At 36.6% G+C, this 53,091-nt stretch overlaps 3 protein-coding genes and 1 long non-coding RNA gene across 5 annotated transcripts; 2 read left to right on the top strand and 2 right to left on the bottom strand.

The window, feature by feature from the left end:
* The first annotated feature begins 2,550 nt into the window (after positions 1–2,550).
* On the top strand, positions 2,551–14,734 carry nr1h5 (nuclear receptor subfamily 1, group H, member 5). Of its 2 annotated transcripts, XM_016290404.1 has the most exons (12): positions 2,551–2,618; positions 8,158–8,293; positions 9,845–10,198; positions 11,720–11,770; positions 12,111–12,200; positions 12,367–12,509; positions 12,616–12,708; positions 12,793–12,880; positions 12,958–13,074; positions 13,747–13,842; positions 13,997–14,110; positions 14,319–14,734. In XM_016290404.1, the coding sequence occupies exons 2-12, from the start codon at positions 8,200–8,202 to the stop codon at positions 14,528–14,530; spliced, it is 1,452 nt and encodes a 483-aa protein (XP_016145890.1). In that variant the 5' UTR covers positions 2,551–2,618; positions 8,158–8,199; the 3' UTR covers positions 14,531–14,734. The 2 variants fall into 2 exon arrangements, with proteins under 2 accessions (XP_016145890.1, XP_016145891.1); XM_016290405.1 differs by lacking the exon at positions 12,111–12,200 and having other exon boundaries at positions 11,720–11,860.
* A 4,869-nt stretch (positions 14,735–19,603) lies between these two features.
* Positions 19,604–33,342, bottom strand: brpf3b (bromodomain and PHD finger containing, 3b). The gene is made up of 13 exons (XM_016290403.1): positions 31,878–33,342; positions 28,474–30,011; positions 27,565–27,721; positions 27,323–27,454; positions 25,838–25,966; positions 24,969–25,281; positions 24,480–24,764; positions 22,465–23,040; positions 21,747–21,825; positions 21,567–21,661; positions 21,391–21,479; positions 20,368–20,522; positions 19,604–20,214 (listed from the first exon to the last, which is right to left on the bottom strand). The coding sequence occupies exons 2-13, from the start codon at positions 29,973–29,975 to the stop codon at positions 20,031–20,033; spliced, it is 3,696 nt and encodes a 1,231-aa protein (XP_016145889.1). The 5' UTR covers positions 29,976–30,011; positions 31,878–33,342; the 3' UTR covers positions 19,604–20,030.
* Positions 33,343–33,622: 280 nt separating this feature from the next.
* On the bottom strand, positions 33,623–46,925 carry mapk13 (mitogen-activated protein kinase 13). The gene is made up of 12 exons (XM_016290401.1): positions 46,569–46,925; positions 44,228–44,357; positions 43,773–43,831; positions 43,430–43,535; positions 42,438–42,467; positions 41,007–41,054; positions 40,804–40,918; positions 37,277–37,348; positions 36,918–36,997; positions 36,613–36,691; positions 34,296–34,469; positions 33,623–34,198 (listed from the first exon to the last, which is right to left on the bottom strand). Exons 1-12 carry the CDS (start codon positions 46,679–46,681, stop codon positions 34,116–34,118), a joined length of 1,089 nt encoding a protein of 362 aa, XP_016145887.1. The 5' UTR covers positions 46,682–46,925; the 3' UTR covers positions 33,623–34,115.
* LOC107598962 (uncharacterized) lies at positions 37,638–49,334 on the top strand. The gene is made up of 3 exons (XR_001610618.1): positions 37,638–38,593; positions 44,489–44,495; positions 49,325–49,334. It is a non-coding gene; the product is annotated as an uncharacterized lncRNA (long non-coding RNA).
* The last annotated feature ends 3,757 nt before the right edge of the window (positions 49,335–53,091 follow it).

The following is a 53,091-nucleotide window of genomic DNA, read 5'->3' as shown; positions in this document are numbered from 1 at the left end:
TAAAGCCTAGTAGCCGGGACGACTTCTTTATGTTTACAGACGTGACGTAATGACGCAGTTCCTGAGGCCAAACATGCTTGAACTGTTTCTTTTTTTTTGGTGTGGACAATCAATTTGTCTAAATCTCCTTCATATTTATTTTTCAAAACAAATCATCAACGTTAAATGGCTCTTGCCACTCATTTTGCTTCTGTAATGTCGTGAATGAAAAGAAAATTCATTATGAAACCGATTTATCTATCAGGAATTGATAGGATCTTGAAAAGCGGCCACTAAATAATGGAACCGCGAGAGGTGAATTTGAGTTTGCTTTGGATTGCCATATTGCCAGTATCCACATATGAGGAGGTTTTTCAACTTGGAGGCCGAAGGTCAAGTTTATCTGCTGGAGCATCTTCAGGCATCTCAATGGTAATGCTTATTTTCCAATCCTATTATTAGCTATTGTAGGGTAAATTCTGATTTTATGTTAATGCAACAATTTCCTTTCCAAAGGTTTAAAGACATTTTTACTTTTGTTCTCAGCACAGCTTTTAAAGGCGTTTGTTATAAAATTAGGTTCTGTTTTAGAACCTAATGGGTTGCCTTTGCTGCCTAAATGAAATGGATCTCCATCAGTAGTATTTATATACTGTTTTAGTATTTATTAATATATTGAATGCTCTTATTTTTAATTTTCACTTTTGGAAAAAAAAAAGTATTTTGGTAATTTTATATGCTTTTGTCATTTTCTTAACATTTCTATTTAGCTGTAATTTTATAGTAACTTTAGTACTTCGACTTATTTCAGTTAGTTGTCAGTTCATATTTTTAAGTTTAAACTTTCTAATAATTTATATTTTTTCCTTCAGTTAATAAAAATATTTTAATAGTTTTAGTTAAAGGGATAGTTCACCCAAGAATGAAAATTCTGTCATTAATTACTCACCCTCATGTCGTTCCAAACCTGTAAGACCTTCGTTCATGTTCGGAAGACAAGATATTTTTTATGAAATCCAAGAGTTTTCTGACCCTGAATAGACAGCAACACAACTGACACATTCAAGGCCCAGAAAGGTAGTAAGGACATCGTTAACATAGTTCATGTGACATCAGTGGTTCAAGCGTAATTTTCTGAAGCTATGAGAATACTTTTTGTGCGAAACCCCCCCACAAATAATGACTTTATTTAACAATTCTTCTCTTCATGTCAGTCTCTGCCATGCGTTCATAAGAGTATCGCAATACCGTTGCTGTCTATGGAGGGTCAGAAAGCTCTCGGATTTCATCAAAAATATCTTAATTTGTATTCTGAAGATTTTACAGTTTTGGAACGACTTGAGGGTGAGTAATTAATTACAGAATTTTCTTGAACTGTCCCTTTAACAATAAAAGAACATTGATCTCCATAGGGAGCAATTCTGTGTCATATCAATAGTGTTCCTTTATATAGAAATATACAGCGGCCAAATGTGCAAAATTTGTCTGCCAACTTAGATGTTTTTAAAAAAAAAAATTCAAAGAACTTGCAGTGCATTATTGAATTTCCTTTTTAAAGATATTTGCAATGCTGCCTTTGAATTTGGCCAAAATAAGCGTTTTCTTAGAAGGCTTTGTAATTGTCCTGCCTACCTTTCGGAATAACTTTTGCGTTGCTTTTGTGCTACTGTTACCTTATAATACTGCCTACTGTATGTATTCAGCTCAGTATAGGCTCCAAAACGGCACCTATTTGAATTTCTTGGAAACCTTTTTTGTTTCAGGAAGAACATTGTCTACCCCGTGGTTCATATCAGCAGCCCTGTTGTTCCTGGAAAAACAAATCTATGTTGTTTTTCCTCATTATAACAGTCGCTGTCAATAGCATCCTGTGAGTTAAGAGCATCAGGGCGGGATCTGCAACCCTCAGAATGTCCCCTCTGCCCCCAGCGAAGGACATGAGGGGCCCACCCATGAAGCAGAAGAAGGGCTGGGGTCTCTGTGTGTGTGTGTGCGTGAGGGAGAGAGAGAGACCGATAAGGGGGTCTTGAGTTGCATGCCTGCAGCTGAATTGTGTAGTGACACGTGGGAGTGTGTCGGAGTGGTTGTGAAACCCTGGCTGAGCAAGGATGTTCTCTGAGGAGCGGCAGGAAGAACGGAGAGATAGCGTGCGCTCATCCATCAGTTAGATGAACTAGGGCTGTTTATAAACACTGGGCTGCTGGGAATGTTCTAATGAACCCACTCATTCACATAGTGAACTTCCAGAAGTCAGTCATTATTTCACTTAAACAGCTCCTCATTCCCATCACGTCCCTCTCTGAATGTGTTTGGACCTGTTCAAGTCATGCAAACCATTAAATATCGGTTCTTAACTTTTTACGCCAGCTTTGAAGTTGATCTTAAAAGCTGGACAGGACAATGTTAAATTGTCCTTTTTGGTGCATTATCGACTTTCCGTGACCCCGTGTTTAAACACGCATGTACTGGTATGTGTTTGAATTAATGGTTTGTGTTGGCGGGAAGCGCTGTTTGTTTTGTGCATGTGTGTTCCAATGTGTGTTTGGCAAGTGTTGGATGTCAGGGGCTGAACTGCTGTCAACATCACAAATGCAAGAGGCACAGCAAGCTGAGATCCAGCACACGCAACATCAGCGCTGGTGAGTACACAAAATCGGTTTTCTCTAGAAACTCTCAGTGCTACCAGTAGAGCGTTTTGGTAAATTCTTTAAATATCAAATGACAATTCTTGAATCTCTTTACAAGAGTTTTTAAAATGATACAGTTTATAATGGATGGTTTGGAATGGATCATAAAGAAAAAGCAGCCAGTAAGTGTCCAGCATACATAAAGTCTGCTTTGTTTATAAAGCATCCCAGGATGCACCTCATGAAGTTGGTTACTTGGATAAAGCAATTTTCTATCTATCTATCTATCTATCTTGGGGTTGGTTAAAAATTGTAAAATGATTTTGAAAGTAGTTTCTTATGCTAACCAATGCTACATTTATTTGATCAAAAAAGTTATATTGTGAAATATTATTACATTATTAAAAATCACTGTTTTCTATTTTAATATATTACATAATGTAATTTATTCCTGTGATGCAAAGTAAAAATTTCAGCATCATTACTCCAGTCTTCAGTGTCACCTGATCCTTTAGAAATCATTCTAATATGCTGATTTGCAGCTCAAGAGACATTTATTATTTATTATCAATGTTGAAAACAGTTGTTTTGCTTAATATTTTTCAGGAAACATGCATTTTTAATGCATGTTTTCTCATTTTATCCCTAACCCTAATCTTTAATGAATAGAAATAAAAAATAGCATTTACCTGCTGTAACATTAATAAGTATCTTTATTGTCACCTTTGATCAATTTAATGCAAAAAAATCCTTGCTGAATAAAAGTATTAATTTCTTTTAGAAAAAATGTGTATTTAAATTTTTTAATTTAACTCTATAAGCAAGAAATAAATGTTGTTGAGTTGAACAAAGTTTCATGAATGTCATGACATTTTGCAAATCAGTTTATACCTTTCCAACTTCCTTTGCTAAGTGACCAAAGTCTCCTTCACACTCACTCAACAAACATCATCTTTAGTTCTTGGCTTTGGTGGGTCAGTGTGAACATGATAGTTCTGTTTCCCAATATTCCAAATCTAACAGACAACTTAAGAATGTTTGAAATGTTGCCGTTTGTCGAGCAGCCATTTAGACATTCTGTTGCATGTTTATTCTGTCTGGGAGCTGCTACAAGGAAGTCAACATGACAGACAGAAATCAATGATAAGTTGCCATTTAATCAATATGCACTTTGTTTTTTAATAGACTGGACTGCTTCAACTGCGTTATCTATGTGGATACCTCGCATGTTCATTATCACTGAGTTAACCAGCCTTACATCAGTCTCTCGCGATAAACCACTGTTGATAATCATCTACATTCAAAACATTACAAGCACCTCTGGACTTTAGTCCAACATCCCCCAAATGTCTGGAATCTTGTGTCCTGCTTAAAACTGTAAACACGGCCTGTCTATGAGCAGCTAGCTAATATCAAAAAAGATAATGCATGGGCAAATGTAAATCGCAGATACAGTGCTGTCTGGATGTTTCTAGATGTTTAACATGATGGTTCTTACAAAGCAAACTGTACTCCCTTAAAGGTGGGGTAAGCGATTTTTCAAAAACGCTTTAGAAAATTTTTTCGGGCCGACTAGCAAAACAAACTTGTAGCCAATCAGCAGTAAGGGGCGTGTCTACTCCTGATGTGGAGGAGAAGAGCGTTCAGTGCACAGCACAGGACGGACATTAGCCTAGCCGAGCGACAGAATGATAGAGATGGCGGATAAAAAAAACTAAAGAGGAAAACGTCTGCGGAAAAACAGAATGCTTAAGGCAAGAAGTAGGACCCGTGTAAATATCGGATCAGCTTTCCAGCGCTGGAGAGAACTCACACTGTGTATGCTTCAGTGTCTGCGCTCAGAAAACCGGACCGAATTGAGTTCTCTCTTGCGTCGTCAGATTTATCCATATGTCTGCTCTTCTCTTACTCCCACATATTGACATTTTTGAATGTTTTATGCGACATGCAGCAAGTGTATGTTAGCTTATGTCCTGCCGGTTCATATGTACGCATCTAACCTCCGAACCACGCAGCAGATTCGTTCTGAATGAATCTCTTCCCAAATCGTCCCTCCCTAACATTTTCATCTCGTTTTTATTCATTGACGAAAATGTCAATAGATTTACGTCATAGTTTTTGTCATTCAAAAAGAGTTTGTTCGTTATCGTCTCGTTGTCGTCTGTGAAAAAAATGTAGTTGACAAATTATTCATCAACAAAATTAGCACTGCCACTGTATATTTCTATGGTGTAGACAGCATCACTGATTACAATGAGTTCCATAGTATTTTGTCGTGCTGCGCCACTCCGGTCTCCGGTGTAGACACGGTGTAACATTGGCTTTGCTTTGTTTCACAGAACTAATCGTTGCCTGGGTTGCGTACGTATGTACGGGTCGGAGCTATCAAAATAGGGGCGAGACCCTTTTGGGGTAGGGGCATGTTTGTTTTGATGATTTCAAATGTCAACATTGGCTACCAGAAATTGCTTACCCCACCTCTCGCACGAAACTTTCATCCAACACTCTTAAAAATAAATGTTCATAATTGGCATCTATGGTTCAATGAAGAACCTTTGACATCCATGGAACCTTTATATTCCACAAGAGGGTCTTTAAAGTGGAAAAATGTTCTTCACACTAAGAAAAAAATGTTATTTTCGGAAATGTTCACTAAAAGGCTCTTTGGGGAACCAAAAATGGTTCTTCTGTGGCATTGGTGAGAACTACTTTTTGGAATCTTTATTTTTAAGAATGAACAACTGTTATGATATGCTGAAGGCATGCTTATTTATATAGTTGCTATTTATGTTCTTGTGAAAACTGTGTGAAAAATTAATGAGTGTTCAAACCCATTGGAGCTTTGCTCCCTTTAACCCCATCTGGAATGAACCATCCATGGAGTTCAAAGAAGGTCGTTTTGTTAATCGTGCAGATTTTTTTGAGGAAATAACCCACAGTCATTGTGATGGATGGCATGGGAGTGATAGCAAAAGTTTCCCTCCCTTGGGTCTCAGAGGCACTAATGATATCTGTATTTCGACACTGCGAACCTGAGGTCAGTCTCTTTGAGATGCTACCACAATAACGCCATCGAGGATGTTCTATGTCAGCAGTATACGAGAGGGTACGTGTGAGCGTCCGTGTTTTCAGGAAAGCCTGCCCCTTCATGGGGTCTAAAGTATATCGGGTGGGAAGGTTAGATTCTTGCAGTCTTCAATCTTTTCAATGTCAAAGATTAACTGCATGACAAACAGAGCCGTGGCAAACACAGCGTGTATAAACACTCCCTAAAGCTCCAGAGATGAGCTGGATGTCACTCTGTCATTCCTCTAGGGAAATAGAGAGTGACCCACATTGCCACTCAGAACACAAAGTTAAAGAAAATGAGAACAGGAGGAATTCTAGTTCAGAGGATCTAAGGTGTAGATTTGAAAGACATTGAATTGCCCCCCATCAATAATGTGTATTTTTTATTTATTTTGCATACATGCTATAAACTATAACTGTAATATTGAGCACTACAGGATTTCTGAGAACTCGCGAGTCATGCAAGTGATGTTGATCTTTGAATGATTGCTCAAAGCATTAATAGTGAAAAAGTGCTTCTGGAAAAAAATAAATATACTGTTCAAAGGTTTGGAGTCAGCATGATTTTTTTTAAATTTTTTTTAGAAAGTAACTACTTGACTTCTTATTCAGCAAGGGCACATTTCATTGATCAAAAGTGACAGCAAAGGCTTTAAAATTGTTACAAAATATTTATATGACAAATAAATGCTATCCTTTCTATTGAACGTTCTATTCATCAAAGAATCCTGAAAAAAATGTATTATGGTTACAACATTATTAATAATAATAATAAGAAGAAATGTTTCTTGAAGATCAAATCTATTTATATCATATATATATAATAATGATTTCTAAAAATTCAGCTTTGCCATCACAGGAAAAAAAATGAGCTTTTCCAATAGAAAATGATTATTTTAAATTGTAATCATATTTCAGAATATTAAAGTTTTCACTGTACTTTTGATCAAATAAATTCAGCCTTGGTGAGCATAACAGATTTTTCCAAAAACATTTTAAAATACCTTACTGACCCCAAACTTTTAAATGGTAGCCTATATACAAAATATAATATTTGCAGTTTATCACACCATGTAAATAAAACATGTGCTGAATATTACTATAGATACTCATTTTGCATGTGCTTAGAATTGTATCACAACATGCTCATGTTGCAAGCAAATATCAGCATAGTTGTGCTAATGAGTTATTGCATGCAAATTATTAAAGCAAAGCTTTCTCTTTCACTTCTCTCACATTCACGGAAATCCTCTGTCAATGAAACGGAAAATGTTTCGCTTTGATTTTGTTCAGCTAGTCAGTTCACACAGCAACCAGTATTGCATACCTCTTTTGAGCATGTCATTCTTGAATAATTCATTATATTCTGCGTGATTTTCCCAAGTAGGATGTGTTCCTGAATCAACATCCTTGATGTTTTATTGCTCCAGGACTAATTGGATTTTTAGGGGTTACACGTTAAGACAAGTCTCCCCCTAAAAATTTGATTAGTCCTGCAACAATATTCCAATCAAACACCCTAGTTGGCAAAGGGGGTATGCAATATAGCCTTCTGCATGCGTGAACTGAGTAGTTGAACAAAATCAACATATTTTCAGTTTAATTTATGTTAGAGGGCTTATTGTTTATACTCACATGGAACTGGGGAAGTGAAAGCGAAAGTTTTGTTTTACACCACTGCTGGAATATATCGGTGCTCTGGGATTTGTGTGCAATAACTCATTGTTCACAACAATGCTAACATTTGTTTGCAGCATGAGCATGTTCAGATACAATACACTGCATTGTGTAATTTAATAGAGTTAAAGAAAACAGGTAATGTCCTGACAGAAAACTAGTAGTATATATATATATAAAAAAAAAAATGTTGTTACAGTGTAGGGATCTTCTCTAAGTGATAGTAAATTGTAAGAGCTGGAGTTAGGAATAGGGCAATTTAAGTTTTTAATTAAGTTCTTCTCAATGTCAACTTGATGCTTTGCACTAGTTTCTGAGCCATAAAAAAATTGCTCCCTGTAGATGTCATTCAGTAAACAACCAAAATAGCCACTCGCTTTAAAGTGTATTGAAGGTCCTCTTTCCAGTGACTGGACAAGAGTGCAAGTTTAGGTACGTTCACACAGCTGCTGTTGAATGCTGGGAGTCAGCTACAGGCCAAACCTGTTGAAGGCGTTTGGGACAGACTGCTCTTTGTGAGGCCTTTTCTGTGAAACTCATGCCAGAGCAGCTGTTTGGACACACAGGCCTAATCTCTCGTCTAATTCTCACAGTCAATGCTCTTCAGATCCTCTCAGAACCCCAGAGGAGCACAGACGGAGATCTCCACAGCCTTTGCTGAGTCCTATCATAAACTTTTCGTGACAGTGATGCCTAAAATAACTAGTCTTTCTCTGGGGTTGGAGAGCTTGCTGAAGAAAGGTTTGAAGGCACTGGATTATGATCCTCAAACAGGGTGAATGAAAGCTTTTGTGCTCTTTTATAGATTCAGACATTCTCTGTGAAGAGCGAGAATCCAACTGATCAGATGAGAGAGGGGACAGATCCTGAGATGAGCATGTCAGTCAGTGGCTACCTCTCTGCATCAGACACGTATGACATCACAGAGCCACAGTACTATGGTAAGATTACGCTTTACTATATGTAAATCTGTTTATTATAGAATTACAATAGTGATAGTTCCCTCAAAATTCTGTCATCATTTACTCACGCTTATTTTGTTCAGACCCTGAAGAATTTTTTATTTTATATAATTTTTTCCAACATAAAAGGAGATATTTTGAAAAATGTGTGTTTTGGTCATACAATGGAAGTCAATGGCAACCAACGTAATTTTGGACCCCACTGAGTTTCATTGAATCAGTCTTGTTATTGTTAATAACTAAAACTATTAAAAGCAATTTTCACTTATTGATGTAATTACTAAATAATTGCTCAAACTTAAAACTAAATAAAAATTAAGAAAATAAAAACTAGTAAACAAAATTTCTAAAACATAAACTAAAACAAAAAACTGAAAATCTAAAAACAAAAGCTAATTAAAAATATTAAGAAATACGATAATAGTATATTATAATAATATTTAATATAGTATCATATTTTTTGTGGCACTATAATGGCAATAATAAAAAAAAAGAATAAACAAATAAATAAAAATACATGTAAAATATGCACTTCAATCTTACAAAGAAATCTGGACTCTGGATAATTGGAATAAAATTACATTTAACTGGATGTCATTACTGACGCCATGTTGAAATATGGTCATGTGACCGATTATGTATTATTTACTGTGGTTTGTCTACTGGTTTGTATACCCAAATTCATTACATGAACATCTGAATGTCCAAATATTATTTCCCAGATGTCGCCTCGAGAAACAGTTAATGTCCGAATAGTGCTTTGTCAAAGTCTCAGTTTTTCGTTTTGTCGTTTAACTCACTGTGGCGTCTGGAAGGACAGTCAATGATAGTATATTAGCAGCTTCTCGTCAACATGAATGTTTATGAAAAACTCCAGTGGTTTACAAACAGATACTAGCACCGGAAAGTTATGCTGTAGCTGTAACGGGACATAAAACATCTGTGAGAAAGACAGGATTGAAGGCCAGTAAAGAGACCACCACAATGCAGAAGGCTATTTGTGATGACATGGAAAAACAGAGATGGATTTGCTGGAATTGGTTGGATGAGAAGAGTTTTACTCAAATATAAGTTTTTCTCATGTGAAATATTACATTCATTTGCTCGTTGTCACTACTAGTTCTGAAGTGTCTGTCAAGACATGAAAAAAAAAACTTCTTGTGCAGATGTGCTTCAGAAATGCTGCCGGTTGTGACATATGCTCCCTCTATGGGGGAACTCAAATCTAAAATCCATCTTCACAACCTTCCCGCCGACAGAGAAAACATCAGGAAGGCTCCGTTCTGTACGGTTATAAAAACCCCATACGCTACAAAGCAAATAACAACCATAAACAAAACTGTAACCTCTTCAGCTGCATCCTGTTTCCAGAGACAGAAAAGATTCAAAAGGTCTTGCTCTGGGATTTTTTTTTATTTCGTCCCAAAGGCCTCATAAAAGTAGTTAGGTAATTTGAGAATCATGTGAAAAAGGAACATATTTCTTGTGAAGCGTTTCATTCATCAAGATGTTCTTCAATCCTTGCTGCAGATGTTCTTGTGGATCCACTGAGCTGCTCTTATCAGGAACCAGATCTACAAAGCCCTCTCTATGGCCAGCAGCCATTCAGCCACGTCAATGTGCAGTTTTCAATGTATGGAGCGCCAAACGTTCAAGCGTGCAACCCGCCGTACCCCTACAGCCATCAATGCTCTGAGTTCACCTGTGAGCCAGACATGGAGGTCCAAAGCCCAACAAGAGGTAGCATTGTCGGTCTTCCAGTGCTAAAAAGACCCAGGATGGGCTATGGAGCTCGGGTGAAGGGCCAGGATGAGCTGTGTGTGGTGTGTGGAGATAAAGCCTCGGGATATCACTACAATGCCCTCACCTGTGAGGGATGCAAAGGTTGGATGATCACAATAGCACTGAATTTTAAGGCAACAATAATCCATGATGCACTTCTTGAATTTACAGTGTTTACTAATGTCCAAAATCAGTACTTATAAGACTGCATGTAATAGCTTGACAAACAGTTTTCTTTCCTGTGTTAACATTTCCTTTGGAACCAGGAAGTGGGGTGGGACGTATCTGAGAGCTTGTCTCTTTTTTTAAATAGCCAATAGCAGTGAACTATGACTTGGTACTTGCTATTGCTAGTTGCTAGTTTTGGTCTGTTTCCCTCAATGAGAAAGACCGAATTTTAAGAATATACACCAATATTCAAAAGTTTGGGGGGGGATTATACTTTTATTCAGCAAGGATGCATTAAATTGATCAAAAATGTATACATTTATAATGTTACAAGAGACTTCTATTTCAAATAAATGCCATTTTTCAACTTTCTATTACTAAAAAAAATCTGTTTTTACACCATAACTATTTTTACCAGCACCAAATTGGCACCATATCAAGCATATTAGAATGATTTTTGAAACATCATGTGTCAAAGAAGACTGGATTAATGATGCTGAAAGTTCAGTTTTGCCATCAGGAATAAATTACATTTTAAAATATAACAATTATTTTAAATTGTATTATTTCACATTACTGATTTAACAGAATTGTTGATCAAATAAATGCAGCCTTGTTAAGGAGAAAAGATTATACTTTTATTCAGCAAGGATGCATTAAATTGATCAAAAATTTATACATTTATAATGTTACAAGAGACTTCTATTTCAAATAAATGCCATTTTTCAACTTTCTATTACTAAAAAAAAATCAGTTTTTACACCATAACTATTTTTACCAGCACCAAATTGGCACCATATCAAGCATATTAGAATGATTTTTGAAACATCATGTGTCAAAGAAGACTGGATTAATGATGCTGAAAGTTCAGTTTTGCCATCAGGAATAAATTACATTTTAAAATATAACAATTATTTTAAATTGTATTATTTCACATCATTACTGATTTAACAGAATTGTTGATCAAATAAATGCAGCCTTGTTAAGGAGAAAAGTTTTAAGAATATACACCAATATTCAAAAGTTTGGGGGGGGATTATACTTTTATTCAGCAAGGATGCATTAAATTGATCAAAAATGTATACATTTATAATGTTACAAGAGACTTCTATTTCAAATAAATGCCATTTTTCAACTTTCTATTACTAAAAAAAATCTGTTTTTACACCATAACTATTTTTACCAGCACCAAATTGGCACCATATCAAGCATATTAGAATGATTTTTGAAACATCATGTGTCAAAGAAGACTGGATTAATGATGCTGAAAGTTCAGTTTTGCCATCAGGAATAAATTACATTTTAAAATATAACAATTATTTTAAATTGTATTATTTCACATTACTGATTTAACAGAATTGTTGATCAAATAAATGCAGCCTTGTTAAGGAGAAAATACTTCTTTTAAAACCATCAAAAACGTTTTTAAACAGTAGTGTATCTCTCTCGGCTTAGGTTTCTTCAGACGCAGTGTGACTAAAAAGGCAGTGTACCGCTGCAAGAGTGGTGGAAGCTGCGAGATGGACATGTACATGCGGAGAAAGTGTCAGGACTGCAGACTGCGCAAATGCAGAGCCGTCGGGATGCTGGCAGAGTGTGAGATTGACGTAAAAACTCTTCACGAGTTTTCTGTCATTTCTGGGGAAACCGATAACGTCAGATGCTACTTCACACAAAAACACTTAGAATCTAATTGGATGTTGAGTTAGCGTCAAACACTGTCAGCATTAGCTGATTGCTGGTGTCTTTTTTTTTTTTCAGGTCTGCTTACAGAGGTGCAGTGCCAGTCGAAGAGACTGAGGAAGGGCTCCAAGCACAGAGGACACAGTGTACCGCTGCAAGAGTGGTGGAAGCTGCGAGATGGACATGTACATGCGGAGAAAGTGTCAGGACTGCAGACTGCGCAAATGCAGAGCCGTCGGGATGCTGGCAGAGTGTGAGATTGACGTAAAAACTCTTCACGAGTTTTCTGTCATTTCTGGGGAAACCGATAACGTCAGATGCTACTTCACACAAAAACACTTAGAATCTAATTGGATGTTGAGTTAGCGTCAAACACTGTCAGCATTAGCTGATTGCTGGTGTCTTTTTTTTTTTTTCAGGTCTGCTTACAGAGGTGCAGTGCCAGTCGAAGAGACTGAGGAAGGGCTCCAAGCACAGAGGACACAATGGGTCAGCGGGAAGAGCTGAAGACGACTACTCTGAAAGCAGAAGCGTCTCGTCCACCAGCAGATTCACCGCTCGGGTAAAACTCTCCTATTTTATTTAGCCTGTCCAAGCATGAAATTTGAGTTTTAGTAAGATCTGAAGCCTGTTATAGTGTCTTCTTGTCTTCAAAATACTGTTTGCAGGTATCTGGTTTCTCCAGAGAGCAGAGATGCATTCTGAATAGAATTGTTGAGGCTTATCGTAGGTACATAATTCAAGACAACACGCACTGTCGGGTATGTTTTTTTTTTCTTCATTAAAAATGAAAACACATACTGCTATTAATATATCATAAGATATCATAATTTTTCTTTCCCCAGGTGCCTCTGTGGTCAAGTTTGACAAGCAATATAGATCTGACTCCTCCACAGACGGAGAAGCTTTTGCAATTTTTGAGGAGCGTACCTGGTCAGTTTCATCCGGCTTCTCTCAGATCACACCACACACCTCCAAACACGTCTAATTTGTGGTCATCTGTTGTTTAGGGTTTGAGCTTTTGGATGGTTCTGACCAGAACACTCTTCTGTCCAGCTCTTCAGTTGAAGTCATGTTCCTACTCTTGGCTCAGCAGTTCTCAGAGAACCCCACTAGTGTTAGCAATGGTAATAACATTCATTATCACATAATCTGCTTAAGTCTGACATCAAGTGTCTTTTTTCAAAAGCAAACAGTGCTAACATAGACTCACAATGTGCTGTACTACTACGGAAAAATCCTAATCTTTATATCCATATTGAAATTTCAGTCGGCCAGACAGTGATTCATCTTTTATGAATAGTTCAAATTAGTGCTTAAAATGATTAATCGCGATTAATCGCATGCAAAATAAGTTTTTGTTGGCATAACATATGTGTGTTCTGTGTATATTTATGTATATATAAATACATGCACATACAGTATATATTTTGAAAATATTTAAATGTATTAACATGTCTATATTTATATTCATATAATTTATATTTTAAAAAATATATTTAATATATAAACAACATATTTTTCTGAAATATATACGTGCGTGTGTGTATTTATATATACATAATAAATATACACAGCACACATACATATATTATGTAAACAACAACTTTTATTTTGGATGCGATTAATCGTTTGACAGCACTAGTTAAAATATTGGTGTCTGGGACAATGTGAGTTTTTAAAGCTTAGCTTAATCATGTGTGCTAAAAATAAATTGTGCTAATAAAGCATTGTTAAAATTTTCACTTGAAATGGAAAACTCAACACATATGACTCACTGCTATGTTTTCTATCATCAGCTTTATACCCAGCAAATTCGAATAACTCAAACCCTGATTGGGTGAAAACTTTAGAGTCCAAGACTGGGAACAGCCACAGGATACTGACATACTCAGGTGATCTATATGCACAGTGATAATCAGAGCAGGAAAATCTCACACTACATGCAGTGATTAATCCAACTGATGTAACATTAGAGTCTTTAGAGTCCAAGTCCAATTGTCTAAAGATTTTGTCTCTGCTAATATTGTTATTTTTTTTATCTTTAAGGTTTGAATGATGAGTTCTTGAGGTCTGTGGTAAATTTCCTCCACAGCATGGTGACTATTGCGGTAACTGAGGCTGAATATGCACTTCTAACAGCGACTGCAGTGTTATGTTCAGGTCTGTGGTTTATGATTAACACAATTGTGACTCATGTCCATGTAAACCTCCATGTGATGTCACCATATTCAGAACATTCATTTATAGGTCAGACAGCAAATGCCATCATAAAGGTTTAGCTTAAGCTCTTCAAAATACAATTTCTTTTTTTATTTATTTATTTAGAACTGTTTCAAATGACCTCCATTTTTTCCTTGTTGTGAAGCAGACAGGCCGTCTCTGCGTGCGGTGGGCTGCGTTGAGAACTTACAGGAGTTTGTTTTGGAGCTCCTGTCCCGAGCGTGCTCCTGCTGCAGTCAGGGGACGGCACAGGACCCACGACGCTTCGCCAGGCTCCTGGGACGGCTGACAGAGCTGAGAACACTACGACACAACCACCTCACCCTCCTCCCACAGCAGCCCTGGGACATGCAGCCTTGAGGCAGCCTTTAGGGAGAGAGATTTATGACATCTGATCTCTGTTGCAATACACTTTTCATTTTTGTCCAGAACAATATCCCAGGTCAGTGTACTTTTGGTTACCCGTGTGCAAACATAGTTTAGTTTAATAAAAAAATAAAACAAATGTAAGCCTCATGATGTGACAGTTTCTTATATGCATTAAATAAAAATGTTAATGTTTAATTTGTGTTTTAGGATTTCTTGCTTTTCATTTATGTTGTAATATATGTGACCCTGGACCACAAAACCAGTCTTACGTGTCAATTTTTCAAAATTGAGATTTATACATAACCCGAAAGCTTTACATACGAATAAGCTTTCCATTGATGTATGGTTTGTTAGGATAGGACAATATTTGGCAGAGATAAAGCTATTTGAATACCTGGAATCTGAGGGTGCAAAAAAATCTAAATACTGAGAAAATCGCCTTTAAAGTTGTCCAAATGAAGTTCTTAGCAATGCATAGTACTAATCAAAACTGAAGTTTTGATATATTTACAGTAGGACATTTACAAAATATCTTCAAGGAACATGATCTTTACTTAATATCCTAACGATTTTTGGCATAAAAGAAAAATCGATCATTTTGACCCATACAATGTGTTGTTGGATATTGCTACAAATATACCCCAGCGACTTAAGACTGGTTTTGTGCTCCAGGGTCACATATACGATTTTGCATTCATAGTTCTATTTCCAGATGGAATTAGTCTGATAAACCTAACGCCAGTGTTGGGGGTAATACATTACAAGTAACGCGAGTTACGTAATCAGATTACTTTTTAACTAGTTTTAGTAGAGTAGTTCTCTTTTTAATTTACAAGAGAATATCTGAGTTACTTTTTCAAATTAAGTAACGCAAGTTACTTTTTTTCCCCCAATTTATTGATTGACAGCTCTCCTGTCCCCATGTTGAGAAAAATCAGAAGACATTACTGTAGTTCAAAATAAATATATGTATTAATTCATCTCTCACAAAAAAAAAAAAAAAAATCGGTATTGCTCAAAATGAATAAAAATAATGCAACTCAGAATATGACGCAAACCTGCAATAATGAAATGTTAAACAACACAAATATCCTTTATGTATTTAAGCCCATTCTATTTGCTTCTGACCTTCGATGATCCAGTTCAACCGTACTAATAAGCACAAATACTCTAGTCTTTTTTTATTGCTGAAGTGTGTTGAAATTTCTTCTTCTGCGTTCTACTATACGGACGTAAATGTACTTTCCCTTCAGCCTGAGGCTTATTCATTTAACTTTTGCTGTGAAAAGACTTCTATATTTGCCAAAAATAGAACTTATTTATTTTAAAAACAAAGCAAGCCCTGTCCAGATTTAAAAAGTAACGCAAAAGTAACGTAACACATTACTTTCCATAAAAAGTAACCATGCAATTAGTTACTTTTTTATGGAGTAACGCAATATTGTAATGCATTACTTTTAAAAGTAACTTTCCCCAACACTGCTGATAGGTTTGTCACTGGTGCCCCTTAAAAATAGGTGCATGACTTTAGGTGCAGGAACTGTTCATTTATAACCGCAATGTTTGTCTAATGTTTTACTCCTAAGTGTTATCTGCTAATTAAACAGGTGTTGGTAATCTATCATATGCAAGCCAGAGTAAGACCTGCAACTGCTTTAATTTCCCCAGTGTTGGGGGTAACGCATTACAAGTAACGCGAGTTACGTAATCAGATTACTTTTTAACTAGTTTTAGTAGAGTAGTTCTCTTTTTAATTTACAAGAGAATATCTGAGTTACTTTTTCAAATTAAGTAACGCAAGTTACTTTTTTTCCCCCAATTTATTGATTGACAGCTCTCCTGTCCCCATGTTGAGAAAAATCAGAAGACATTACTGTAGTTCAAAATAAATATATGTATTAATTCATCTCCCAAAAAAAAAAAAAAAAAAATCGGTATTGCTCAAAATGAATAAAAATAATGCAACTCAGAATATGACGCAAACCTGCAATAATGAAATGTTAAACAACACAAATATCCTTTATGTATTTAAGCCCATTCTATTTGCTTCTGACCTTCGATGATCCAGTTCAACCGTACTAATAAGCACAAATACTCTAGTCTTTTTTTATTGCTGAAGTGTGTTGAAATTTCTTCTTCTGCGTTCTACTATACGGACGTAAATGTACTTTCCCTTCAGCCTGAGGCTTATTCATTTAACTTTTGCTGTGAAAAGACTTCTATATTTGCCAAAAATAGAACTTATTTATTTTAAAAACAAAGCAAGCCCTGTCCAGATTTAAAAAGTAACGCAAAAGTAACGTAACACATTACTTTCCATAAAAAGTAACCATGCAATTAGTTACTTTTTTATGGAGTAACGCAATATTGTAATGCATTACTTTTAAAAGTAACTTTCCCCAACACTGCTGATAGGTTTGTCACTGGTGCCCCTTAAAAATAGGTGCATGACTTTAGGTGCAGGAACTGTTCATTTATAACCGCAATGTTTGTCTAATGTTTTACTCCTAAGTGTTATCTGCTAATTAAACAGGTGTTGGTAATCTATCATATGCAAGCCAGAGTAAGACCTGCAACTGCTTTAATTTCCCTACAACCACAAATGCAACTGAGACAGTGGGCATATCAGCATATGAATGTTGAACTGTTTAAATTCAAAACTGAAACAAACATTAGTGGGCTATGAAAGCTACAGAGATACAGCGTAACGGTTTCTCTTTTGCTTAGATTGAATCATCTTTCATCCATTTAAAGGAACATCAAGAACCTCGGAACAATCTAGAAAATAAAATTATTATAATGTTTGATAATTGATTAACTCACTCGTGATCTTTTCAAATTGCCAACAGAGACCTGAGAGATTAGCTCATAGGCATGTGTGTGTGTGTATTTCCGCTATAAATATTATTTTAATATCTGTGACAAGCTGTTACAGTAAAACACATCTGGACATCACCTTATGAAAAAAAGAAATCATACTGCACGTGCTCTTCCAGCAATACTGACTCACTGCTGCCCCCTACCAGAACTCAAGGGTACACTACAAAGAAAGGGGGAAAATAGAATATTTCAGCAAAACATGAGCAGCAAGAATTTTACAAGACAATATATTCTTGATTACCTCACCAATGGTAAACGTTTCTAACGTCTAATCTACGTACCACATGTGACCCCTGAAATACACACTTTTGAGCAGCTTAAATATTTTTCAAACAATTACACATTTACCACATCACACCATCTTAAAAAAAAAAAATATGTGTCCCAATACTGTTGTGAAATGTAAGCATAAACAGTATACAAACGATTCTCACCTTTTTAATTTTCGCCAGACGCTGTTGAATGAAACCCAGCCTCTGGAAAAACCCCGGCCCCGCCCACCTAAAATTCGTCAGCCAATCCGATCTCAACAAATCCGCGCGTTCAAGATGATTGACAGATAAGAGTGTGTTTCTGATTGGTTACTTTTCTAATCTTTAGTGACCCTTTTCTCGATTTATCGGAATAAACAATAGTGATATTGATATTTAGTGATAGATATGTGATAGGTAGAGACTTTTTATGGATGCATTCCAATAAATAAATAAAGATATATCTCCTTGAGCACATAGTATTTTCCAATGTAAAATATCCCACCATTTTATGATTGTGCTGCAACCAATTAACTTTTTTAAACATGAAAAATGATATTTACATAAGCACACATCTGCTTTATAAATTGCTTCTTTGTGTTGACAAATACTCAAAAATGTTAAGTAAATCATTATGCATTTATGTTATTCAAACAATTTCAATTATATATATATATATATGAAGAGTTCAGATGCAAAAGCCTCTAAGTGCCATCTGAAATTTTCATCTATGTTTAGGTTCAGTAATTTTACTCTAATGGCAATGTATAGGTCCTTTTCTATGCAATTAAAGTGAAATAACTGAACATAAATATAGGAGCCTGATAAAAATGCTCATTTTTAGACGAAAATTTCAGATGGCATTTAGAGGCTTTTGCATCTGAACTCGTCATTCATATATATATATATATATAAAATTAATTACCCAAACAACAAGAAAAAATTTGCATCAGTGCCACCTTTACTTTCAGGCATTAGCCTCAAAGTACATTTTCAGTCATTTCTAGCACACTCACGTCTTTAGTCAGTACTGTAATATTGCAAGCAGAAAAATAGCCTACATGTATTATTAGGAAATCTAACATTCCAACAGAGCTTTACAATGTTAATTACAGAAAAAGAAAAAAAATGCAATACAGGTCCAAAATCAAGAAAAACAGCTTATGGTCTTAAACCATCAATATATTAACACAGCCATAGTAGAGTTTCAATAGAACATTTATTTCCCCGCATGAGAAAATACTGTTTGAGACAGGTTATTTGGTGGGTAGGTAAAATCTGCAGTTTGTACAGGCTTAACATTTCTTAGAGGTTCCATCTTACAAACAGTGAACAAACGCTCCACAACTTTCTACAATAAATACAATGTTCTGTGCTTGATGGTGAAAAGGGAATAATAGCAAGTGTACAACATGTCGTCATCACCATCCCTCAAACACTTCACCTTGAAATCTTAAAAAGAACTAAACCAGGATCTGAAAGCACATGATGTGAAGTTAGATCTTAAAAGCCTATGCAATAGTTTATCATCTTAAATAAGAGATCTGCTTTCCATCTTGAACCAATATAATTTAATTCCTGCATCTCTTTCCGGTCCATAAATAAATTACTTTTTTGTATCAAAAATGAGAATATATATTTAACCATAGACAACCGTGAGTCGGTACATATACACATACATACACGATCGTATGCCGTTAATGTGTATATATATATATATGAACACACACACATCATCCGCTATCAAAGACAAGCAGAATAAACTATGTAGGAAGTCAGTTCATCTGAAAATCTGTTTACACGTATTTACACAACCCTTCATTTCTTCATTCCTCCAGGCAATTTATTTCACAATAAACAAGAAGAAAAAAAATTTAATTAGATACTATGATAAAAAAACAAAAAAAAACAAAACAAAAAAAACATACTTGTATACACAAGTGTCTTTACAATATACAAGTGGTTTGTAAAACTTTAAAAAGTAAAAAGCTATCTTAAGAAAATGGCAGTGATCCATTCAAACGTTTATATTCTTTCAGTTCATTCATTTAAAATACATTTTTCAGAAATGAATTGCTCTGAATGTACCCAAACGCTAAAACTCTGAGTCTATGTGGTTTAGACTCGCCATCACCATAAAGTGACACCTCATAAAAACTAATTATTGGTAGAAGCCACTGTACTTTCCAGTCCTGAATCTGAAATGACTGAGAGGGTTGCGTCATGAACACATGGATAAACTAAACTGAACTGAATGATCAGGAGTCTAGTACCTGGTGCACTAACCAAATGGCTCTTAGACCGCCTTAGAAAGCCCATGTGAGTGGTGCGTTAGGACAGATGCGGTTGGCGTTTCTGTTCTACATGTAGTTGGAGCCGACAAAACCATGATCTCCTCGAACTCGGCTGAAGTGGATCATAGCTCGGTCGTAGGCCACCTGCACAGACTTCCGGATACTGGTCTTCTTGCCCTCCATCAAACGCAGTTTATCGGCCGTGTCGTCAACGCCAAGAGGGATCACTTTATCTCGTGGCAGCCACTGCCTGCAGAGATAGACGTAAGAACAGAAAAACTCACTGTCAGTTCCTTCTGAAACCCGTAAAGCCAGCAGATACTTACAAAGGATATTTTGAAAATGCAAAGTCTGGAGGATAAAGCTGAAGGAAAACAAAGTAAATCCCCAGTACTGTGCTCACCAGGTGCGTTTGTTGTCGAAGAAGAGAACCAGGAAGAGTTTCTCGCCGACTTCTTCTTGTCTCTGCTCACCAAGGTGCAGCACGTCAAGCGGAGGCACAGGGATGGGGACTCCATTATGCAGAAGACCCTCCTGAGGCATGTCTGGATCTATGATCTACAAAATAAGAGCAATTCAAGCCATTCCTTTAATATTTGAACGTCAGTGGTTTGCTTTAACACGGTTCACAACCCCCAAAAACAGGCTATTTGGTGAGAAAAAAAATATATAGGGCCCATGAGAAGTTGTGGATGAGGGATTAGCAATGTTATCCAAAAAGAAAACGTCATAGAAATTAAGCAAATTTTGATGCAATTTTGAAATAACATGGACTAATGCAGGGTTTTTCCAAACTGGGATTTGTGAGTCAAAGGTGGTAATAATTAAGTAATAAAAATGTAAAATTAATTTATTTTACGAAAATAACATTTTAATAACAATACAAAAAACTAAACTAAATATATAACATAATAAAAGCAATGACTTTTTTTTAAATACTTTGTTTACTAGTGAAGAAAGTTGATGAAACTAATAATTATATCATAAAAATTATACACGTACAATCATTTATTTTAATAAAACAAATCGAAATATGATAATAGCAATCAAAACAACACACTTGTGAAAAAAAAAATTGTCATGTGACCATTAACTAGCTGTTAAATGACTGGCAATTCTGAAATATTAACTTCTCAGAGGTGTTTTAGGTCAAAGGGGTTTGACTGACAAAAAAAACTTAATCCCTGGACTCAGGAATAATTCATAATCAGACCAGGAATGTGCATTAATGATGGAAACAAGGTCACTTTTGATGTCAGGCCTGTCCCATTATTGTGAAAGGCTGGTAAAATTCTCAAGCCTAAAAAAAAAAAAAAAAAAGACTTTTCCAAATTTTTTTAAAGATGTTGACTGGTATGCGTTACCCAAAATAATTAAACCAATGCGTTGTATTCAAGTAATATGAATGTAGAGCGCCCTCTCTCACCAGAGCAGGGTAGGACGGATATCCTCTGCTTTTGGCCCACACCAAATCCAGAGCTTCCGGTTCAGGCGCATCACCGTTTGACAGAACATCTGCATAGAACAATGACTGTAGTATCCACTTGGGCACAAAAAAATATTAACAAATATATTAACATTTCATAGGGATTCATTTCTTACCAGTCCCAGTGTAGTCAGAGTCTCCGTTAACAGTTTCTAAAAAAGGGACTTTGGACAAGGCAGGTTTCCCTCTGCTCTTTTTAGGGGGTGAGACACTGAAAGCAACAGAAGTGATCAGTTAACTGCACATGTGAACTATATGATGCAGAGAGGTTTCAGGTTTTCGTTATTTTCTCTTACAGTTCTCTGAGAGTCGGCGATGAGCTGCATTCTGAGTCAGAGCTGCCATCTTTGTGCTTTCTGAATCCGTTGGTGAGAGCTAAAAAAGGTTTCATTCGTATAAAGTATTATCCATACCACAATTTCAGTTTGTCATGAAAAACAAGATTGTCCATGCTTTGTAAAATGTAAATAAATAAAATGAAATGTAATTATCCCTCCAAGGTCTCCACCCATTTATGGAAACTGTGATGCAAAAGCGAGTTTGTACTGGTTATGATGTCGCAACCATAAGCACATTTACATATTGTTTAAGGCATATAAAAACCCACAGGGGTGACAGCAGTTATTTTACAAGTAAATAAGACAAGGTTACAATTAAAAGCTTGATGGTTAAACATTAGAAAATGAAGAAATTATAACTTAAATATTAGTATTGTAATTTTACAGTAAAACGTTTATTATTTTTCCTAAATACTTGTAGAATATACTTGTACGATAACAATAGTTCTTATTTTGTTTAATATTTTGAAGCAAAAATATTATTTTACATAATGATATTGTGCAAACCTGGAGCTTTCACCAAAACAATTTTTAACAAATGCATTTTCATTTCCAAATGCAATTTTTAATCAGGAAAATCTGCAATAACATTTTACCCCAAAATCATGGTGCCCTTCATGTAAACCTATCACAAAATCATTTAAAATGCATCATGTAAAGCAGTTGTTTTCTTTACCAGGCTCTAGAGTGAGTCGAGGGGGCGTTCTCTCGCGCTCTGGACTACAGCTGCGGCTTCTTGCTCCCTGTTTGGCCGGGGTTGATATGGGCGGAGGTGTTGAAGGTTTTGGCTGGGCTGAAGTTTCAGTCTTGACGGTGGCGGTGCAGTTGGGTGTGCGTGCAGGGTCTGGGTCAGCGCTGACGGCCTCCTCCCTGCTTCCGTTCTGCATCTGATTGTCTCTCTCACGCTGGAGCTTTGCTCCATTTTTTGCTTTTTTGAAAAGGACGGACGTCCGCCGGCCGACCCCTCCTGTGGCAGGCCGGGTCGGTGACACTGTGGAGGAGAGGCCGTTGATCAGTTTGTTCTCGGGTGGGCGGTCCTCAGGTTTGGTGCAGCTGTTCACAGGTGCGGCGTCTGAATCGGCCTCTTGGCTCTCGCTGTCAAGTTTGAGGCGCTTAGGTGGGCATGGGGACGTCCTGGGGTCGGATGTCATGGGTCGGAGGGTTGGCGGTTCTTGGTGGGTGTCTGCTGGGGGAGGGGACAAAGCCAGGCCTGTGGGTTCCAGCATGGGTGGGGGGGTTGATTTACAGTCATCTAGATGAAGAAGAACAACCAGATGTTACAAAAGAATCTTGAATCAGACTAGCATTGCGGATTGAGAAATCTAAAATTTTGCTGAAGGGATGGTTCTGGTTCTGATGCCACTTTACAATTTCTAAATACACATTAGTAAAAGTTAATTATAAGTTAGACATGATGAAAGAAACAACTTGCGAACTTTGAGTAAAGGCCTGTTCGCACCAAGGATGGTAACTATAGCAATAATGAAAAAGTTATAGTTAATTCTAAAATTTAAAAGAAAAGCACACCACAACTATAACAATAGCTATGTTTCCATCCAAAGATGCAATTTTAACTTATGCACAAACCTGGAACATCGCATAAAACATTTGCGAATAAAGAACCGCTTCCATCCAATGATCCAAAGAGAACAAAATCGTCACTTCCTGAATTGCATCCTGCTTTAAAGAGCTTAAGCATTTAAGTAATTGACGTAATCTGCGTTGTTTATGTTCAGGGGAGAAAACGCACGCATGAACGTAATCTGCGTTGTTTACATTGTTTATGTTCAGGGGAGAAAACGCGCGCATGAACGTAATCTGCGTAATCAGCGTTGTTTACGCTTAGGGGAAAGTGTATGCGTTGTGATACTCTCTAAAATGCCGGAAGACGTAACTCGGGGGAGAAGAATTGAATAAATTGTTATTTTTGTTTTCTTTGCACTCAAAAAGTATTCTCGTAGCTTCGCAAAACTGAAGTTGAGCCACTGATACCACATGGACTGTTTTACCGATGTCCTTAGTATGTTTCTGGACCTGGGAACATTACAGTTGCGTTGCTGTCTATGCAGGGTCTGAGAGCTCTCACATTTCATCAAAAATACCTTAAAATAGTGTTCCGAAAATGAACGAAGGTCTTACGGGTTTGGAACGACATGAGGGTGAGCAATTAATGACAGAATTTTTCATTTTTGGGTGAACTATCCCTTTAAGTCAAGAACGGTTTAGCGCGAGTAAACAATTCATTAGAACTATCAGTTTGAATCAGAGTTCAAGACTAGTTTGAGACTATTTTTGATCAATTTATAAAAGTCGAGATGTAACCAAAGTAGTATGTGAAAATTACTGCATATGTGACCAGAGTGAATTCTGTTGTTTCTCCAAAGTATCCAGATATGATTTTTTTAATCAAAAATTACAAGGTCAAATTTCTTTCGTTTTTTTTTTAAACGAAACATGCCTTGATGAATTGCTTACAATCGGATCAATAACATGCATTTACAAAATGTGTTGAATTTACAGTTCATGCCAACTTAAAGAATGCAGACATTCAAATACCGTTAACAGAACTGCATGTCAAGAAAAACATATGATTCTAGTAGAAAAAAAATGATCTGGAATTCTGGAACATTAACTGAAAAAATAGAATTCTGAACACCCGGTTCTTGATTCCCAGCCATAGTCAAGTCTTACCTTTATCCGACAATGACGACGACGACAGGTTATGTTCACCATCCCTCTCCTTGTCTTCATCCTCCTCCTCGTCTTCCTCTTTGAGGTCTCCATTGAGCATGTGTGAGTTCCGCGACTGCTGCTTATAGCGGATGCTGTTGATTTCTCGCCGGAGCAGGCGTATACGGCGTGTGCGTGCACCACTCGAGCGCATGGAAGTCACCACATCTAATTTATCTAGCAGCTCCCTCAACTGGTTTTCCGTCGTCATGTGCAATCGATTATCAGGGTCTAGCAGCGTGTCGACTACACACACACAACAAAACCAACCATTAGTAACAAAGAACAAAAGGTAAACGTAATGCCATTGGCATCTTGGAAAAATAACTTAAAAGGTTAAAGCTAAATGATGTCAAAGTCAAGAAATCTCACCCAATTGTAGGCACTTTAAATACCAACAGTAACTTGTTGGCAGTGGTAGTTTTATATGATTTCTTGTTAACTACTCACCATCTTCCAAAGTGCAGCGGTAGTAGTCATTTTTATGTGGCGATTCTGCCAGGTGCATGCCCGTGTCCAGGTCGAAGCCTGTGTTTTGGGCTTGCCTCTGAGCATGCCTCAGGATAGCGCCCCCTAGGTCCCTCAGGCGTATTGCAGCTTGGTAAAACACAGTGTCTTTAGAATTATAAAGCAGGCAGTTATTGATCATGAGGTTGAAATCAGCCTCAAGGTCAGTGACGGAGCGATATTTGTGAGCCTCCAATTTGGATTTTATGGTGGAGAAGTCCATGGGCTGCGTGATAAACTCCAGGTAATCTGGGACCTGAGAACCCAAGAGCACAGCTTCTGTGAAACTGAAACTTCAATGTGAAGATATTAAAATTTTAATAGAAGAGTAGATTTGCGTTTTATAAAGCTTAATGGATCAATTCATTTTTAAAGCTGTTATATTGGCCAATATGCAAAAAACGACCTGTGCCACATATTAATCGATCATGACTTGACACATTTACATTACTGTTCAAATGTTTGTATATTTCAAATAAATGCTATTCTTTTTGGACTTCCTATTCATCAAATAATCCTGAAAAATATATTAAGGTTTCCACATAAATATTAAGCAGATGTAGATATATTAAGAAATGTAATTTAAGCAGCAAATCAGCATATTAGAATGATTTCTAAACGAGCATGTGACAATGAAGACTGGAATAACGGCTTCTTAAAATTCTCTTTTTTATTTTAGTTAATAATACTTCACAATATTACAGTTTATACTATATTTTTGATCAAATAAAGGCAGTCTTTATGATCATAAGAGACTTCTTTCGCAAAGTTTTGAACAGTAGTGTATACGAATGTACATAAAATAGACACACCTCTTTCAAGTCGACAGGCTGTGCAAATATTTTTGCAGTATCTTTCTCCTGAAGCTGTTCTAAAGTGGATCGCAGCAATACCAGGACCGGAGTTAACTGATGCTCAGTCACAGCCTGGCGAATCTTTACCTACAGAAGCAACACATGGTTATATAGTGAGACACCTGACAATTTCATATATGGTCAAGGTGATTGAAGTCAGCAGATGTTATAATAAAAAAAAAAAAAAAAAAAAAAAAAAAAGGTAATGGGTCCTATTTCTTCATGAAAATGAGTTCTGTGGCTTTTAGTCCAGGTCATCAATATGTAGTTCTAAATGTTGACAAAACTAAATTTGAGCAGATTAAAATTTATTTAAAATAATTTTTACATTCTTAATCTTGCAGAAAACTTGGACAAAAAAAGTAATGACTTGTTTTTCCATGCACAGGCATATACATTTCTGTCCAATAAAATGTTCCTTTGAATGTGAACATTCCCTCCCCCTAAATTATATTAATATTAAAACAGGAAGTTGCAAATTACAGTTTGTCAGTATGTTCAGTTGCACTAATGCTCGTACATTTCCTTTCCGAACCACCAATTAGTTGCAAAGGAAGTGGTAGAAACGTATTCACGTAAAAAAAGTGCCTTCATCACTTTCATTCATAGTATAAGATGTCACATGTGGTTTTGCCTGGCTGAAAAAGCAGCCAAGCCAAATCTCAAGAAATGACTAAGTCCAATTTCACATGCAGTTTTTGGCAAATCAAGTCACAGCCTAACTCTTATGCTCGCTTTACACTGCAGCATAACGGCAACAGCAGGCTTGTGCTGTACTTTCACAATGACAGAATTTCTGCTGCTCAACAGAGCTTCGGCTCTATACAGAAAGAAAAAAAAATCATTGCTGGGTCACCAAATTGTGTATTCTCTTTGATAACAGCTATAAATTATGAAATGATTATTGGGAGCAAGCAATTGAAAAGCAGTTTTCAAAACCAATTGAGAGCTAGCACAAACTTGATCCTCACAAATTCTAATTTTCATGAGGAGGGGCATTACATTTACACCCGAATGGTAATTTACATGAAACAAATTGTATATATTAACTGCTTATTCGTCTGGATTTAAATCACGATTTATTAAAAGCAACGTGTTTGTGCTGCTTGTACCAAGCCAGACAGGCATCTTTTTTCCATTCAATTGTTTACTTCAGTGTTTTATGTTGCTTCTTCAAAGCCTATATGGCATTGATCTTGTTCATTAATAGTTTAATGGTGCATTTTCAATTCTGCTCGCTACAAAAATAGGCTCAGCACATGTGTTTTATGCTGGAGGCTGTAAATATGAGTGCAGAAATAACTACATCCTGCTTACGGTGTCAAACAGATTTTAAAACCATGACTGGTTCGACTTGAGTCCACGTTTCTGGTTCAAGATAACTTCATTGTCTTTGTTATGCAAGAATACACAGTTTTCATATGTACCATTTCAGTATGTTACCTGCTCTCTCTTTAGTTTCTCTCTCTTGCGAATGAGCTCGATCAGGAGTCGCGCTCGCTCCAGATCGTGACGAAGCTTCTGCCAGTATTTCAGCTCTTCTCTCACAGCATTCAGCTTTTCATCTGGCTCCGTCTACACACAGTTTATAACAGTCAATATCATGCACACAATGCATGATATTGTAGTTGTGCATAAGGGGTGTGGCTTATGTATACAAAATTTAAATATGCATAAACTCTGACCTGTTCTGCACTCCTCTGACCCTGCAGATGTGAATGCAAACGACGAATGAGAGGCACTCCGTTGCGTGACTGACGCTTAAGCAACCAATAGTTATGAAGTCTCTGCATGAACTGATTCTTCTTCTGTATGATCACATCTTTAGAAATTTTGTTCAATCTGTAAAAAAGACCAGCAAAATAATTACATAAGCTTTCTTTTCTTTGTCATAAAATACTGTTTAATACTTTATAATAATTATAAAATATTTTTAATTAAAAATGTAGTGTCTATATATATATATACATACACACACACACATACATACACAGACACAATTACATACGTACATATGTATATGTATATAAAATATTATTATTACAGCTTACAAATGAGGAATTCAATACATAATTTTTTTATTTCATTTTAATGTAATCAATTTTATATCATATATATATATATATATATATACACACACACACACACACAATTACATACATATAAAATATTATTACAGCTTACAAATGAGGAATACAATACATATCATTTTAATGTAATCAATTTTATATCATACAGTATATACAATTATACATATACAGGTGCATCTCAATAAATTAATGTCATGGAAAAGTTCATTTATTTCAGTAATTCAACTCAAATTGTGAAAGTCGTGTATTAAATAAATTCAATGCACACAGACTGAAGTAGTTTAAGTCTTTGGTTCTTATATATATATATATATATATATATATATATAAAATATTATTAGAGCTTACAAATGAGGAATACAATACATATAATTTTTTAATAAATTTTAATGTAATTAAACAATGTAATTGTAACAAAATATATAAAATTACATTTTAAATATATAAATGATCTTTTTAAAAAAACATGTTAAATATATTAAATATGATATACTTTATAATTACCTGCGAGTAGGTATTTCTGGGACAGTGACCAAAGGCGTTGTGACTTTTTTTGACACCTCTTCTTTCTTTCCTTTCTTCTGCTGCTGCTTAGAATCCAGTTTATTGCTTCGTTTCTGCTTCTTAAGCTGTGGCATATGCGTGTAGGCACTGCGACCCCTGTTAGCCCGACACCCCAAAACCCTCCCCCCGGTCTCTTCATCATCCGACCCGTCCTTCGCAGGCGGAGAGTGCGCCTCACAAAACGCAGTCTTTTTCACCGAAAACGTAGTCCCATTCATAGTAGTCTCTCTGACCGGCTCTATTTTCATAAAGAGTCCCGCTCTCTGTGCACAGGTTACATGGAAAGCCGTGTAACAGTTGGCCTTGTGGCACTGAATGGATGCTCCGCAACCTTTCTGCTTACACAGGTAACACGTTAGCTTCCACCTAGCTGGTGGAATGTTGTCCACGCCCTCGATGGGCTCAAGGAAGACTGTGTTGGCGAAACACACCTCCGGGATCCAAATAGCGCAGACCACGTGCGCCCATCGCCCGTCGCTGGTCTGTTTAAATGCTCCACCCCGATTTGGGCAAAGCACGCAGTCCACGGGGCGAGAGGGCGACTGCAGGCAACAACGGCAGAGCCACTGGCCCTCAGGGATGTAGGGAACACCGTAACACTCCTGGTGCACAGCCAGGTTGCAGATGTCACAAAACAGGATGACATTACTGTTGAGACATTCGTCGTCGAGGCAGACGCAGCAGAAGGCGTCTTCGTCGATGATGCTCTGTGAGGGCGCTTGACTTCGCAACTCTAAGAACGACTCTGTTTCTAGACGATCTATCAGGAGTTCGAAAGTGTTGGGTGACACTTGCGGATGGCCTTCCGACGCTCGTCTTTCGTTCACCAGCTCCAGCCAGGCCATGTCCTCCTCGTCCATGTCATACTCCGCATCCATTTCCATCTCTTCACTGGACTTCTCAATGTAGCGGTAGTACGCCGAAGGGCGAGGAGGCGCCTCGACCGGTTCATAAGACTCTTGTTCTCTGAAAGTGGGTTCGGGTAAGGTGCCATGGTGGCTGTTCACGCTCGAATGCATCTGAGATTGTCCGTGAGAGTTGGAGCAGTGGTTTTGTGATGAAGACGATGACAACTGCTTCACGTCTTTCTTTTTCCCCCTGTGGGCCGCCGATCGTCGCGGGGAGCTGACGGCGGTGGTCACCGATGACTGCTCGCTGTTCTCTTTGTTGCTGTTGCACTCGGCAATGTCCTGAGCTGTCATCTCATCTTCAGTGATCACCATCAAGGGGTCAAAGATGCTGATCCGATGCAGTCTTCCATCCAGGTCCACCTCCACAATCTTCTGGGCCTGGGCGTACGTTAGGGTTTCTCTGGTGGGCGAAACCTTCAGCCGGTAGGGAGAGAGCGAGCGTGGCTGTGACGCCCCTCTACCTGCTGTACCCGTGTCCGCGGCATCACTTTGGGCCCCGGGCAGGCCTCCCCTCCGTCGTGGTTTTCTCATGGGGACTCACACCACGCTGCCCCTTTGTACCTTGACCTGTGTGGACAAAAGAGAAAAAGAACAAGCATAAGATTCCTAATTGATTTACAAAACACAAAGATATGAATGTGCAACTGTCATTTCATTATCTTGCCAAATAGTCAACACAAAGAAGTTTTCACATCACCCATGGTCGACTGAGTCATGCATCTGTAAATACTGCGCACACTCTCATTTCCTGGAAGTGGTCACAACCCTGCATCACGACATGCTGGTGATCTTTTTCTTTTATTTTATTTTATATGTATGGCTTTAAACAACACTGTAGTGTTTTGTATAAATGTAAAAAAATATTCAAAATAATAAACGTATATAAAACATAAAAAATAAAAAGGCTATTAGACCTCATATTATTATTATTATTGTTGAAATGCAATATTGATTCATGTGCAGATTCACCCCTTTTTTGTTATTTTACTATACCACCTTTATATTTGTGTTTATTCTATTGTTTGCACAACTTAAAAATAGTAAATGATTATGTCTATTTTAATTATGCTAATACGCACTGTTGCATTATGTTAGACATTATACAAAAATGGAATATTTACATTATAGAATAATACATTTACAAATTAAAATCAACATTACAAAATCAATGTGGCCAACTGTTAAACTAAGCAATATTCCAGTGTTTTGTATAAATGTAAAAAAGCAGCCTAGAGGCTACTTGGCCATGTAATATTATTATAACTAATAATTATATAATATTAATATATCCTGCCACCTTTTCACATCTTTTATTGTTTGCATAATTTAACCAGTGACTTATGAATGTTGTTTGTTAAATATAATGAAAGACCATAGGTATTTATATTATATTAACACGAATAAAATCATACGTTTTTAGAAATTATATATATATATAAAAAAGTTACATTAAAGAATAAATAATTCTACATAAAAATTAAACGAACTACTGAAATTGCTCAAGTATTCAGCAGAACACAAATTCAATTCCCCAAAACAGTAACATGTTTACAAGTTAGTTCGAATCTCAACTATCACGTGAGATAAATACATAAAAGTATACAATCCAATATGAAATGAGTGTATTGGCATGTAAACGTATCCATTGCTAGTTAAGTTAATTAGGAACATTCGATTACACAAACTCATTGGAAGGATTAAGTTCAGGACGGTCGCCAGTTTACAGTGTTTTTATTTTTGCTGTCCAATGGGCGGGACTTTTGATCTCAAGGCCTCTAGCAGTTCGCCCTCTTACTGTCAACGCTAAAACCACTTTTAAATCGTAATACAGAGTCACACCGAAGTAATACATTCGTATCAACTACCTTAAACACTTCAGGGGGAATTCTGCAAAACTTAAAGTGGAGTTTTGAGGGATTTTTCACTGAAGTGAGACGACCACCAGAGGCTGAGAAGTTTGTCAACCTCTTATACTTAGACAACCAATCACAGCCGTCCACCCTCTCCGTCTAGCCAATCAGCGGCGAGAAAAAAAGTATCACAAAAGATAATAGTTAGGTTGCGCTTCCTCGATTCTAGAACGAAACGTCAGCCATATTTACAGTCCATCAGAACTTCAGATTCGGCTAAGTTTCCCGAGAACCCCCTTACACAAAAATAAACATTGACAACACAGTTACCACTTCAAACCATAAAGCTGTTGCTCCCAGACGGCGTTTATACGAATATGCTGAGTGATAACCACCGAGGCGATCGAAACGCCGAGGCTGCTAAAGCTGGCGGGCTAGTTAGCTGCTCTAGCCCGGGTAACCAGCACAGAAACGCCGCGTGCGGTATCCAAACAGCCAGCTGAGCCAAGCGACCGTTGACTCGGACCTCACACCTTCAATTGGCGACAAACATAAAATACACATTAAAAACCAGACAATTTACCGTATCTTCCGACCACAACGTCCGTGGAGAGGCAGAAGCTTTTTTGCGACGGCTGTTTATGCTGGTGGCTTGGCCGAAAAGCCGGCAAATATTCGCCGATAAAATGTCTCCCGTCTCTCAGTCTTCCATAGTTTCCTCCGGCAAACGTCTTCTGCGCATTCATGAATTTGGATTCAGTTCCAGCATTTTAACTTCTCGTCGACTCTGAGTTAGATTAGACGGGAGCAGCAAAGCTAGCTGGCTATTTTCAGCTTCGACTACTCCAACCGTCGATGCCTGGGTAGATAGTTAGTAGCTCGCCAGCTACAGAGGCAGAGCGAAGCGGAGCTCTCACTCGAGATAGTAAGAACACGCCCCTTCGGAAAAGCAGGCCATCTACTCTGTCAGCGATACGACTAATTTAATAAAGCATTACGTTAGTGTTTTATTTAACTCGTAACAGGGGCTGGAAGGTTATACCACTTTAATGTGTTTAGATACCAGTGTGCTTCCCACACAGTTCATGCTATGGCCAGAGTTCATCACGACCTGTCAGCTGTAATGCATACAGCTCGATTGGCTGGAGAGGTGCAGAGATTAGGCCAGTGAGCGAAGAAGAGGAGCTGCATATTACTAGATAAACGAAACATGAACATTTCTGTCAACAAATATGATCAAAAACCCAGGCGTGGTGGACAAACACACAGTTTGCATGAGAGAAAATAACATCTTCAGTAGGATATTCGAGACATGGGTATATTGGTACAGTTGAGTTAAGGCACACATTATCACATACAAGAAACAAAATACTGTACTAAAGCCAAAGAGAACAATAAAATGAGAAAAACAAGTCTTTATGTCAGATCTCACACCGATGTGCTATTTAAAACCTTGCTGGTGCCATTTGTCATGGACAATCAATCACTTCCACAAGCTAAGCATCCCTTCACACCTTTCAAAGGATTTGAAGATAACAAGCACAAACCTTAAAGTCACCATGAAATTAGAATTGACCATATGTACTTTCTTAATACACATTCTTGGTCTTATTGTGAAAAATTTGTAGGTGCATGTTACTCCCCCAAAAAGAAATGTTTGTCTCTGTAATCATTTCCCCTAACACACCATTTCTAAATCCCTCCCCTTCAACCAACTGGCTTCATTTTGCTATGTAATTTTAGCACCCACTTCACAAGCCAATTAATTCCCACTTGGACACAAGTCCTGCTAGAAAAGCAGGCAATGCCAGAAAAAAATAAATTCTAGTAGCATACCTTGTAGGTAGAGATATGAGTAAAATGGGTAGCCATTGCTATTTCATGTTGACTTTAAGTAAACATGTCACAATACTAAGGCTTTGTTTAAGTGTTCAATTGAAGTCGGTAACAGTGTCCGTTATGTATCCCCACCAATTCATTATACTTTTGTATATATTTTGTTAATACACTAACATTCAAAAGTTCGGGGTCAGTAAGACTAACAATTCATTTTTTTTAAAGGTTCTCTGATGAATAGAAAGTTCAAAATAACGGCATTTCTTAAAAAAAATTAAAACTAATATTTTGCAACATTATAAATTTATTTTATATATATATATATATATATATATATATATAATGTATTTGGTCAAATTAATGCATCCTTGTTGAAAAAATTACATTTAAAAAATGTACTTAACCCAAACTTTTTAACAGTATACTGATTGTGAAATACACTAAAAACACTAAAATACTAGAAACACTAAAATACATAAAATCGTACAAAGCTGTCCTTTTAAAAAGCATTTTCATCAGATAGCACTTAGGGATAGTTTACTAAAAATAAAAAGTCTGTCATCATTTACTCACCCTCATATCATCTAAAATTATTTTCTTTTTTTGGTGAAAAAATTAGAGAATTTAGGTTTTGGTTTGTTCCCCTCAAAAAGCTATCATACGGCTGATGACTTTGAATATGGCCCACAAGCTGTCTGAAACAGCACAGGGATGGAATAAATTCTGTATAAATGGTGTGAGGGTGAGCAAATGATCCCTTTAAGGTGCTATGCATACTGGCGATAAATGTAGGACAGTTACCACTATATCAAAATAAAATGTTCATTCACCAGATGTCCAGATATACCACATATTCCTTAAGAAGTCAGTTATTGTACAAAATACTGCTTTTCATATACTTTTTAGGAGTCGATAAACAATTCTAAATTGTTCATAGGCAGAAACTAAATGGCATAATTGCAATATAATGTCAGACCCACTATCACTAGGACATTGTGAGTGTGTTTCTTCTCTTTGAGTCTCTTCTTGGGAAAGGAACAAAGCTCCTCACTTCTTTAAACGATAAACCTGTGATTAAAAAAAGATCACATTGCATTTATATACACAATATGTGCAAATATATAAAGTACAGCACGCATAACTGTGTGTATAATATGTTGCTCACGTTTCCACTCTTCTAAGGGCAATGTGGCGTTGTCGTAGCGGTCATCGTACGGCGTGGGCTCTGGGCAGTCCTCTGGGTCTCTCAGGCCATCAAAATAACTGTGTGCCAATGCACCATCAGCAGTGAGACGAGCATCAGCATCTAACACCAGCATCTTCTCAAGCAGATCTACCGCTGGGGTTAGTTACCAGTGCAGTAGCATTGATGGACAACACAGTGGGTCAGAAACAGAGCAACATCATTAGAATAGCAAAAGCTGATATATAGTATGCATTATTATATTAGTACAGGGCAAGCTGAGCTATGGTTTGATAATATTATAAAGTTATTTGATCATTTATTAGGACTAGTTGAATCTGATTTAGGTTGGTTAAGGTAGCAGAAGATCACAGTATAAAAGTTGTTACAGTTAACTACAACTAAACATAAAATTTTTCGTTAATTCAAATAAAATAAAATATAACAAAAACTCTTCTTTTATTTCAACCTGTTGCCAAAACAACATTGTTCATTTTCATTTAGTTTAACTTGGACTAAAATTAAAACTGAAATAACATTTAAAACAAAACAAAAAAGTATACACAAATATAAAAAAAAATAAAAAGAACTAATAAATATGACAAAAACTCACAACAAAATTATAACAAACTTTATCTAAAATTAAAATGGAAAATAAACAAATACGAAATCATTCAAAATATAAAGAATCTATAATAGTATCTCAATAATGGCAAAATAACACTATTTGTAGAGCAACAATTTACAATAAATTTAAATTAGATAATGGAAGTTAATGCATTAGCCATTTTTACAACATTTATTAGGTTAAAGGGGTCATATGACGTTGCTAAAAAGAACATTATTTTGTGTATTTGGTGTAATGAAATGTGTTTATGCGGTTTAAGGTTAAGAAAACACATTATTTTCCACATACTGTACATTTCTCCTCTATGCCCCGCCTTTCTGAAACGCATCGATTTTTACAAAGCTCATCGGTCTGAAAAGCGAGGTGTGCTCTGATTGGCCAGCTATCCAGTGCGTTGTGATTGGCCGAATACCTGAAGCGTGTGACGGAAATGTTACGCCCCTTGCCATATTGTGATGCCTTGTCCCGGCCGGAGCGACGAGACAAAAACATTAAAACCCATTACAAACGAGGCATTTGTTGCATCCAGTGGGGACATAATTACGGATTATATAATGTATATAATGACTTATATTTTTGGAAGACCAAACAAAGTAGTTTTGCTTTCACAACAAAACATAGCGTCACACACGGTGGCCTTGAGTGAGCCGAGGCTGGAGGCCTAGAGTGAGTAGAGGCCGGTGGGCTTGAGAACATAACGAAGCGGATATCGTCCTCTTTTGGAAGGTCAAACAAAGTAGCTTCGCTTTCACAACGAAACACACAGCGCCTTCACGACATGGCGGCAGCAACAATACTACAGCGAGAATCAAAGTTACGTCTTCTTTCTTTGCGTGAATATTTGGGCGGTGTTATGCAAATCTTTCCACATAGTGACGTAGACATGTGGGGGCGTGTTAGAACGAGCCGTTTTAGGTAGGCGTTGTTAACTCTTAACTTTTATAAAGAATATCTCTTTGGATTTGAGACTTTAGTCTTTGCAACTTTACAGATCTTCTTTACGCACCAAGAGCTTGTGACACTCCAAAGAGAAAGGAAAAATTGAAATTGCATCATATGACCCCTTTAATGTTAATCTATAAATATACTACTGTTCATTGTTAATTCATGTTTGCTCACAATTAATGTTAATTTACAGCTTGTACTGCTTGAAAATGTTAATGTATTAGTATAGAAATTAACATATATTATTAAATGCTGTAAACATGCATTAACTAATGTTAACTAACTGAACCTTTATTGTAAAGTGTTACCAATTCTAAAAATAACTGCAGAGTTAACAAAGCTTCAGAAAACTAACATCGAATAATAATGTCATTAAAATGTTTGGCTGACGTTTCATATTTTTTTGGATGCCTATTAAATTCCAAGTTGCAATACATAACTAATCTAGAAGTTTCCACTGCTGTGCCATAGTACAGAATATGTGTGGCAATACCAGGTGACATTCTTCCTGACGTTTGGTGAAAAATGTAAAAACTTGCTTAAATTGTTCTGTTGCATTTGCTCAGCATCTTGTCATTTTTGTCAGAAATAATGGCATGTCACATTGACAGGCAGCAACTATGCAGTCAAACTAAATCACAAGTTTTACAATGAAAAAAGTCTCTTGCTAAGCAAGAAATGTGACAACATGACAAAGGAGTAATTTTTCATTGGGGTATTACTTACCTTTTTCACTGGCTCTGGGAAACAATGTTGAGAAGTCTTTGCGTGGGTAGTGGGGCAGGGATTTGACATAGCTTTTTGCCTATTCAACAGCAATGAAGACATATTGACATTGATCGAGATCAGGAATGACAGCCGAGCACAGTAGCTACAGCAACCGTCACGCAAAACGTTAATAATTCAAGTTGAATTTTTTCCCTAAATATTCAAGACCATTTTCTCAATCTTACTTCACATTGCATTAGCAATTCATTCAGACATATCATGTATTAAAGATACCATCTTTGGTTGCATCGAAAATGTCTTACCTCTGGGCTTTCTAGTTTCTCAGTAAATTCTGGACCTGGTGCCCCTGTAACTTTCATTATCTGAATCAACTGGTCCATGTCTGAATGTCAAAAGTTAAAGACAATGCACATCATGTCATTTCCAAGTTATTTCTGTTCTTGACAAGCATGACAAAAGGGAATAAGTGGGCACAGCATTTCGAAATGCAATTGCAATTAACTAAATGACAGTGTACTGACTGTAAATCAGTCATTTGAAATTTAATTAGCAGAATGTTAAAAGGTGAAAGTTTCACTTTCTTGAAATTCAGCCCTCAGAATATGTTCATTCAGAAAAAAAAACTGGAAATAAATTAGGCAAAGTGAATGCTGAAGGATACAGTCTTTTCCTTTAAAGAGTGTTTTTCCATTGAACATTTCACCCATGATGCACCCAACAGACCAGATATCCACTAGAAAGCAGAAAAAGGCAACAATCGCACATATTGAAATATAATAATCATTGCAACCACCAGCCATTAAAACAATGCAGACCATTTGACACACAGTACATTAATGTAGCAAATCTGAATCAGCAGAGCACATTCGGTAAACTGGCAATTAAAGATTGATATCTACATGAAGCAGTGGTTCTCAACCCGCGGCCCGTCACAAATTCAAATGCGGCCCACCATGCTGAACACAATTAAAAAAATAACTTTCAGTTTTAAAATTCATTTTAGTTTTTACATTCATTTAAAAATGTACGAAACAAATATAAGCTATAATGTTTTAGTTATGTAAAATAATTGTGGCAGGTGATATTTAGGGAGTAAAGTGAATTAAGGGTGTGTGGTTAGCTATGTATAAAGATCAGCGGTAGGAACGAGAACGGCAGGTGCGTTTGTTTCTGGCCCGGCGGAAATAGACCGATACTTTTACTGTTTGTTTGCGAGAGGTTCGCAGGTGGATTTTCTTGGATCTCGGAGATAGGTATGAGTTTTGTTTTTTTTAATCTTAAAATGTTTTAATATGTGGTGTGTGTTTTAGGAAGAATAATAAAGGTGTTTTAATGCATGTGTTTCAGCTCTATGAAGCCTATTGTTTCATAGGCGAGGGGTTTGCATATGCCGTCTTTTGGATCTTTGACATAGGTAGGAGTTTGTTTGAAGCACTAAAATGTTTTAATAGGTGGTGTTTGTCTTGATATACTGTAAATAATAAAGGTATTTTAATGTGTGTGTTTCAGCTCTACGGAGCCCATTTGTTGCTCTTGTTGTATTTGGGTTTCAGTTTATTTTTTGGTTTTGGTTTATTGTCTAGTCCGCCCGGATACTTGAATTGGTAAGTGGGCCGAAAGAAATGGGAACGACCCTTTAGGCGGACTAGTTTTCTTTTGTTTATTTATATTTTTGTTTGTTCCCCCCATTGCTTATATATACTTCACAAGATGCTATATGCTTAGTGTTTAAGCAGAGTTGAGCTTTTTTTGCATGTAATTTACTTTTGATGAATTGTGTGAACCACGAAGGTTTATTATAATGGGTTTTTGTGTGATTTTTGCTGTTTTTGTATGGTTTGATGCTCAACTCTTGCTTGGTTAACTTATGTTTAAGGTGTCCTGCGTAATAAAAAAAAAACTCTGTAAAGCCATCAATACATTTTCGGGATTTATTTAAACGAACCTGAGTTGTGTTGATGTTTATTTAAAGGTGGACGTAATTTTGTTTTTCATATATTATTTTCAGACATGAGCAGACCTGTAGGCTACTCATGTAAATAACGTTTCGCATTTAACAAACACTTACAAGCGCGCACTTTGGCAGAATTCAATTCAAATAGTCATCAGCAGCCATTAGTTCGGTAAAATTGAGCATCAGAATGGACAGATTTGTTATTAAGGGAGAAAAACTAAATGTGGAAAATGCCAGCAAAGGAACACATAAAAACAACAATAATCTATAAGCAGTGAAGGTAGGAGAGTTCTGGACTTTCGGTTTGCCCCGCCACTCACTTGAAGATGTTCAAAAGGAAACTACTATGCAGCAATCATCCTTAATTGCAAAAATGTGGCAAAACATCTCTGGAGAGAACCTCAGATTATTAAATTCGAAAGTGTTTTCCATATGTGGATCAACATAGGCTACATTGGTGAACGCACATTTTCTGCAATGTTGCGCGTCAAGTCACGCTTCCGTGCGCGTCTTCCAGACTGCAACTTCATTGTGCTGTAACTCCTTTCGAGCAGAATTTCACAAAATTTGTCAGCTCCCGACAACATCAGGTGTTTTATTAATGGTGAGTATAATTATTTTTTAATTTATTTTAATGAATGTAATTGATTAGATAATATATTTAGGCTATAATATATAATATAATATTATATATATAATATATATAATATGGTTGGTTTGTATTAGTGACCTAATATGTAAATGATATGCGTGCGGCCCGTGAGACTTGCACTTGGACCATAGTGCGGCCCAGTGGAAAAAAATGTTGAGAACCACTGACATGAAGGAAGGGTATCTGAGCATTTGTAAAAATTCAACAATATTTAAAAGTGCAAATTATTGTGAAATGTTTGTCTAAATAAGTGTGATTTTATTTAGCACATACAACTGATAAGTGCTTTATTTAGCACACACAACTACATAATTTAGCACAAAAAATATTAATGTAATCTCATGAATATTTATATGGAACAGTGATAGATGGAGTTCTAAACGAATAGTTAGGAGGAGCTTGTTTATCTAATTCTGTCAATTACACAAATATGAGTGATTTACACATTTACAATTACATATAAGTATCACCGGTCACCATTTATTTTAAGGTATAATTCTCACTATTAACAAACTATTAACTATGACTTTTGCCTCAAACTCCTAATTTGTTGCTTATTAATAGTAAGGTAGTTGTTAAGTTTAGGTATCAGGTAGGATTAGGGATGTAGAATATGGTCATGCAGAAAGTGCTTTATAATTAGTAATAACCAGCCAATATGTTAATAATATGCATGCTAATAAGCAACTAGTTAATAGTGAGATTTGGTCCCTATACTAAAGTGTTACCGTACCACCACAAGTGACCGAGTTCAATATTTAGGCACAACAATACTTAGGCAGAAACAATGTCTGATTTAATCTTGTTTTTTTTTTTTCATTTGCATTTTCATTAATTTTATATTTTGATTTTATTCTCATTTACATTTGAATTAAAACCCATTAACATGTTAAATACATTTAATAGTATTAAAATGTTTTAATTCATCTAATTTATTGTTAAAAAAAAAATCAATAAATTACATTTTCTATAAACCTCAAGAGAATTTGTAAAGATTTAAACATGTAAACTTGTATAGAAATAAGCTGTATGAGTTTATTTGTAAGGTGTCCATATGTTGATATTGTAGGTATCAATGTTAAACCTATACCTATGAATACCAATGAGAGCATGTTAGAACTGCTCATATAAACCAACAGAGGTGCTATTGAACAGATAAAAAAAAAATAACTGGAGCATAACAGATGACTAAATCAATATTTACTGTATTTAACCTCATATTCTAGACAACACTAAATTAGGGAACACATATTCTCTAATAACTATGAGTTTCCCCTAGGTAAACTCTTAATTTGCTGCTTATTGATAGGAAGTAAGGTGGTTGCTGTAGTAGTTATGCTTAGGTAAGGGGTAGGGTTAAAGGATTTAGAATACGGTCCTGCAGAATAAGGCATTAATATGTGTTTACAAGTACTAATAACCAGCCAATATGCTAGTAATATGCATGCTAATTAGCAACTAGTTAATAGTGAATAGTGTTCCCTAATAGTGTAACCATATGTTTTGCCTAATCAGAGTGAACCTAGCTCTCAGTAATAATTTTAAGAGGTGTGTACGTCTTAATGAATGACAAACATCTTGCCTGTCTGCGTGTAGTGCATCCAGTTTAGAATGACCTCAGGGGCCCGGTACCACCTCGTCACCACGTAACCCGTCATCTCTGCTTCTGCATGGCGCGCCAGGCCAAAATCCAGGATCTGCAGGCAGACCAAACGCAGAGCGTCACTGTCAACCGTAAGAGGGTTACGCTTCTCTCTTTTATGGTGAAAGAATGGTGGCACAAACCTTCAGCTCACAGTCTTGGTTCACAGCCAGGTTTCCTGGTTTGAGGTCCTGCAATGCATAAAGGTGTTAATCTTCCTACAAAGACATTGTTCTTGAACAATTACACAACATCTTAATGGATTTCTTAAGAAATCTTAATTCTGAACGCAGTAAGCTGTATTTCACAGCTCCAGGCGGCTTCGAACAGAACTGAGCATGTACAGGCACTGCGTCACCAAACAGGAAATTACTGGGATTACCTCACAGGACAATGTGTAATAAGGGAAGCTCAGACAAAGCAAAAAGCACATTTCAGAACCTGCATGTAAAATAAAAAAAATAGGATAAATCACTACTGTAGCTTGGCATACATTCATTTTTTGGACATTTCAATCTGTGCATCTACCATTTAAAACATACTGCCAGAATGTCTCCAGAAAAGCACTTCTACAACTCTAAGAGCATTTAAATACTGTATTATAGATACACACACACACACACACACACACACAACCATTCAAAATTCTGGGGTCAGTAAGATTTTTTGTTATACAGCAAGGATGCATTCAATTGATAAAAAGTTATAGTACATACATTTAAATAGTTACAACTTATAATTTCAACTTTCTATTTATCAAATAATCCTACAAAAATTGTAATAGTTTTGACAAAAATATTAAGCGGCACAACTGTTTTCAACATTGACAATCATAATAAATGTTTCTTGAGCAGCAAATCAGCATATTAGAATGATTTCTGAAGGATCATGTGACACTGAAGACTGGATGATGCTGAATATTCAGCTTTGCATCACAGGAATAAATTACATTTTGTAATATATTAAAACAGAAAACTATTACTTCACAATATTACAGTTTTACTGTATTTTTGATGAAATACAGCCTTGGTGAGCATAAGAGACTTCTTTCAAAAATATTTTAAAAAATCTTACGGACCCCAAACTTTTGGACAGTATTACTGTATATGCCTATTTTCATAATCCAATAACGTTTCACAAATTTGTACATGAACGTTCTTTTCCATTATTTGGCATTTGGATAAAGATATTCATAAATAATGAAGAAAAACAGCTTTACATGTTGTAATACTCGAGTAAAAACAAGACTCATAACAGCAATCCATTATATTAAATCTAATTGGATGAGCCACATCTGAGGCTGTTGTAAACTAGTTAATATGTGACTAAATACGAATTAGAAATATATTTATTCCTCTTAATCTGAGAGGGATGACTATTCTGATCAATACATATTAGCGAATTAGCAGTAAGTAAATGTAATTCATGGAGATGAAAACTCCCCAATGGAGCACATTTGCATCTCCCCGGGAAGAGCTACAACGATCCCAAGAGAGGCCATGTGTCTTTAATTCAGATCTGTGTGGAAATGATAACTGAGCAGATGCTGTTTATTCATTGCCAGTCTCACTTACTCTGTGAATGATGCCAGCACCATGAATGTACTGTGGAGTGGAGAGAAACAGAGGGACAGAGAGGAAGAAAGAAATACCACAAGTCAGTATTATGACATTCTTCACAGTGTTATGTTTTAGTATTTGATTACACTAATGGGATTGATCTGAAAGATTGTATTACCATTCCTAATGGCAATCATTTTAAGCCCAAAGTATACTTCTGTTTTTATAAGTACATAATTTTTCTCCTCAATTATTCAGTCGCTTTAGTTTTGTCAGATGTTTACTAACTTAAAGTCAACAGGAAACCACATTCACAACCCAGTTTACTTTGGTAATGTGATGCATTTATAGAAAAAAAGAAAGTAAAAGAAGCAACTCTTTCTTAATCAGGAATGGAATGGATTATGGTTAATTCAGTGGTGGAGCATTTTGCTTGTAATAAAGTGCACTGATGAATCATGTACAGAAAGTCCACAAAAATACACTTCCGTTCAAACATTTGAGGTCAGTTCGATTTTTTAAAAACGCCTTTATGCTCGCCAAGACTGCATTTATTTGATCAAAAATACAGTAAAAAATAAATATTGTGAAATACTACTTCAATTAAAAAGAACTTTCTATTAATATATTTTTATGTATGAAATGTAATTTATTCCTGTTATGGAAAAGCCGAATTTTCAAAAAAAATCATTGCTTATTAATATCAATTTGCTTAATATTTTTGTGGAAACTTTTAAAAAAAAAATCTAAATCTATAAATGTCTTTAGTGTAAGTTTTGATCAATTTAATGCATCCTTGCTGAATAAATGTATTAATTTCTCTCAAAAAATAACTTCTCACTGACCTTGGACTTTTGAACGGAAGTGTATTAACAGTCAATTTTGGTTCCATGTTCTGTTCTGACTGGCTGTGTTGCATCACACAGCATTTTAATTTTCAGAAACTGTTGTAAACTTGTCACATCATGCCTGGTTGAGAAAATGTTGCCTCTTTTTGTGAGTCTGACCTTTAGTCCGCACAGCATTTGATAGACCAGGAACTGGATACGGTCTTCTGTAAGGATGCCCTTGACTTTAGAGAGGTCTGTGTACATGTACGGCATCACCAGGTAGCTAAAACAGAAAGGAACTGCTTATTTCTTTTTTAAAGGAATAATTCACCCAAAGATTAATTCTGTCATTATTTATTGACTGTCATGTCATTTAAAACCCATTTGCTTGTGTTGTTTTGAAAAAAAAATTAAAAATTTTTTTGAGTAGATAAATACAGAATTCTAATTTTTTTCTCTTCAAATATGACATATGGCTAACAGATCGATTTTACATGCAAAGGCCTCATTAAAAACTTACAAGTCTTGGAAGTCGTCCAGTCTGGAGGCAGGAGTGAAGACGTCTAGCAAGCCTATTACCTTGGGTTGGACAGCAAAAAAGCAAGTGAGTCACAGCCTTTTCAAGATGTTATAATGGTGTTCGATGGACAGACTGACTGAATAAAGCTGCCTCGGTTTCAATGTAATCTTTTAAATGCTTATATAAGGCGCTTATAGTTTATGACACCACACTCAATCATCAGTGTGTCTCCAGGTGCCACAAGTATCCTGTTCTGAACTTACACACCGAGTCCGCCAAGCTAAACATTTGACACTCACGCCATTCTCAATGAAAACAATGCGAGTATGGTGTGATACAAGTCTTTCTGTGCCTTGCAAAAGTCATTCAAGCCATTGAAACTGCTGGAAAATAGAACTAACAATGTAAGCAACAAGATCTGACCTCAAGGCACGTCAGGCATAAAAGACACTTACATTTTCATGTTTCATATGCTTGAGCAGCCTCAGTTCACGATAGGCTCTCTTCGCGAAGATCTCTGACTGAAAGGGTCGGTGCAGCTTCTTGATAGCCACCTTCTCTTTGGATTTATTATTAATGGCCGAGCTAAGAAAAGGAGAACAATCATAAATCATGAAAAAATATTCTGAACTGAGGTTTGAAGGTTTAATGACACACCTTTACAGATTCAGGAACTGATATAGAAAGTGCAATATTCAAATAAGAATCTGCACAAGCATGTTAGTTGACGTTGCTTGGCTGCAAAGACTTGTTGTCAATGCATGCGGGTTTCACAGTCCCCCAACTTTCACCAGTGTCTGATCTTAGAGCTGTTGTGAAGGTTTTGTGGCATTAAACAGTGAACAGGAAACGTCAATGCTGCTGGGATATATCATATCATGACTAAAGGTGTGTTCCATTCGACCGTAAGTGGACTGCGAAGTGGACTTCACAGGGTATTCCACCATCTTAAGTGAGATTCCAATCTGAAGGGAGCGAACAGGTCACTGCGAACGGCATAGGGAATAAGGGAACATTGATACATCACTTCACAGGAAGTGGAGAGGGACAATCACCCAACTGTCATTGCGCACCGCGTCACCAGTCAGAACTAACGATAAAGCAGAGCAGTTGAAAGAATTTTTAAAAGACTCTGCAATGGAGGGGTTGCAATAAATGTATTAGCCTAAGCCTATTATACAAATTAGAGTATTTATGAATGGTTATGGAGATTAATGTTACATTTGCATATTGTATTGTATGAATAGGTGAAACTACGTAAAAACTGGCGAGAAACAGCCGAGGCCCTGTCCTTTTTTATTTGACTTTATTTAACTCAGGAGAGTTAGCTACTCGAAAGCGCACGAGATGAAACCACTACAATCTGTTAACAGTCTAAACATATCAATTTTGACTATATTTATTAGATACATAATTGTATAGCCGTTGTATTTGATATGCATTTACATTGAAAAGTAAAATAAATTACAATATTTATTTATTTTATATCATAATCCGTGTGACCCCGTCATTGCCTTTCTATGATGACGTTCCAGGGTGTTCCAAATGAGCGATTTTTGTCAGTGAGTCCACTTCAACGGATATCCCGTGCTTAGGGAGTAGGGAGCAGTGAACACTGCGTAGGGACCCTGTCAATCGGAACGCACCTTAAATTTAGCAATGATCTGACTGTAATAGTGAAAATACAGTAGCATAAGCATCTCGAGCAAATAGCCTGCAAAATTAGAAATGCATGATAAATTGGTGACATCAGCAGCGTAGTCAGTCTGATTTGGCCGTTACTGGTTGTTGAAAATAGAGCTAACAAAAAACGTTTTCATAACTACAAAACATCCATTGTTTTATCAATCTTTTCTACTGTACAGTACATTTGACACCTTGTTTCCACTGAAAGCACGTGATTTCACTTAGTGTGAAAAACAGGCCTAACAGTGTCGATTTTTATCATATCGGTTATCAGTCATAACCAAATTATCATTGGTTAGTTATCTTATCAGCTCAAAGTCTGAGATCAGACTCCCCCAAGCAGTCCAACCAAGTAAGTTTATCAAGTAAGATGAACTTATTTGATAGATATATAAAAAAAAAAACTCAAGCCAGATTATAATGTCATAATAACCAGGATATAGGCACAACTTCACAGTACAATTTCATGAACTACCATGATTTCACAGTGTCCGTGGCAAAAACTTTTGACATACGAACATAACATTCCTTAAAACTAACTAGCATCTATTTGCATTTTACTAACTACTACTTATTTTTTTAATTACTCCAGTCAGTTATAGTGCAACAGTGAAACGGATGCCGTGCGCGCGCCCAAAGACAGTTGGACAGTGTATTAGAGGTTAAAAAAATTATATAAATACTGTTCGGTTTCTCGCACAAACTGATCGTTTCGTGTCTTAGGACATCAATGTGTCGTCACGAGCCGCAGGGTTTAATTTGGATTTGTCTGTGCATGTTTTTTTTACTCTCATAGATTTTGTTACCAATGCCATGCATTATACGACAGATAGACTGCAACGGTTGGAGTTAAAAATCATCATATGTGTTCTACTGAAGAAACAAAGTCACCTACATCTTGGATGCCCTGGGGTTAAGCAGATAAACATCAAGTGGGTTTTTGGGTTTTTCATTTTTGGGTGAACTATCCCTTTAAGAGTCACTATTACTACTAACTACACACTAGTTGGAAGCAATGAATGTTAAAGTGGCTTGCCACATAGTTCTACTTCGTGCGGCAACCTGTTGAAAGGCAGTTCACGAGCGTCTACCTGCATGTCAGGAACTCACCACACGCTGCCATAAGCTCCCGTTCCGATCTGCTTTAAGCAGACGTACTTGTCCGGAACTTCCCATACCGTACTGTTGATCTCCTCTCGACTGAATTCCACCCGTGACTCCATTTAGTGATGAAGGAAATCAGGCAGAGAGCAAACGTTCACCACGCACACAGCGACTCCTACGCGATGTTATGCATTCGAGTACCAAAAGGTCACTACGTAGGAACGATTCTTTTTCACGCCAAAATAAAACAGCCGTTTATCTGGTTCCATGTAGCGTGGAGTGGCCGCGGAATCGACGCTTTAAATCCCTAGCCATTGAAACTTTGAAACGCTCCGAGATCGAACGCGCTGAGATCTGTCTGAGGTTGACGTCATGATCCCCCGCACACGCCCACTTCCGAATTTAAACAACTGCTGCTTTGATTGACACACTGCTGCTCACCTCCATGTAAACACATACGGGTGATTCTGCAGTTCAGTTAACACAACGTGTTTGCCAATTTACTTTGAATGCGATCAAATATATAGAAATTGATGTTTTAGCAAATTCTCAAATAAATAAAAATATATAAAAAATATGATTTTCAAACAGATGCTCTATGATTGACTGATGATTGATTTCCTCTGTCACATCACATGTTCATGATAATCGACTCAGTTGTACTCCAAAGTGATTGCTAATTACAGCCGTTCTTTACTATACAAACGTTAACATAGGACCAATTTAATTAAAAGTATTATTTTTTTTAGGCTTTTATGGAAAAAGTGCAAAGTAAAATTTTATTTGAACAATTTTGTAAATGTATTTTAGGGGAACTAAAGTCAGAGAAATTCTGCAATTCTACATTGTAAAATTACAATTTTAGACAAACATGAGAGAAATGTGTACACATAGCTATACGTGAAAATGAAATGTGCTGATATTTTAATAGAGAAATTCTGCAAACACTTAATTTAGTTAAATTAAACAAAACAATTTTAAAAAGTTAAGAACGAAACAAAACATCAAATTAAGTTCCATTTCTTGTCTTGACAGTGATAGATAGATAGATAGATAGATAGATAGATAGATAGATAGATAGATAGATAGATAGGATGAGGGAAACATGTAAATGAAAATGGTTAATACACGCGTTTGTGACATTTCAGAGAAATTCTGCAAATTTCACAAACACTTAATTTAGATTTTTTTTTTAAGTTAAGAACTAAACAAAATATCAAGTATCATTTCTCAGAGAGAGGAAGGGAGGGAGAGAGATTCAAAATGTAGATAGCCTAAAATGATCAAATTAGGCAAACATACTTAAAAATAAAAATGGCTAATAAATGTGCTGTGATATTTTAGAGAAATTCAGCAAGCACTTAATTTAGGCAAAATTTAAAAAAGAAGCTAAGAACTTAGCAAATATCAAATCAAGTATAATTTATTATACATACATACATACACATATATATATATATATAGAGAGAGAGAGAGAGAGAGAGAGAGAGAGAGAGAGAGAGAGAGATTTTGCTCTAACAACAAATGTATATTATTCATACACTATAAAAACACACCTGCAAGGCCCGAATTCACTCATGGGACATCATAATAGAGCAGATAAGGGACTAATATTCAGCCTGGCTGTAATGGAAACTGGCACATCCTATTGGTATATCAGGACAGTTATCCCAATGTGATGTACAGTAAAGGTTATAGTGAGCCATCACAAAATTAAATGCAGTGGAGAATCTGAGAGTAGTAGCTCTTGGATATTCCCTCTTGGGCTTATTCATCTCTCTACTAGTTTTATGGGTACTGAACCACTCAATTATTGGAAGACTATAACAGTGAAAGACAAAAATAAATTCTTACAGGCTGTGCAATGAAAGCTTATTTATTTAAAGATGTTAGCCACTAGATGGCACTGTCAGACTGTCATAATGTGAGCAGCATCATTGGTTGCAGGCATGACAGCTGTGTAATATTAGTCACAGAACCATCATCGCAAACTGATTAGATGTGCCTTTTACTTATTATGTGAGATTCTGTAGCATGATCCAACTACATGTTGCAACGTGTGAACCCATGAACACCTATTAGGTATCTAAGTTTAATATACAAATATGAATTTGTTGGTTAAAAAGGAATATGAAAACATTAACAGCTCAGCTTGTCTAATAAGCCCCTCTAAATCCATCTAACATTTTCAGAGAGCTGGCTGACATGCTCTTGTAAAAGTGATGAATAAAAAAAAAGTCACAGTTTTACGGCCACGACTTCCTGTGTTGCAGTGCAGAGATAATTGGCTCATTAGCAGCAGACTGCGTTGTGGTGGGCTCTTCCTTCCTGAACTAACGGTTGTGGGGGGCTTTGGCTCTTCATCCGTTCTGAATAATCAAACTGGATCTAAATGTCAGTAGTGTCGCTCTAATATGTATTCATAACTCGGGGGATTTTATTTTTTTAAATATCTGGGTGGTGGTGTAATCCAGAGCTAAAATACACATTTAAACCTGGATTGACACATCTGACACATAATTTCAAACGAGTACATGTTGGTCTTTGCTTGTAAATCTCTCATTATGCTGTATTTTTTTTGTCAGCTTGTTTTCTTTCAATTAGCCCAGGTTTTGTATTTCTTTTTAGAACTGATAGGTCATACCTCATTGATCTGAGCATGCACCTCAGTTTTTGAGTGAAAGGAGCATTATTTGTGGATAATTTTGGCAATGTTCACTGAAGAAGTGAAGCGCATAAGCTTATTTTCTGTGGAAAAAAAGCATTATTTTGTGGAGAATGCAATGTTCACTCAAAATGTGCTGTATAATAAGATCAGTGAGACCTATGATCAATCAGTCACAAAAAGAAATACAAAACCTGGTAGAATTGAAAGAAAACAAGGTGATAAAACGACTGAATCCAATATTTGGTAATAATGTAGCATAATAAGAAAATGTCTTTTTTAGGTCAGTCATTTTTGCAAGTGAAACAGGGGGGTCACAAAAGAGTAACTAAATTATCAAAATTTTGGGGAAGTTGTTATGTGTTAGCATAGTCAGTAAGTATGAGTCTAAAGCAAAAACTTTAATAGCATTTTTGGGTCAAAATGACTAACACAACATGATGATGGCTAAAAGCATTGCATTTATTTTGCAATCATAACTATGTATAATTGCATTTTACTTGCACCCTATCAAAACAGATATGCAACACTTTTGTGTCACAACCCATCAGTTGAGGACAACAGGACAATTTAATGGACTAAACCCAGAATGCAGTGTCTTCACCATTTATCAAGTTTTTCCTGCATAATACTGTATCAAATCTTTGTCTTTTCTTCTAAAAACCCAATTTACCCCACTTTCTGTCTAAAGAGAGACTGGAGAATGGAAGAAGTGTGTCAGGTTAGTTTGCTTCTCAACTCATGAATAATTTAAAGAGCATGAGATTTCATATTAGTGCAAATTTACACATTTTCTGTCTTGCGTGGAAAAAGAAGGACATTGAAGATGACTGGCTGCTTGTCTACGGGGAAATGCAGTCATATAAAAGGGTTAGAACAAACAAACAAAACATTCATTATTTTCACTTGTTAAAATCCCTCTTGTAATCAGATCAACAGTTCGTTCTGCGTCTAGAAAATTACACTGCTTGACTGGCATTTCTGATTCTCTTTTCAGTTCTTGCGTATTTAGATGTGATGTGAGACAGAGTTAATTCAAAGAAAAAGCAAAAGCAAAGGGAATGCAGGGAAAACCTTATATTGGGGTACGTTGCAGTCACCTGAGAATGCCCTGCAAAGTGGACTTCAAATGGTATTCGGTCAAGTGAGATTATAAACCCAATAGAGTTTTTATGCTCCGTCTGAAAAACACAGCAAATGTAATATGGAACAAGTATTTTGAAAGTAACAGGATATGAAAAGGGAAATTTACTCATCAGTCATTACACTCATTAAGCTAGGCTACAACATTTGGCTAAACCCCTACAAGACAGTTGGTAACATTACAGTTAAGAAGATACATACATAAAAATAAAATAAATTTTTTTTTCAAATAAGGTCATAACAATAGTAATTTATCACTAAAACTGTAAATAGTTAAATAACATTTCTTATCCACTTTAGTTTTAACATACTGTAAGTGTAAGTGCAAAGCTTTCTCATAGTTATAATAGCTGTACAAAACACCCTGTTATGCTGCCTAATGCCACACACTGGTATTTGTTATTTTTATGTATTATAGGTTTCATAATAACACGGGTTTGTAGTGAAACTATTTTGCACTTTTTACTTTTAGTTGCGCATTAACAGAAAATAGCTTACTTCCACATTGAAAATTAAAAATACATATGGATAAATACACACAGCCTATTATCTATAATTTACAGCAAAAGCCACATACAGTAGTGGCGTCCCTGAAAGAATCAGTGTTGTTAAACGAATCATTTGATCCAATGACTAACTAAAAGGCATTCACTTTTTTGTTCTTGAACGAGTTGGTTTTTGAACTAATCGGTTTAATGAATGATTCATTAATTTTCTCATAAAGACAATTCGCTTGCTTTGTTCCTGAATGAACCAATGACAAACCGATGACTCGCTCAAAGTCAGTCTTGATTCGTTCCTGACTGAACTGTTTGTTGAACAATTTGGTTGAGTAAATTATTCAAATAATAACTTAATCATAAAAACAGTCACTTGTTGCCACCTATTGGCGAAACGACACAACCTGCAGAAGGCACTGAAATTTCCTGCCTAAATATCGTGTTCAAATCAAGTGGAACTTTTAGAGATCTTATTTTTAGCATATTGGAAGCATTGAACCCTCCTCAAGGACACTATGAATCAGAACACGGCTTTTTACATATCACAAGGAAGACATTCATCCTTTTTCATGAGTCCTGGTTGCCAAGTGACCATCCAGGCAGTGATTAGAAACAAATTAAAGATGTGATTTCACAAGTTCCACCTGCTTTACCGAGGAATTAATCACTAGCCTCGATCAATGATGCTATCTGGGACTGGTGGTAAAGAGACTCTGGCATGATTAATGGTGATGACCTTCTCCACGACCCAAACTCCTCTTCTCAAATCTCTTCCATTTAGATGTGACCTCAGGATAGGAAGTTTTGTACGGAGCATGCTAATGCTACCAACAACCCACAGGAGACTGCAACGGCGTGCCACGGCTCACTAACTGCGCTGCTCGGTGCGGTCGGAGCTCAGCATGTTCCTTTTAAGACGACAAGGCACCTCGGGAATGATGTTTCAAACATGAGAACGAGTTACCGCATCTTTGTGATTCAGAGATTACGTGGAACGTTCTGTGATCCAAAAGGTTCCACTTAGCAACATGTTTCTTGTTTAATTCGCCTCATTTATGAGCTGATTTGCTTAGCTTTGGCGGTGTGACCTGCATGGTAAAGGCTATGTAAATGCCATTTGCTAAGTTCAGATTTCTCCTGCCTCTAGCTCTTCATTTTCTCCCGTTTCACCTCCACTTCCTCTTCTGCCGCTGTTTAGTCAGAGGCAGTAAAAGGCTCCTTTTAGGGCTGAGGATAGAGATAATGAAAAGTCCCTGGTCTTGTGAATGTTTCATTTGTTTTAAAGAGATTGAAATTGGATGGCAGATGGGTAATAAGCTTTCTTTCTATTCCCCCACAGACACATCCACACAATCATTCTTTCTTTTCCTCTTTGCAAACACACACACACACACATTTTTAATTATCCTCGACAGTGCCGGCGGCCCTGCACTGTGTGACCGGTCAGCGTACATTCGGGCAACAGTAAGCGCTGTCATTACCATCCATTACATTAAGAGACGAGTCCTATACCACACGTTGCCAGGCTTCCTCTCTCTCTTTCTATTTCTCATCTTCTCATAGTTATAAACTCTTAATGAGACACCATTGTGCCGCAGAGGCTGCTGCGCTGGTCATTTATGTATCTCAATTATTTATGCATGGGTTTATTTGCTCATTAATTTGGATTCATTGGGAAATTAAACACATGAGACGTTTTGGGTCCTCCATTATTCCACTACAGCACTTACCCCTCATTGTCATGTTTCTCTGACAGAGAATATGCAAGGCTCCACAAAACAAAGGGAGCTATTATGAGCCAAAACTGATAAATACAGAGGGTTGAACTTCACCCAAGATCATATAACGAAATGATCTGTTTTGCTCAGCCAAGCTCATGCAAAAGAGTCTAATACAATAAACTTGTATCAGACTAAACAAAGAGGTCAGAATTTAAAGCTAAAGTGTGTCATTTCTACATCACTAGGGTCACCAAATGGAGAAATAATGCTTTTGTTTCCTCATTTGCAAGTTGCCATTCATTTAGCCAATGTCAGGCTCGTCCAGATGCTAGTGATGGGAGAGCCAAAGCTTTTTGAATCACTGAATCAATTAAACCAATTGTTTTGCAATATGATTCACTGTTTCAAAGCGCTCAAACCCAGGCACTCTGGGGATACCAGCAGGTCAAAATAGTGTGAAAGTGAAAGTGACATGTGGCCAAGTATGGTGACCCATACTC

This window comes from Sinocyclocheilus grahami, unplaced genomic scaffold (assembly GCF_001515645.1).
Source record: "Sinocyclocheilus grahami isolate Dianchi unplaced genomic scaffold, SAMN03320097.WGS_v1.1 scaffold259.1, whole genome shotgun sequence".
NCBI classification, from domain to species: Eukaryota; Metazoa; Chordata; class Actinopteri; order Cypriniformes; family Cyprinidae; genus Sinocyclocheilus; species Sinocyclocheilus grahami.
Note: the sequence above shows the minus strand (reverse complement) of the source record. Positions and strands in the feature narration are given on the sequence as shown.

Bases quoted from the DNA above. Each gene is read 5' to 3' on its own strand.
- nr1h5 (XM_016290404.1), top strand. From the start codon at position 8,200: ATGAGAGAGGGGACAGATCCTGAGATGAGCATGTCAGTCAGTGGCTAC. The intron at 12,709-12,792 runs GTATGTTTTTTT...TTCTTTCCCCAG, and splicing joins AAGACAACACGCACTGTCGG to GTGCCTCTGTGGTCAAGTTT. The intron at 13,075-13,746 runs GTAATAACATTC...TTCTATCATCAG, and splicing joins CCCCACTAGTGTTAGCAATG to CTTTATACCCAGCAAATTCG.
- mapk13 (XM_016290401.1), bottom strand. From the start codon at position 46,681: ATGGAGTCACGGGTGGAATTCAGTCGAGAGGAGATCAACAGTACGGTA. The intron at 36,998-37,276 runs GTATCCTTCAGC...TTTGACATTCAG, and splicing joins ACTCTTTAAAGGAAAAGACT to ACATGGACCAGTTGATTCAG. The intron at 36,692-36,917 runs GTAAGACATTTT...GCTGTTGAATAG, and splicing joins AGAAACTAGAAAGCCCAGAG to GCAAAAAGCTATGTCAAATC.
- brpf3b (XM_016290403.1), bottom strand. From the start codon at position 29,975: ATGAGAAAACCACGACGGAGGGGAGGCCTGCCCGGGGCCCAAAGTGAT. The intron at 25,282-25,837 runs GTGTGTCTATTT...TTGGGTTCTCAG, and splicing joins AGCCTGTCGACTTGAAAGAG to GTCCCAGATTACCTGGAGTT. The intron at 23,041-24,479 runs GTAAGACTTGAC...TTCTTCATCTAG, and splicing joins GTCGTCATTGTCGGATAAAG to ATGACTGTAAATCAACCCCC.